Source organism: Hyperolius riggenbachi, chromosome 2 (genome assembly GCF_040937935.1).
Source record: "Hyperolius riggenbachi isolate aHypRig1 chromosome 2, aHypRig1.pri, whole genome shotgun sequence".
Lineage (NCBI taxonomy): Eukaryota > Metazoa > Chordata > Amphibia > Anura > Hyperoliidae > Hyperolius > Hyperolius riggenbachi.
The window spans coordinates 32,378,516-32,450,604 of NC_090647.1; the positions used below are offsets into that span (position 1 = coordinate 32,378,516).

The 72,089-nt window shown below is 46.1% G+C and overlaps 1 protein-coding gene across 1 annotated transcript; it reads right to left on the reverse strand.

Annotated features, from left to right (window-relative positions):
- Nucleotides 1–28,155: 28,155 nt before the first annotated feature.
- LOC137544743 (protein kinase C theta type-like) lies at nucleotides 28,156–47,358 on the reverse strand. The gene is made up of 8 exons (XM_068265834.1): nucleotides 46,974–47,358; nucleotides 42,770–42,979; nucleotides 40,920–41,008; nucleotides 39,418–39,683; nucleotides 36,678–37,337; nucleotides 34,058–34,160; nucleotides 29,674–29,777; nucleotides 28,156–28,387 (listed from the first exon to the last, which is right to left on the reverse strand). Exons 1-8 carry the CDS (start codon nucleotides 47,299–47,301, stop codon nucleotides 28,156–28,158), a joined length of 1,992 nt encoding a protein of 663 aa, XP_068121935.1. The 5' UTR covers nucleotides 47,302–47,358.
- Between the last annotated feature and the right edge of the window lie 24,731 nt (nucleotides 47,359–72,089).

Genomic DNA, 72,089 nt, shown 5'->3' on the forward strand with positions numbered 1-72,089 from the left:
TTTCCAGATTCCTGGACCAACATCTACAACCACACGTACAGTCTCTTCCCTCCTTCCTCAAGGATTCACAACAACTCATACTACTCCTACGCGGCATCGCTTGGCTGCCGGATTATGTCTGGCTAACATGCGATGTCACTTCCCTCTATACCAATATCCCACATTCCTTCGGTCTTCAAGCTTTACAATATTATTTAGCCACCAACCCTTCCATGCCACCTACACAACAAACCTTCCTTCTGCAATGTGCAGAATTCATCTTAAAAAACAACATATTCACGTTTAATGATAAAGTTTACCATCAGACGAGTGGGACCGCGATGGGGAGCTCGTTCGCCCCCTCGTATGCTAATCTTACAATGGGGCTCCTGGAAGTACTTAAACTATCCACACATCATCCGTTTTCTGACAACATTGTACTATATAAGCGGTATATTGACGACCTAATCTTCATCTGGAAAGGCGACGCTTCACGCATTCCACATTTTGTCAGTTACCTCAACTCTAATACAGCAGGACTCCAATTCACACACCATCACCACATTTCCTCCATTGAATTTCTCGATCTCACTTTATACATAGAATCAAATCACATTATGACAAAAACATACTTCAAACCAGTCGATGCCAACAACTACATACATTTCAATAGCTTTCACCACCACCCTTGGATTACTAACACCCCCTACAGTCAATACAGAAGAATACATAGGAACTGCACGGACCAATCACAATTTGACATTCAATCCGAGATCCTTACCAAAAAATTCACAGACCGCCATTACCCCAAAAAACTGATCAAAGATGCAAAATACAGAGCCAAACATCCCAACCCTCCTACCACTACCAAACAACCTACTAATACTACATGCCCACCCAGATTCATCACTCGTTACAATGCCCAACATCTGTCCATCCGCAGTATCCTAAAAAAACGATGGGACATCCTTATGCAAGACCCCTATCTACGACCTATATTACCCACAACACCATCAATTACATATAGGAGAGCACCAAATCTCCGCAATCTCTTAGCGCCAAGCAAACTACGTACACCAAACCAACCACCCTGCAAACACAGGAGCCTGGTTGTTTCCCCTGCAACAAAAACCGTTGCACAGCCTGTCAATTTATCAACACCTGCACATTCTTCGTGTCCTCCAGTACCGGTATTCAATACCCCATAAAAAAACACCTCACCTGCGAATCTAAATTTGCCATCTACCTCATTTCATGCCCCTGTCGACTCCAGTACGTGGGGAGGACTACACAGTTGGCCCGCAGCAGAATCGGACAACACAAAAGAAACATCACTAAAAAATTCCCCCTTCACAGCGTATCACGGCACTTCTGCACTCACCACGCCAACAACCCACAATTCTTTAACATTACACTAATTGACTCAATTGATGCAAGTTCATCAAACGCATTCGAACAACTTAAAAAATATGAAATGTTCTGGATACAAACTATAAGAACCCTCATACCTGAGGGTCTCAATGAAGTTCTGGAAAAAATTTACTAAAATACCTCCTATACTGTTTTTCTTTTATCTTGGCCGCTCTCTTTTACTCTTTTTTTTATCTTGTTTCATTACTTTTTTTTATGTATTTGAATTTTATTTGTCCCAATAAGTTTTTTTTTTTAAAGATTCTTTTATTTTCAGAACAAAATTTTGTAACAGGTGAAAAATACATAAGGACAACAGGTATATATTACTATACAAGGTATAGACAGTATAAGAGTCATACAATCATTGTTAAGATGTCTGATAATCAGCCCGTAATGCTAGGTGGTGCACAATAATTGGTCTAGCTTATATATGACTATCTCAAACATTAGCAGGCCAAAAAATGATTCCAGTCAGACTTAGAGTCTAGGTATAGGAAGGGGGACTCCAAGTTCATACAGTCAGATTACAGCGAGCAACCAGGGCCCATAAGGGATCATACACCTGGATACTCAATATCCTCTGAGCAGTGTTGGAGCCTATTTGAACTGACGGGATATGTTCTGGCGTATCTCATGTATTCGTCACACACTGTATATATATAATCAATAATTGGCTGAGCTATATGTAGGGATAAAGTATAATATACAGAGAGAGAGGGAAAGAAGAGAGGAGAAGTGAGAGCAAGAGGGAAGGAAGATATGAAAAGTAGGGGACAGATAGAGATCTATGTCAATGCCTGACGCCACTTCAAGATTCAGTCGAAATGCCATGAGGGTGTATTATACACGAGGTGTGCAATCTTTTATCGAATTGGGGAGTCAAGTGGCTTGGGTGGACGTGAGAGATGCATACCGTGGTGTTTCAATAAACTCAAACCAGGCGTACCATGTCTTCATGAACTGGTCCCGCCTCTCCTGCATAGTGGAAGTGAGATCTTCCATCTTTTGTATCCAGTCAATTTCCTTAAGCCAGTCTTTAATCGTAGGGGGCTCCGTAGATTTCCAGCGACGTGCAATTAAGGTCTTGGCTGCATTTACTAAATATCTAGTGAGGGTCTTCTTATAGCGCCTAGTTGACCAGTGGTTATGATGTAGTAGGAAAAATTCGGGAGAGTCAGGTGGGAGGTAGTCTGTCAGGGAGTGCATGAGCTCTCTCACATCCACCCAAAATTGTGTAAGTTTACAGCAGGACCAGAAAATATGAATCAACGTGCCTTCTTCCATTCCACATCTCCAGCACAGGGGAGAGGTGGAGGGGTACATCTTATGGAGTCTAGACGGAGTCAGGTACCACCTGGTGAAAATTTTTGTATCCTGCTTCCTGACTTCGGGAGGATAGGGAGGATTTGTGTGCAAAGATTAGGATTTTTTGCCATTGTTTATCCGTGAAGGACTTACTCAGATCCCTTTCCCATCTGGTCCTGTACTGTTTGCAGGGTTCATCAGTGGTATTGAGAAGAGAGTAGACCATAGAGAGCGTACCCCGAATGTGGCCCTCTCCTCTACATGTCTGTTCAAACGGTGTAAGGGCTCTATTGAATCCTATTTTAGTACCTTGGGAGCGCAGAAAGTGCCTGAACTGGAGAAGGCTCCAAGTGTCTAGGGACGGGGAGTTTAGTGAGAGTTGGAGGTCCTCAATTGTCTTCCAGTTTCCCCCTGATATCAAGTGATGTGCCCGCAGAGGAGGTCCCAAACGCCAGAGCGGGTAGCTCTTGGTATTTAGGCCTAAGGGAAAGCTTATGTTGCCCAGTATGGGCATCAATGGTGAGGGCCATGGGGAAATGAGCGTGGATTCTCTATACCTGGTCAGCGTGCGGAGAGTCTGGTAAGGGACCGATGCCGCCGTAGAGGCTTTGGGTAAGGGGCGAGTGGCCCAGGGCATATCTTGCAATGTGCTTTCTACCACCTCTTCCTCCATACTCACCCATCGTTTGAGGGACCAGTGTCTATGCCAGTCAATCACTCTAATTAGAGTGGCTGCTGCATGGTAGAGGCGTGGATTTGGGACTGCCATACCACCTAGCTCTTTAGGGGCGGTCTGTATAGTGTATTTCAGTCTAGGTTTTCGCCCATTCCAAATAAACTTGGAGAACACTCTCACTAGTTGTTGAAAATAGGCTGAGGGTATAAAAATAGGCATTGTCTGAAACAGATAGAGGAGACGGGGCATTATCGTCATTTTAATGATACAGTTCCTACCGAACCAAGAGAACTGGGGTTTGTCCCATCTCTCCAGGTCTTGTTTAATACGTTCTAGGGCAGGTGTGAAGTTAGAGGAGATGAGATCTCTAGGGTTAGGGGTGATTTGTATACCCAGGTATTTCAGGGAGCGGTTAGGCCATTTAAAGGGGAAATTACTTTGTAGAAGTTGCTTAAGGTCACCAGGGAGTAACACACCCAGTGCCTCGCTCTTGTCGTAATTAATGGACATGTTTGAGACCTCTCCATAGACCTTAAATTCGGCTAGAAGATTGGGCAGTGACACATGTGGGTTAGTGAGAAAGAACATAAGATCGTCCGCATAAGCAGCTACTTTATGGGATGACTTAGGAAAGTCAACGCCCTGTATATCTGGGTTGTTGCGTATCGTACAGAGGAAGGGTTCCAGGGACAGTGCGAAGATCAGGGGTGAGAGGGGGCATCCCTGTCGGGTTCCGTTGAGGATGGGGAACGTGTCAGACAATGCGCCATTCACTTTTACCCTAGCGTTTGGACAGGAATAGAGGGCTATTACCCGCCCAATCATATTTTCAGTGAGACCGATATAGCGTAGGGTGCCTTCGATGAGATCCCAGTCCACCCTATCGAATGCTTTCTCTGCTTCAGTTGATAGCAAGAGAGTGGGTTTGGACCGTGCAAGATGTTTAGGGTTCTAATGGTGTTGTCCCTAGCTTCTCGGCCCATGATAAAGCCCACCTGATCGTAGTGAACCAGAGAAGGGAGGAGCGGAGCCAGTCTGTTTGCCAGCATTTTTGCAAAGAGCTTCAGGTCCACATTAAGTAGAGATATGGGTCTAAAGCTCTGGCATTGAGTTGGATCTTTCCCCTCCTTTAAGATCACCGAAATGTGGGATCCAAGCATCTGAGATGAAAAGGAGTTTCTCTCTGAGGACGGGTCAGCAATGATATCGAATGCCTTAAGCATATGAGGGAATAGTATCTGCTTAAATTGCTTATAGAATTCGGGGGTATATCCATCTGGTCCTGGTGCTTTGCCAGAGGGAGTTTGGGACAGTGCTACGCGTAGCTCGACCTCTGAGAACGGCTCTTCTAGTGCTTTAATGTTATCTGGGGACAATTTGGGCATCTGCGATTGTTTGAGGTATTCCACTATCTTTCTTTGCTTAGCTTCTTTAGAGGTGGCAGAGGGATGGCGTGGTAGATTGTACAGGTTAGAGTAGAAATCTTTGAAGATTTTCGCAATGTCCTCATATTTATGGTGCATCACTGATCTCCTATCCTTGATACAAGGAATATAGTTGGAGGATTGTTGAGCTTTTAGCGCCCTAGCTAGGATAGAGCTACATTTATTACCGAACTCGTAAAAGGTTCGGTGACAGCGTAGGGCTGCATATTTAACCTTAAAGAATAAAAGTGATTTAAGTGTCTCCCTCAATTTCGTGAGTGAGGAAAGTGTTGTAGGGGATCTGTCTCGTTTGTGTTTTTGCTCTAACTCACCAATTGATATTAAGGTATCATTAATTGCTTTGTCTCTCTCTCTTTTTTTCCTGGCACCTTCTCTAATCAGGAGGCCTCTTGTGAAACATTTATGCGTTTCCCATATCAGAAGGGGGGAGGAGTCTTCTTTTACATTTAGTTCAAAGAACTCCTCTATTTCCCGTTTAACCCTTGAGAGAACCTGTTTGTCCTCTAGGAGTGAGTTATTCAGCCGCCAGCAAGCAGGGCCTCGTCTATGTTCCCTAATAGCCAGTTCCACAGTAACTGGTGCATGGTCGGACAGAGAGATGTTGCCAATGGATGGGGCTGCTGAAACCGAGAGAAGATTATGGGAGATGAAGACATAGTCGATTCTAGTGTACGTGTTATGGGGGAAAGAGTAGTATGTAAAATCTATCGACGAAGGATTATGTAACCTCCACACGTCTACTAGCTGCATGGAGCGTAAGAGCGATCTGCATTTTCGTAAGACTGCATGGGAGACAGAGGACTTCCTCGAGGAAGAGTCTAATTCTGGATCTAGAGTGACATTCAGGTCTCCCCCCAGTAATACACTGCCCTCAGCAAATGAATGTAACTTAGATAAGAATGTCTGGAGAAAGGTCGCCTGCTGAGAGTTAGGTGCATAGAAGGAGCCAATGGTGATCTTTTGGGTGTATACTGTACCCTTGATCAAGTTGAACCTGCCTTGTGGATCTTGATATTGATCAATCAGGGTAAAGGGTGTATCCCGTGAGATCAATATGGCAGTTCCTTTGATTTTTGACATTTGAGGAGAGCTAAAGAAAGCTGTTTTGTAATATCTATTTAGAAATGTGGGAACTGTTGGGCCCTTAAAGTGTGTTTCTTGGATACAGACTACATTGGCTCGTTCCTTATGACATAAATGGAGCACAGACGACCTCTTTTCAGGCACATTCAGCCCTCTGGCATTTAGGGATAGCAATTTAAGTGACTGCTGGAATGTCCGCAGTCAAGAAGCAGCATCGGCACGACACAGAGCTCATCTCAAAAGGTAAGACTAGAGATAGGGACAGTATAAGAAGTAATGTATAGCAAGTAGAACAGAACATAAGGAAGCATGTAAGAGACCACGCAGTACAAATGTGTAATATGTAAGCTGAAATCATATTACCTGGTCTGGATTTAACCAGATCTAGAGTGAGCTTTCGCTCAGTTATCTGTGATCTTAGAGGATTCCCAGTTATCTTTGGCGATACGCCCTGGGGTAAGAAGGCCCGCAACAAACCAGTGGGTGAGCCCCCAACCCCCGGGTTACCGCATGTATAACCATAACCAGTCGACAAAGGGTATAACATCCTGTCAGTGGTATGTATGGTGTAAAACAATATGTTAAATAATTAACAAGGCATAAGGCAATCTATAAAACTATATAACTGAGGTATATCCTATAGTATATCAAAGATCAGTGGTGAACTTTACCCCTCAGGCAGATCTGCTTCCCCCCTCCCCCCTCTCCCCAAAGCTAGCTTATGAACTTTCGTGCATTACAAGGTTCACGTCTGTGGGCCTTCAGTTCCTTCCACTCGTCCATCTCCATAGTCAGGGCCCCCTCCCCGGTATCCCACGGGTTCCCAGTGGAGCATACCCACCCACCTCCCACATCCCCCCCGGTCTAGAGCCAATATCCACCACCCCCAAGCCATTCACCCCGGCCGCTACAATACCATAGCAGTGCATTTACAGAGGGATATACGATAGACCTTATAGTAGAAACAGACATGTGTTAAGTCTGGCCGTCCAAGCAGGTTACGGTAAATGAGACATGTTAGGGCCCAAGTATCTGGGAGGGGGGGCGGTGGCTCATCCTCGAACAAGGGGGGGGGCATGGAAGTCAGGCGGCACATACCACCCGCTGGATTGGGCCCCAAGCAGGAGTCCTCGGGTGAGGGGACTTCATCCAGAAAGCAAGTAGTTAAGGGTATGGGCGTTGGTAGGGGAAGGAGAGTCCGTTCCTCCGTGTGTCTATTCGGGGAGTTTGGGAGGTGAAGAGGGGGGGGGGTAAGAGTACTTACAGCCAGGAAGACTCTAACGTCTTTTCTTGGGTTTCTGTGGACGGCCAAAATCAGGCGAGTCAGGGTCCCACTCTGTGAGGTCGACTGCTGGCAGGGACATTGTGTCCATAAATGAAGGGAGGTCTCGAGGATGGCGTAGCGTGCAAGACTTGGAGCCCTTCGTGGCTATCAGCTGGAATGGGAAGCCCCAGCGGTAGGTGATCCCCTCTTTCTTCAGGGCTTGTATAAGGGGGTTCAGTGCCCTGCGCTGGGCGAGAGTAAAGGGCGCCAAATCTTGGTATAGCGTAACTTGGTCTCCATCACAGTCCAACGGTCCCTTATCACGTGCAGCAGTCATGATGTCTTCTTTATCTCTAAAGTTATGCAGGCGGCATATGATGTCTCGTGGCTGCTCTTGTTCTGCAGGCATAGCCCGTAGGGCTCTGTGCGCTCTATCGAATTTGAGCTTCTGGGTCTCCGGACGGTTCAAAAGGCCATTGAAGAGGGACCTCAGAGTAGGCAAGATGTCTTCCGCCAAAATCGTTTCAGGGACCCCGCGCACCCTGATGTTGTTGCGGCGGCCTCTATTCTGGAGATCCTCCATCTGCGATCTCATGAGCTGGGAGGAAGCCTGTTGCTTCTCACTCGTCTCCCTTAAGCGAGCCACTTCAGCACGTAGTTGTGTGATATCAGCTTCTGCTGTGGTTACCCGATCTGTGAGGCCTGAGATGTCTGTACGGATGGTCGCAATCTCCGTTCTCGTGGAGGAGACAATGCGCTCAGTTTGTTCATCGAGATCATGCTTGGTGGGGAGAGTTCGGAGATACTTCCAAATATCCTCCAGGTTGCTCATGGCTGCTGGTCTAGGAGGGGTGTCCCGCTGCGGAGACGAGGACTCAAGGTCCGCCATGTTGGAGGCCGCAGGGCACGGGGTGGCCGTCTGAAAGTAGCGTGTCACAGGCCGCTGGGAAGGGGTTCGAGGCTGTCCGTGTTTGCCTTTACCTTTTTTCTTTCTATCCATACCACTTGGAGCGAAGTTAGTGGCTGGTAAGTGGCATATATTTGCTTCAGTAACATGCGGGGCCCGGGAGCTCGGCAGGCACACGTCTTCACTCCTCCATTGCTGGCTCCGCCCCCTTGTCCCAATAAGTTTTAGTGTAACATTGTCCATTTTTACAACTACACCTCTGGCTTGATCATTATTTTACATATTTTTATGTCAAAAAGTGTAATTTGGTTTGATTGTTATGTGCTTTTTACCCATTGCTACAATTGTCCAGGACTATTAAGTTGATCCATATCTGCTTATTATTGGTATGACCTTTTTTCTTTTTACATTTTTTTTTTTTTTATATATATTTTATTATATTTTTATTATGTTTCTATTAATTTTTATGTTGCTCTTACATGTCTATTTATGCTTGTGTCTTAGGACTGGGTCATAACTTTTTGGTCCACTAGATGGCAGCTAAATACTTTTACACATCAATCCCTCTGTCAAATATACTAATTATATTCCCACTGGATCGAATCATTATATTTATTTACTTCTCGAAAAAGACCTTCTCATATTCTTTTTTTACTTAATTTATTATTATGCCCATTTACAGCATCCAAACACCTTTGGCCTTGGCCGGGGTTTGAACCCTGGTCTCCCATGTCAAGGGCAGTGCCCTTAACCAGTACTCTATTCAGCCAGTACACTATTCATCTGCACATTTGGTCACCATGATACCTGTATCCGCCCCCCAACTACCCAATACACTGAAAACAGGTGGCGAGAGCCCATTGGCTACTCACAAGCCCGCCCTAACCCCACCCACCCTTCCCAAAAATCCAACTCACTGAACACAGGTGGCGAGAGCCCATTGGCTGCTCGCACACTCGCCCTAACCCCGCCCACCTTACACCTCCCACACATCCAATTGGCCCTTTTAGCAAGAACCTGTGTGTATATAAGGAGTTGAGTGTCCTCACCACTTCACTGAGGCGCTACACCTGCTAATGCCGAAATTCTGGTGAGTTCTTTATATTATTTTATTTGCACACTTTACCCTGTATTTCTGGCCCCCTGTTCTCCTCTCAATGCTCTATTACCCATTACTCTTGCTGACATATACCCTTTTCCATTACCAATACCACTCATTGCAAATCTGTGTAAAAAACACCCCATAACCCATTACTATTGCGAGCACCATAGCCTCTACCCCCTATTGTTTACTTGCACACCTAACTCTTTTATGCTATCTCCACGAAGCAATTTTTCATATGGTATGCTTTATGTTATGCAATATATTGATATGCAAATTTGTAACTGCAGAATTTACTATAGCATAATGTACTGTCTCTTGTCTACAGTTTTGTCCCCACGTTTATTGCCTGATGAAGCGGGCTGGGCCTGCGAAACGCGTTGCACTTTTTTGGGGTACTATTTAATACATGTGATTGCTACTATTCAGACAGTCTTTCGTGTCTGCTTTATGGAGGTAAGTCCACCACTTCCTTCCAGCAAATTTTAAAGCTTTTATCCGCTTTTATCCTGCTGGCGCCTCTGTTCTCCTACTGCTATACCGTGTCCACCCCTGGTGGAGGGGTGATCTACCTCCTTTCGCATCTACAGAGAGCGACTTCTTATCCCTGAGTGAGGACAGGTCTAATCTCCTCACCTGCCTATACAGTGGTTGCCTTTGTGGTAACCCATGTTTGTGAGTATAATTTTCTCACGATAACCTGTATTTCATTTATGCTTAACATACTACACTATATTGGGCTCTCGGTTTCTCTACACTTTGTTGTCAATGAGTACTCCTAAGTCCTTCTCCAAGTTTGATGTCCCCAACTGTATCCCATTTATTTTGTATGGTGCTAGTCCATTAGTACGTCCAAAATGCATGACTTTACATTTGCCAACATTGAATTTCATCTGCCATGTATGTGCCCATATAGCCATCCTATCCAGATCCTGTTGCAATATGACACTATCTTCCTGAGAGTTGATGATTCTGCACAATTTTGTATCATCTGCAAAAATAGCAACATTGCTCACTACTGCATCTACTAGGTCATTAATAAATAAATTGAAGAGCACTGGACCCAGAACAGACCCCTGTGGGACCCCACTGCTAACAATCTCCCATTTTGAGTACGATCCATTGACCACAACTCTTTGTTTTCTGTCCATTAGCCAGTTCCCTATCCATTGGACCAATCAGACTGGACTAGTCACCTTAATGGTGGCTACTAATGATATAATCTTTTTTGTCCAATCTTACCAAATGTATGTAGTAGAAGGGTAAACTGAGTGTGAATATATTGAATGAATACTTCAGGCAGTCCCTTATATCACTTAGAATATGTCAGATTGGATGAAAAAGATTGGATCATTAGTGGCCACCATTAGACCAATTGGGCAATTTGATTGGTCCAATCTGATTTTGTCCAGTTGTGATCTCAGTCACCCTATGACCGACTGTGTCGTATGAGGACCCGACCATTAGCAGTCTAAGAATGGCTTCAGTTTAAAATTTCCTATTTAAAATGAAAGGCTTACATTTGGTAAACTGTTTTAGGCTCCACCCACTTTTCCTGAATTTTAACCCAAGTCACCCAATGACCGGCCGTGTCAAGTTTGGGGAGTCTGGCTTCAATACTGTGAGAAAGACAGCTTATTACATTTTCTTATTAAAGTCAATGAGAAAATGTAAAATCAGCTTTCATTATTGTTCTGCCTGCTGTACACTCATTACTATAGATTCCTTAATATTAACCTATATATTTGGGATGCGTAATAAGATTTGGACTGGGGCTGCCATAAAAGGGCCTCTAGATTTTGTTTTCCCCAAGACCAAAAGGTTCCACTGGGATAGCGGTTTTGTCTGTTTTCTGCAAAATGGGTTTTCATGCCATCTGATAAATTGTCGTAAAATACAGCATACGAACGTTTTGAGCCCAAGAGGGGAAAAGCGCTATACAAAGGATTGGATTGGATCAAATTCTTTCAAAAGAATATAAAAACACAAATAAACACAGAACAAATGCAGAGCAGGCTGCAAACCCTTAAAGAAAATGTGTAATGTGACTTAAAAATTTCAAAACTTTCACCAATGGACCTAGGAAAACAATCTTTTCGGCCCCAAATTAGTGTGCATTCTGCGTTTGTGTGATTTTGTTTTTGTTATACAACTTATTTCAATGGCATCACATTTGTTTTGTTCTTTTTTTTTGGGGGGGGGGGGGTTCATTTTTCCTTGTTTTCTTTGTGTGTGCTTGTTTTGCCCTTTAAATTCACGCTGCATGTCTGATTTGTATGTGATGTGCAATTCATATTTAATGACAGTATGTGGGAATGCAGAAACAAATTGTTGTTTTGCGAAAGTTCAAGTGCATTTTTGAATTGAATTAGATACACTTATTTATTTTTTTATATAATTGTTTTTTATTGAAGATCAACAAAACATACAGAGAATATACTGTGATATATAGAATAAAGAGAATACTTTAGCTGATACAAAAAATAACAATGATATTTAAAAAAAACCATATAGCATAACTAACTGTTGTTAGGAACAATGTCCATTCAATATGTGACATTTTTCTCATCTAATGTTCATTAACATGGCCGCTTTGGGCTGAACATCTAATGAGAATGTAAATATGTTTTCCAGTAAAAGGGACTTAGGAGACTGGAAAGCCTAACAGACAGGGAACATTGTTAATTGAAAGATGCAAACTTTTCCAGCAATAATAAAAACCACACAACACATAACGTGGCCTAGTAACTATATCAGGGGTCTTGGGCCTCATTCACACCTAAAATCCAAAACACAAGCATTCTACGTATTTGTGTAGTTTTCTGTCCCCCTCCCGGCGCTCCACTGCGCGCTGCGTTTCTGGTAAAAGTGCTTTTCTAAGCGCTTTTCCAGAGAGGTTTGTAATTCACTCCTGACGCAAGTCAGTAAGTGAACTCTGTGACCCGGAAAAGAATAAATACAATGTATTTATTCTAAAAATCTTGAACATAATTGCCACATAAAGCGGTTTTGTGAGCATTTAGCGCTCTTTCTATACCTCCCATTATAGCAAAAAAAAAAAAAAAAATGGTCCAGGCACCGTTATGCTGAACGCACAGCACACTAACCACGCTGATATGAACCTTCTCATAGAGATTCATTGAACAAGCGTTTTGTGGGCAATTTAAAAAATTGCCTTTGCTTGAAAAAAGGACGAAAACGCCCCTAGGGTGACCGAGGCCTAAATTTTCGTACTTTAGAGCAATACTTACTCTGAACTTTAACAGTTTGTAATTAATGGTAATAATTATTTCAATAATATTGCTTAGTGTATGTGTTGATACAAGCAATATTTATGAGTTAGGCCCTGTTTCCACTACACGCAGATTGGATACAGATTAGATGCAGAATGGATGCAGAAAAACTGACCACAATGTATGCCTATGGGAAAATCTGCATTAGAAAAATTGCGTTTAGTGGAAACAGGCCCATAGGCTTTCATTGGAGTCAGTTATTCTGCATCCAATCTGCATCCAATCTGCGTGTAGTGGAAATAGGCCCTTACACGGTGTATAAATGTCTAGACATTCCTGACTGTAGATTTCTTCTAACAAGAGTGATCAGGTGGGAAAGTGACGGGACATCTTGTAACCTCCAGTTGGATGCAATGAGATGGTTAGCTGCTAGTAAGGTGTGGCCAATCAAAGGACTAATGTCTATCCTGAATTAGTTAATGCCTATTAGAGATGTTCGTTCAGGTTCCGCGGAAATGTAATTTCCGAATTTCCGATTGGAAAATGCATTTCCGCATCGGAATTCGGAAATCGGTAGTACAAGTGCGGTAGGTGGATTTTCATGGAAATCGCTGCCAACTTTAACATCGATTTTCTCAAAAACTACAAATGTTTCCTCTTGTTCCCACTCTTCTGCTTAACCACTTGAGGACCACAGTCTTTTCGCCCCTTAAGGACCAGAGCCTTTATTTCCATTCAGACCACTGCAGCTTTCACGGTTTATTGCTCGGTCATACAACCTACCATCTAAATGAATTTTACCTCCTTTTCTTGTCACTAATACAGCTTTCTTTTGGTGCTATTTGATTGCTGCTTCGAGTTTTAGTTTTTATTATATTCATCAAAAAAGACATGAATTTTGTCAAAAAAATGACTTTTTTTAACTTTCTGTGCTGACATTTTTCAAATAAAGTAAAATTTCCTATACATTTGAGTGTGAAAGTTATTCTGCTACATGTCTTTGATAAAAAAAAAAACATTCAGTGTATATATTTATTGGATTGGGTAAAAGTTATAGCGTTTACAAACTATGGTGCAAAAAGTGAATTTTCCCATTTTAAAGCATCTCTGACTTTTCTGACCACCTGTCAGGTTTCATGAGGTGCTAAAATTCCAGGATAGTATAAATACCCCCCAAATGACCCCATTTTGGAAAGAAGACATCCCAAAGTATTCACTGAGAGGCATGGTGAGTTCATAGAAGATTTTATTTTTTGGCACAAGTTAGCGGAAAATGACACTTTGTGGCAAAAAAAAAGTTTCCATTTCTTCTAACTTTCGACAAAAAAAATGAAATCTGCCACGGACTAACTATGCTCCTCTCTGAATACCTTGAAGTGTCTACTTTCCAAAATGGGGTCATTTGTGGTGTGTGTTCACTGTCCTGGCATTTTGGGGGGTGCCTAATTGTAAGCACCCCTGTAAAGCCTAAAGATGCTCATTGGACGTTGGGCCCCTTAGCGCAGTTAGGCTGCAAAAAAGTGCCACACGTGGTATTGCCGTACTCAGGAGAAGTAGTATAATGTGTTTTGGGGTGTATTTTTACACATACCCATGCTGGGTGGGAGAAATATCTCCATGAATGACAATTTTTTGTTTTTTTTTACACAATTGTCTATTTATAGAGATATTTCTCCCACTCAGCATGGGTATGTGTAAAAATACACCCCAAAACACATTATACTACTTCTCCTGAGTACGGCGATACCACATGTGTGGCACTTTTTTGCACCCTAACTGCGCTAAGGGGCCCAAAGTCCAACGAGTACCTTTTAGGATTTCACAGGTCATTTTGAGACATTTGGGTTCAAGACTACTCCTCACGGTTTAGAGCCCCTAAAATGCCAGGGCAGTATAGGAACCCCACAAATGACCCCATTTTAGAAAGAAGACACCCCAAGGTATTCCGTTAGGAGTATGGTGAGTTCATAGAAGATTTTTTTTTGTCACAAGTTAGCGGAAATTGATTTTAATTGTTTTTTTTTCACAAAGTGTCATTTTCCGCTAACTTGTGACAAAAAATAAAATCTTCTATGATCTCATCATACACCTAACAGAATACCTTGGGGTGTCTTCTTTCTAAAATAGGGTCACTTGTGGGGTTCCTATACTGCCCTGGCATTTTAGGGGCCCTAAACCGTGAGGAGTAGTCTTGAACCCAAATGTCTCAAAATGACCTGTGAAATCCTAAAGGTACTCATTGGACTTTGAGCCCCTTAGCACAGTTAGGCTGCAAAAAAGTGTCACACATGTGGTATCGCTGTACTCAGGAGAAGTAGTATAATGTGTTTTGTGGTGTATTTTTACATATAACCATGCTGGGTGGGAGAAATCCCGCGGCTGCGGGAGGTTTTTTTTTCAATAAAAAAAAAACGATTTCATGCAGCCAACTGAAAGTTGGCAGCATGAAAGCCCACTAGAGGGCGCTCCGGATGCGTTCTTCTGATCGCCTCCGGCGGCCAGAAGTAACACAGAAGGCCGCAATGAGCAGCCTTCCGTGTTTCGCTTACCTCGTCGCCATGGCGACGAGCGGAGTGACGTCATGGACGTCAGCCGACGTCCTGACGTCAGCCGCCTCCGATAGAGCCCTTAGCGCTGGCCGGAACTTTTTGTTCCGGCTACGCTGGGCTCAGGCGGCTGGGGGGACCCTCTTTCGCCGGTGCACGCGGCGGATCGCCGCGCTGCGGCGGCGATCAGGCAGCACACGCGGCTGGCAAAGTGCCGGCTGCGTGTGCTGCTTTTTATTTGATGAAAATCGGCCCAGCAGGGCCTGAGCGGCAGCCTCCGGTGGTGTCCAGACCGCTCAGCTGGTTAAGCAGAAGAGTGGGAACAAGAAGGAAACATATTTTCAAAAAGATCTTGTAGGTTTTAAGAAAATCGATGTTAAAGTAAGTTGGCGGAAATTTCCATAGAAAATCCACAACGGAATGCGGAAATCGGTAGCGGAAAGCGGAATCGGTAGCGGTAATCGGCAATTATGGCGGAAGGCAGATTTTCCGTGGAAGCGGAAATTGGCATTTCCGATCATCCCTTACGCCTATCAGTAAGATTGCTAATGCTGGATCCTAAATGAAAATCCAATTTTCTGTATCTAACCAACATTTTCGAATTTCCCCGCACTCCCAAAACATGTGTATCATTGTGCCTGTTTCCTCTTAGCATTTCCAACATAGGGGAGACAAGTTTGGAGAGAAGAAAGCTAGTTTACATGGGGTTAAGTAGCAATGAGTAAAACGCTTTTGATTGCGTTCCCAATGAGTCTCCCATTTAGATTTCTTGGTGACCATTTTAACCACTTGAGGACCACAGTGGTAAACCCCCCTAAAGACCAGGCTGTTTTTTTCATAATTGGCCACTGCAGGGCCGCACAACACAGCACACGACGAGTGATTCCCCCCCCCCCTTTCTCCCCACCAACAGAGCTCTCGGTTGGTGGGGTCTGATCGGCCCCCAGTTGTTTGTTTTTTTGGTATACAAATATTTATTCCTATTTTTTTTAATTAAATAAACATATTTTTTTTCCTCTCCCTCCTGCCCACCCCCCGCTGCCAATCACGGTGATCGGCTGTCATAGGCTTCTGCCTATGAGAGCCGACCGCTCTCTTGTCCCCCAGGGGGACAGCCATGTCACACGGCTCAGTCACACGGTTCAGTGCTGCTGCTGATCGCAGAGCTGTACTGTGTAAATAGACGGCGATCACACCGTCTAACAGTCTCCCGAGTGGCGATGGCCGCTCAGAGACTGAAGATGGGGCGGAGCTCTGTCCCCCAAGAAGGAGATGCGCACGCACACCCTGCACGCGATCTCCTTCAGCTGCCGCCTCCAGGACCTGACGCCAATTGGCATTAGGCGGTCCTGGGGCTGCCGCCGCGACCACGCCCATTGGCGTGGGGTGGTCTTGAAATAGTTAAGAGCCTGTGTAATCTGGGAGTGGGTAATAGAGTGACCTAAATTTATACTCCAAATAAGTGATATATTTTTTTTAATTCTTTATTTAGCCAAAAATATATATTTCCAATTTCTTACAAAAAAGTGCGTCATTACAGTTGTATTCCAGAGAGTATCCCTCCCTTCACCCCCGAATCCCCTTTCTCCAAATCTGACCCATGTCCACTGTTCCCGAGGCTGTTCTCATTCTTTTCCCACTTCCTACTACTATTCTATACTGGGTCCAGTCTCCTTCGGTTATTTCTTATGGATTGGGCCAAAACTAAAAGCACATCCTCTGGTTACAAGTCCCCTCTAAAAGTCACTGAAGAGAAAGTTAGGTCCACCCCCAAAGAGTTTAGGATTCACGAAAAGTGTATACCCACCGGTCCCACTAGTCTGTTCCTCAAAGTTACCCGAGATTCCCCATCCAATTCCTCCATCTTTATCTCATTCATTTAGGTCTCCCTGCCCACGGGGAAAATATCCCAGCCCACCATTAGTCCTATATCTCACTACTCCAATACTCTTCTGTTTCTCTTAATTCTAGCCATTTGTCCCAGCCCCGATTCTCTTTTCCATTGATTATACTTGAAAGTTCTTCCATCGAGTAAATTTGGTCTACTTTAGTAAACCATTCCTTTATGGAGGGGGCCTGTCGGGACTTCCAATTTCTAGCAATTAATATCCGTACTGCATTAATTAAGTGCATCCCCAGTGACCCTTTATAATCTTTAATCCCTTTCTCCACTAGGTAGATGTATATTTTTCAAGGGCTCTATACCAATGAGCAGGGGCGTTGCTAGCCCCAAAGATCAGTGGCATGTGCCCCGGATATATTCTGTGGTGCCCTGGATGTCCCCCAGGCAGAGTAGAGTCACCCCAGCACTCAGCATGGCACCAAACAGTACCCAGCATGCCCCACAGAGGCACCACAGCACCCAGCATGGCACTACACAGCACCCAACATAGCACCATAGCACTCAACATGGCCTTAGAGTACCCAGCGTGCCCCACAGAGACACCATAGCACCCAGCATGGCACCACAGCACACAGCAATGGGGGGTATGCTGGGTGCTATGGTGCCTTTTGGGTGCTGTGATGCCTTTATGGGGGCATGAAGGGAGCTGTGGTTCTTCTATGGGAGCGTGTTGTGACTGTGAGTTGTGGTGCCTCAATGGGCATTTATTTATGTGATCTGCTGCATTTTTGTTTTGTGTTAATGAAGAGGGTTCTTTATCTAACATTTTGCTGGGCAGGTCTACTTAGACCGCTGTTAAGTTCATGTAAATTTGGCTCCACCCATGACCACACCCACATTTAGTGCATGGTCTCACTTGAGTGCCCAAAAGTGCCCCGGATCTCTTAAGCTAAGTACCCACGGGGGTACAATTGTAGCTGTCGCCGCACACGGGAGCGTGTGCGCGACAGTTCGGCGGCAGTTCGGCGACAGCTCGTCGCCAAATCCCTCTGCATCCACACGGCAGCAGAGGGATTAGCGATGCGGCGGAAGCTGTCGCCGAGTTTCCTCCCCCCCGCCGGAAGCTCCGTGTGGTGTGTGTGGGTAGCTGTCGCTAGCCCGCATACACATGCGGGGCTAGCGACAGTTCCGGCGAGGTTGCGGCGACGACTGTAGCCGGCGATTGAACATGTCAATCGCCTGGCGACAGCTCCGACGGGTGACGGTTCGGGGCGCGCGCATCATACACACGGGGGAACTGTCGCCGCAACACGCGCGTGCCACGCGGTTGCGGCGACGGCTGTCCCCCGTGAGTATGGGCCTTTAGCTTCCTTGGAACGCCCCTGCCAATGAGACAATGTTGAAACAAATGTAGGCAGTTGCATAAATTTGGGCACCACAAAGAAGAAATGAAATCAATATTTAGTAGATCCTACTTTTGCAAAAATTACAGCCTCTAAACACTTCCTGTAGGTTCCAATGAGAGTCTGGATAGTGGTTGAAAGTATTTTGGACCATTCCTCTTTACAAAACATCTCTAGTTCATTCAGGTTTGATGGCTTCCGATCATGGACAGCTCTCTTTAACTCACACCACAGATTTTCAATTATATTCAGGTCTGGGGACTGAGATGGCCATTCCAGAACATTGTACTTGTTCCTCTGCATTAATGCCTTATTGGATTTTCAGCAGTGTTTAGGGTCGTTGTATTGTTGAAAGATCCAGCCCCAGTGCAGCTTCAGCTTTGTCAATGATTCCTGCACATTGGTCTCCAGAATCTGCTGAAACTGATTGGAATCCATGCGTCCCTCAACTTGAACTTAGCCTGTGGTCTTCTATTTCCTCAATATGTTCCTAACAGTGGAAACAGACAGCTGAAATCTCTGAGACAGTGTAATAAACGATGGAGAGACAGTTGCGGTGAACAGCGCTACCACCGCAGCTGCCTTCAGCTCTCTGCCAAGCAATGTATCCAGGCCTCGGCGTCTAGCACGCCGAGGACGGGTCTGTCAGCCGCACATAGGGTCGCATTGTCGTGTGCGCGCGCACACAGACGGGACCTTTATGCAGGGAGGAGGCGCGTCAGAGGAGAAACTCGCCACTCCTCATTGGCTGATAGGAGGGGGCGTGCCGAAGTGGTCTCCTCTGCTTTATAAGCCTAGCTGAATCACTCGCAACTTGTCTGCTGTTGCGAATACTTTGTGTTAGCGCTCAGACCTTAGATAGTTCCGGTGTGCTTTGATTCGGGAGGAAACCGGGGATTTCACACAAGATAGGAATTGTTGATGGTTATTAAGATATTTCATTACTGTGTTATTATCTGTGTATGACTCTGGCTCGTTCTGACTACTCTTCCGCTCAGTGATTCTGTACCTCTGCCCCTCCGTTCTTGCTGCCGACTCTGCCTGTTATATCTTCCTGTCTCTGTGTAAGGAAGCGTGGAAGAGCCGCCGCCATGAGGCAGCGGTCGGCGGCTCTTCCCGCATACAGTGGCCGCACACACGGGGAGGCAGCCGCCTCCTCCCAGCGTGAGGCGGCTGTCCCCGTGGAGAGGCAGGCGGAACGCGGAGAAGCCGCCGCGTTAGACGCGGCGGCTGGTGCACACTTCCCCGCTGCGGAGACTCCGCAGAGCGGGGCTGGGACTCGTAGTCCCCCAGAGTTCAGAGTGACGCGCGCGCGCGCACTCAAGGGAAACTTATGACACTCTGAGGGGAGTCAGCTGACCAGGCTGGTCAGCTGACCCGGACTCTGCACCTCATTGGCCCATCACTGAGGGAGGTGCTGGGGGAATACTTGAGTATATATACTGCCGGCTGGTCACTTCTCTGGCGTCTGGCGTTGCGATCACACACGTGGGAGCACCCAGATCCGTAGTTAGATCCTGAAGTGTGCCGGGACCAGCTGGAGCTGTAATCCTACACTTAGCTAGATATTTGATAGCCAAAGTACTAGTTTGATTGTGATTATATGTTATGACCTATTGCCTGTTTTGACCATTCTCCTGAACCCTGATCTTGTACCTCGATATTTCTGATTCTCTGTTGCCGAACCCCGGCTCATACCTAGACTCTGTTTTCTGCCTCCTGATTCTGTTCCCCGATTATATCTGATACCCAGTTGCCGAACCCTGCCTGTACCTTGACTCCGCCTTTGCCTGCTGTACCTGTACTTTATCTGTCCGTGTGTTACGACCTGGCTTGTCCGACCTCGAGAACCGACCTCACGATTGGAGGCGGTTCCCTGTCCTGTTAGTGACACTTCTTCCTGAGTGTCACTCTTGGACTTTCCTTCCCATTGTCAGTCTGACTCCTCCCGTCTTGGAGAGCTCAGATCTGCGGAAGGTATTTGTGCAACACTCCTTGCTGCACTGAGGCTTGTCCTCTGTTACTGTTACACCAATCACTACACTCTACTCAGGTGAACAGAGGTTAGCCAGTATATTGGATTATCGGTGATACTGCAGATCACATATAATCTGGTATACGTCTGTATTTCCCGTGACGCTGCAGGTCACCGGTAATCAGATCTCTCTGTGCTTCACCGATCGTTACAGAACGCCAGACCAAAAAATACTGATGGAACGCACTGATCCTCTGACTGTGCTTGCCACTTCGGTGGACAGCATTCATCAAGCACTAGGCCAGCACAAAGCCTTAATTGATGCCTTATCAGGCTCTGTGAGAACCCTCCAGACATCAGTTGATTCAGTGCGATCCCCTCCTAGTGATGACATCCGTATGCCTGTCCCTGATACGTTTTCCGGCCACAAGTCTGACTTCCGGAATTTCAGGAGTAGAGTGTTGTCATATTTTGAGTTAAGGCCCCGATCCTCGGGGACTGAGACCCAACGGGTCATTTTCATTAAAACTTTGTTGACTGGAGACTCCCAGTCGTGGGCATACAACCTGCCCGCTACCGATACTGCCTTGACCTCAGTGGAGGAATTCTTTAAGGCCATGGCCATAATCTACGACGACCCTGACCTTGCTGCATCCTCAGAGCGGAAGCTCAAACTCTTACGGCAAGGCAGAGGGTCGGTCGAGGATTATGCGGCAGAGTTCCGTAGGTGGTCGGTCACCTCGAGATTTGATAATTTTGCCCTCATGGACTACTTCCTGTCTGGGTTGTCGGAAGAGGTTTCTGACCTAATGTTGACCGTGCCCGAGCCCAAGACAGTTGACGAGGCCATATCGTCGGCCATTCGAGTAGATCGCAGGCTACGCCATCAGAGGCAGGCTAGGAGTAGTCACCGGGTCAGGGTGACTTCGTACACAGTACCGGCTGTTGCATCCCCAGTAACAACAACTCCGCCTGTCTCGACCTCTCCGGCCTTGCCTCCACCAGAGCCAATGCAAATTGGTCGATCAAAACTGACCCAGGTGGAGCGGAGGAGGAGAATGACGGAACAACTGTGCCTATACTGTGCAGAGGCAGGGCATAGGGTGCGAAACTGTCCTAACAGGTCGGGAAACGGGTCTGCCTAGGAGTAGTGGGGGGTGACACCCTAGGCACACAATTTTCACCCCTTAAGGAGAAAAAACTGCTTCTCCCCTGTACGATTACATGGGAGAATAAGTCAGTAGCCACTGAAGCATTTATTGATTCCGGCTCAGCGGCTAATTTTATGAATCTTGCATTTGCTCAGAAGTTGGGTATTCCCCTCATTCCAGTGAATCCCCCCATTCAGGTCACGGCAGTGGACGATTCTCTGCTGCAACGGGAGCGCCCACTGTCACAGACTCCAGAGGTGAAAGTCACCATAGGGGTACTGCATGGGGAACTATTACGTTTTTTTGTGTTACACATGTCCACCTCCACCATTATCCTAGGCATGCCGTGGTTGCAAACCCATTCGCCGCAAATAGACTGGGCCACGGGGCAGTTAACCTCCTGGTCACCGCATTGTTTCCAACAGTGTTTGGGAAAATTGACATTGGGGCAAACCAAAGTTCAGGTGGGAGGTGTGCCAGATCAGTACTCTGAATATGCCGACGTATTTTGTCCCAAGGCAGCTGACAAACTGCCCCCACATCGGCCATTCGACTGTCCCATCGATCTCCGTTCAGGTTGTGTACCTCCCCGGGGCCATCTGTATAATTTGTCGGGACCCGAGAAAGTGGCCATGGGAGAATATATTCGTGAGAACCTAGCCAAGGGCTTCATTCGGCCATCTCGGTCACCCGCCGGGGCAGGGTTTTTTTTTGTTAAGAAAAAAGATGGGGGCTTACGGCCATGTATCGACTACCGGGGGCTTAATAAGATCACAGTGAAGAATCGCTACCCGTTGCCCTTAATAGATGACCTTTTCACACAGGTCACGGAGGCTAGGATATTCTCGAAACTGGATTTAAGGGGGGCATACAATCTTGTGCGGATCAGAAAAGGTGACGAATGGAAAACGGCCTTCAATACTCCGGACGGGCATTACGAGTACCTGGTGATGCCCTTTGGGTTATGTAATGCCCCGGCCGTTTTTCAGGAACTTATTAATGAGTTCTTTAGAGAGGTGTTGGGGAAGTTCGTTTTGGTTTACCTCGACGACATTCTTATATTTTCTAACAATCTTTCTGATCACAGAACTCATGTCAGATGGGTATTGAACAAGCTGAGGCAGAATTTATTATATGCTAAGTTGGAAAAATGCATTTTCGAGGTCACGTCGGTAGCTTTCCTGGGATATATAATCTCTACCTCGGGCCTGTCTATGGACCCTGCTAAGGTCTCCGCGGTCTTGGAGTGGCCGCAGCCGGTGGGGTTAAAGTCCTTACAACGCTTCTTGGGGTTTGCAAACTACTATAGAAGGTTTATTAAGGGGTACTCTACAGTAGTTGCACCCCTCACCAGTCTTACAAAGAAGGGGGCAGACACCACTCACTGGTCTCCCGAGGCCGTACAGGCATTCACCACTCTAAAAAGATTGTTCTGTTCGGCACCCATATTGAGGCATGTGAACACTTCTTTTCCATTTATAGTTGAGGTAGACGCCTCAGAAGTTGGAGTGGGGGCTGTGCTGTCTCAACGTTCAGGTCTTCAGGGGAGATTACACCCGTGTGCCTATTTCTCCCAAAGGTTCTCTCCGGCAGAGAAAAACTATGATATAGGCAATAGGGAGCTCCTTGCCATCAAATTAGCCTTCGAAGAGTGGCGTCATTGGCTGGAAGGAGCGGAGCACACGATCATGGTTTATACCGACCACAAGAATCTCGAGTACATCGAGGGGGCTAAAAGATTAAGCCCCCGACAGGCTCGATGGTCGTTATTTTTTTCGAGGTTCACATTCTTGATTACATACACTCCTGGTAGTAAGAATACCAAGGCAGATGCACTCTCTAGGTGTTTTGAACCAGAAACAGCACAGCCCTCTGTTCCTGAGACCATTGTTCCACGGAAGTTGGTGCTAGCCGCTACCGAGACTTGGGAGAACTGGAAGGAAACTTTGGGTCCTTTCCAGCAGGATGTCCCAGAAGGAAAACCTGAGGGGGTTTTGTTTATCCCGCTGCCCTTTCGGCTCCAAATCTTGGAGTTTGTTCACTCACACAAGAATGCGGGACATCCTGGGGCGTCTAGGACGCAAGATCTCGTGGCAAGGTGTGCGTGGTGGCCCTCTCTGGCAGCCGATTGCAAGGAGTTTGTCAGGGAATGTGCGGTGTGCGCAAAAAGCAAGCCCTCCCGGCTGGCGTCTGTTGGTACCCTACAGCCTTTGCCCACCCCGAGTGAGCCATGGACCCACTTGTCCATGGATTTTGTGGGGGAGCTTCCGAGGTCGGAGGGCATGTCGGTCATCTGGGTGGTAGTCGACCGCTTTAGTAAAATGGCCCATTTCGTGCCCTTGAAAGGACTCCCCTCGGCCCAGGAATTGGCCGACCTGTTCATCACTCATATTTTCCGGTTGCACGGCATTCCGGAGGACATAGTTTCCGATCGGGGAGTCCAGTTTGTCTCAAAATTTTGGAGGGCATTCTGTCACCAAATGGGCATGGGACTGTCATTTTCGTCGGGTTACCATCCACAGACTAATGGCCAAACTGAGAGGGTCAACCAGTCTTTAGAGCAATTCTTACGATGTTACGTGGCTGAAGCGCAGAATGATTGGGTTAAATTCTTACCTTACGCAGAATTTGCGCACAATAACTTAAAGAGCTCTTCCTCGGGGTTCTGTCCGTTCCAGATAGTGACCGGGAAGTTACCTAAGTTTTCCCCGTTGCTGGTTGCGTCCAGTCCGTTCCCAGCCTTGGAGGCCTGGCAGAGGACATTTAGGGTCATGTGGAGGACCATAAAAGACAACCTTGTGAGAGCATTTCAGAGTCAGAAAAGTCAGGCTGACAAGAGACGCTCGTTAGAGTGGAAATTCCAACCAGGAGATTTGGTTTGGGTATCAACCCGTCACCTGACCCTGAAACAACCCTCTGACAAACTTGGTCCCAGGTTCGTGGGTCCATTCCCAGTTACCAGGAAGATCAACAATGTCACATACACCGTTGATCTCCCCACCAGCATGCGCGGAGTAAGGTCTTTCCACGTATCACTTCTCAAACCCGCAGTCCAGGTGGGTCCCACGCCTCCTCCTCCTGTCTTAGTCGATGCCCAACCCGAGTATGAGGTGGAAAAAATCATAGATTCACGTACTGTACAGAACTCGGTGCAGTATCTCGTACATTGGAAAGGTTACGGCATTGAAGAGAGGCAATGGGTACCTGGGAACCGCATGCATGCGGATGAGTTAGCGAGGGAATTTCATACTGTACATCCAGAAAAGCCTGGAAGGAGTTGTCCGGAGTCCACTCCTCGGGGGGGGGGGGGGGGGGGTACTGTAAGGAAGCGTGGAAGAGCCGCCGCCATGAGCCAGCGGTCGGCGGCTCTTCCCGCATACAGTGGCCGCACACACGGGGAGGCAGCCGCCTCCTCCCAGCGTGAGGCGGCTGTCCCCGTGGAGAGGCAGGCGGAACGCGGAGAAGCCGCCGCGTTAGACGCGGCGGCTGGTGCACACTTCCCCGCTGCGGAGACTCCGCAGAGCGGGGCTGGGACTCGTAGTCCCCCAGAGTTCAGAGTGACGCGCGCGCGCGCACTCAAGGGAAACTTATGACACTCTGAGGGGAGTCAGCTGACCAGGCTGGTCAGCTGACCCGGACTCTGCACCTCATTGGCCCATCACTGAGGGAGGTGCTGGGGGAATACTTGAGTATATATACTGCCGGCTGGTCACTTGTCTGGCGTTGCGATCACACACGTGGGAGCACCCAGATCCGTAGTTAGATCCTGAAGTGTGCCGGGACCAGCTGGAGCTGTAATCCTACACTTAGCTAGATATTTGATAGCCAAAGTACTAGTTTGATTGTGATTATATGTTATGACCTATTGCCTGTTTCGACCATTCTCCTGAACCCTGATCTTGTACCTCGATATTTCTGATTCTCTGTTGCCGAACCCCGGCTCATACCTAGACTCTGTTTTCTGCCTCCTGATTCTGTACCCCGATTATATCTGATACCCAGTTGCCGAACCCTGCCTGTACCTTGACTCCGCCTTTGCCTGCTGTACCTGTACTTTATCTGTCCGTGTGTTACGACCTGGCTTGTCCGACCTCGAGAACCGACCTCACGATTGGAGGCGGTTCCCTGTCCTGTTAGTGACACTTCTTCCTGAGTGTCACTCTTGGACTTTCCTTCCCATTGTCAGTCTGACTCCTCCCGTCTTGGAGAGCTCAGATCTGCGGAAGGTATTTGTGCAACACTCCTTGCTGCACTGAGGCTTGTCCTCTGTTACTGTTACACCAATCACTACACTCTACTCAGGTGAACAGAGGTTAGCCAGTATATTGGATTATCGGTGATACTGCAGATCACATATAATCTGGTATACGTCTGTATTTCCCGTGACGCTGCAGGTCACCGGTAATCAGATCTCTCTGTGCTTCACCGATCGTTACACTCTGCCTTCCGATTATGTACTGCATCTGTCTGTCTGTTGCCAACTCGATTAGTCTGACCACTCTACTCTCACCAGAGGGCCCTTGACTCTGGTGAGGGGCGCTGTACTGTTAGTACCCACCAGCTCCTCTAGTGAGGTTTAGCCTAACCTATCAGTACTAATGTTGCACCAATCACTATACTTGCTATTAGCAATCTCATCAGCTGTCTGGTATATCAGTATTATTGGTGATTCTGCAGATCACCATATAATCAGGTATATATCTGTATTATAGGTGACACTGCAGATCATCTGATAATCAGAACTCTGTTCATGCTGACACATATCATTACAGACAGCTTTCTGTATCCTTCACCTAAACCAGGCATGGGCAAACTTGGCTCTCCAGCTGTTAAGGAACTACAAATTCCACAATGCATTTGCCTTTATGAGTCATGACTGTGGCTGTCAGACTCCTGCAATGCATTGTAGGACTTATAGTTCCTCAACAGCTGGAGGGCCAAGTTTGCCCATGCCTGACCTAAACCATGATGGTGAACAATCTTTGTCTTCAGGTCATTTCAGTGATGTATTGAGACCCCCATCTTGCTATTCTTCAGAGAAAATTAAAAGAGGAGGGAAACTTACAATTGACTCCCTTAAATACTTTCTCATAATTGGATTCACCTGTGTATGTAGGTCAGGTGTTACTGAGCTTACCAAGCCAATTAGAGTTCCAATAATTCATTCTAACAGTTTTGAAATCAATAAAATGACACCTGCCTTATTTTATTTAAACAATTATTGCGCCCTTTCTGTAAATCCAATAAACTTCATTTCACTTCTCAAATATTACTGAGTGTGTCTCCTATATGGTAGATTTAACTGACATTTTTTATCGTAACAATCAACGATTTATACAGGAAAATCATGACAATTATCAAGGTTGCCCAAACTTTCGCATTCCACAAAAAAAACAAAACCCTGAGGATCCCTTATGAGGAGATGGGCTAGTTGAAAACCTGTCGGTTCTGTCAGATTTCTACTACCTACTGTAAGTGACAGCAACATGGGAGAAAAGTAATTTATGGCTCATTTTACTCTGGGAGAAACATACTTCTTATTTGTATATGTTTACACGCATTTACATTTTTTGTGATAGTGCCCGTTTAAGCCAAGACAGATAAGCAGTGGTAAATCTTGAGATATATTCTGGGAATAAACCACTATGTGTGATACTGTCAGTTTTATGTAATTTAAACATGCGGACGCATGAGACCTGACAGCCTGAGTTACTCAATGGGCTCCTTCACATCTAATGTGTTTTTGTGTCTGCGTTAAAATATGTGAGACCATGCTGCCCCCTGCTGGACAACATGCACATTTACGGATGCAGTGGCGTAGCAAAATGGGTTGCAGAGGTTGCGACTGCATCGGGGGCCCTTGGACCAGAGGGGCCCCGTAGGGCCCTCCCTCATCCCCAGTATAAGCTCTCTATTGGTCACGTGTTGGTAATAATCACTTCTATAGATGCTTTGAATAGTATTAATCATTAACAAGCTGTTTTCCATGGCAGGTTTTGGTGCGCCGTATCAATTGTTATGTATAGAGTGCTTGGGGGGGGGGGAGCCCATAGCTCCTTAGCTATGCCACTGTATGGATCAGGGGCGTAACTAAGAGCCCCCGGGCCCCCCTGCAGAAATTGTGAGCGGGCCCCCCCACCCCCCGGGGCCCTCCTCCCCCTGGGGCCCGCTCGTGGCTGTTTTGAGGGGCTGGAGGGGTCGCACCATGAGGGGAAAGCTATGGCCACACTCGGCGGGGAGGGGTGATGGTCCCACCACTCCCTCACCTCAGGCTTTCCCCTCTGTGCTCCCCTCCAGCTTCAATAGCTATACAAGTGCAGTGGAGCGGCGTGCAGCGGCAGGCAAACATACCTTCCGTGCGTCCGGACGCTTCTCGCTCTAGTGACTGACGCGACTTCCTGTTTTATACAGGAAGTCGCGTCAATCACTAGAGCAAGAAGTGTCCGCCCTGGAATGCACGGAAGGTATGTTTGCCTGCCGCTGCCCGCCGCTCCGCTGCACTTGTATAGCTATTGAAGCTGGAGGAGAGCACAGAGGGGAAAGCCCGAGGTGAGGGAGTGGTGGGACCATCACCCCTCCCCGCCGAGTGTGGCCATAGCTTTCCCCTCATGGTGCGACCCCTCCAGCCCCCCAAAACAGCCATGAGCGGGCCCCGGGGGCCCCCGCAGGCGCATGGGCTGCATCCCCTATTGTTACGCCCATGTAAAGGATGTATTGTATTGTACGTGGCCACATGCCTCAGGTGTAGCACTGTACATGCTACACATCCGAAAATGCAAGTGTGATGTCCTGTGTACGAGGCCTGAAAACCAGCAGGAGGTTATCATTTGCTAAAAGGGTTTGAATGGGCAGAGTTCTGCTTCCTTCCTGTCACATGACAGCGTCACAGAGAACAGGAAGTGAGGTGGAGGTATGTCAACAATAAAACCATTTTGTTTTACTTGGGTGGAAAACACAAAAAAGAATCTGTTATGTTCTTGTTGCTGCCCTTTTCTCTCAATTGAGATTTCCTTTGTTTCATTTCCAGAAAACAAAGCAACAAAACAGGAACTAAGCGAATCTCTGCAACAGGAACACAGACAGTATTAAAATCCCCACAGAGGTTTTAGCCAATAATTATTCCCCAAAATAAAGTTAGCTGGAGTTACACTCTAAGATTCAAGACAGGTGAAGGGTCAGACTCAGGGTTAGAGTCAAAATTTAATCAGGAAAACGGATGAAGTTGGGTGCAGCCACTATATTGTTTGTGTGGGGAAACCTGACTGCCTGGGGGAAACCCACTCACACGGGGTGAACATATAAACTCCAACTACCGGTGTGAGGAGGAAGGACAGGTTGAAAGCCAAGGTGAGGCTAGTACGAGGTTTAACCACCCCTGGCGGTCTGATTCTTTCCAGATTTTAGGGTCTAAAAGCGGTGCAATTTTTTTGCAAGCTTTTACTCCCTAAAACCTGTATAAAAATCATACCGCAGAGAGTCCTGCAGCAGCCCCTCAACTTACTCACCTCCCTGGGATCAATCGTTGCAGATCTCCCTCCGTCCTCTGGGTGGCGCTGTAACCCTGCAGGGAGATTGCCGACATCAAACGGCAATCTCACCCGAGGGATGTAGAGACTCGGAGGACAGGAAGGAGAACGGCGTCCGGATCCCCCGGGAGGTGAGTGAAAACACCTGCTGTGCACTATGCTCTGCACTGTCTTGCCGGCGGTTAACATGAGTCACGCTTGCGATTACCGTTTCTGGCTTGTTTTTTCCAACCCGAGCTTGACTCATGATAACCGCCAAGGAGGTTAAACTACCTGCATACATACGAAGAATGTCGCCTGCAAGAATTGGGACTTGAACCATTGGGCGACAGTCCTTGGCTGACCTCTGTACAGACACATTCTGCTGCTATGGAGGGGAGAGGAGGACCAATGGTGTGACCTAGAGCAGCATGGAGTGGGGGGGGGGGGGGGGGGGGGGAGACGGATGAGACAATCTGCCAGCCACATATCCCGTCAATGTATCATGGGATTGGCCGCCGCACCCCAAGAACCATCTAAGGGCCCTTTTTCATGAGAAGTTGATAGCTAGTGAAAACACTGCCAAACGCACACAATTGCTTGCTGCTGCCTGGCAACTGCTTATACCAGGGCCAGATTTACCATTAGGCACTGCAGGCACGTGCCTACAAGCGCCTTATGGGGCAAAGGCGGCTTCCCAAATGTCCCTCTTCACTATTAAAATGCGGATCAATTACTCCCCCCGCCCACTTATGTCACGCTCCGGTGGCCGCCTCATGCTCTGCAGCTAGCCGCAAGCAGTAACAGCCAGGCTAGTGACTCTGTCACACTCTCTCATCCCACCTGCCATATTCCTTCTTGCCTACACGCAGCTCTGCAACTTGCAAGTCTTCAGCAGGAGCTGCGTGCATAGGCATTGGGGTGGTGTGCAGCTCAGTCTCTGCTGCCTGGGAATGAGGGGAGAGAGATGTGTGAAAGCAGCAGCATGGGCAGTCCCCATCTGCAGCAAAATGATGTTGTAGGTCAATGGTGCTGGTCTGTGGGTTGACTTTGACTGTTCTCACCATTTGTTGCTTCTGTTTATCCGAGATTTTTCTTTCTCTTTCCTAACTGTGGAAACAGACAGCTGAAATCTCTGAGACACGTTCTGTATCCTTCCCATAAACCATGTTGGTGAACAATCTTCAGGTCATTTCAGTGTTCTCTTGAGACCCCCATGTTGCTATTCTTCTGAGAAAATTAAAAAAGGAGGGAAACTTACAATTGACCCCTTAAATAGTCTTTCTCATAATTGGATTCACCTGTGTATGTAGGTCAGGGGTTACTGAGCTTACCAAGCCAATTTGAGTTCCAATAATTAGTTCTAATGGTTTTGGAATCAATAAAATGACAACAGTGCCCAAATTTATGCACCTGCCTAATTTTATTTAAAGGACTCAGGAGGTGAAATACGAAAAAAAAAGTTAAATACCTGCATGAAATTTGAATGCACGGAGGATGCCATCCGCGCCCTCCGTGCCGTTCCGCCGGGTCCCCGCTGCTCAATGTCCCCCCAGGCCGGCTCCCGACCCCACAGCCCGGGTCGGGCTCTCCTGCCTCCACTAAGCTGTGGGGCTGTGGAGTCAGGAGCCGGCCTGGGGGGTACATTGAGCACAGCGGGGACCCGGCGGAACGGCACAGAGGGCGCGGATGGCGTCCTCCCTGCATTCAAATTTCATGCAGGTATTTAACTTTTTTTTTTGTATTTTGCCTCGTGAGTCCTTTAAACAATTATTGTAAACTTAATTTCACTTCTCAAATATCATTGGGTGTGTCTCCTATATGATACATTTAACTGACCATTTTTATCGTAACAACCAATGATTTTTTACCGGAAAATCATGGAGATTAACAAGGTTGCTCAAATTTTCGCATCCCACTATAAACAAAACCCTGAGGATCCCTTATGAGATGGGCTGGTTGAAAACCTGTCAGTTTTGTCAGATTTCTATTACCTACTGTAAGTGACAGCAACATGGCCAAGACAGATACGCAGAGGTAATTCTTGAGATATATTCTGGGAATAAACCACTATGTGTGATACTGTCGGTTTTATGTAATTCAAACATGCGGATACATGAGACCTGACAGCCCGAGTTACTCAATGGGCTCCTTCACATCTAAGGGCCTGAGCCCACTAACGCAGTTGAGCGCAGTTGTACACAGTTGTATCCGCTTTTCAGCATCTGTAACACTGATGTGTTGCTGAAAAGTGGACACAACTGCACACAACTGTGTTGGTGGGCTCAGGCCTGAAGTGAGGAAAATTATTTCAAATAAACACATGACGTAGCTGCAAATGAATATTACATACTAAGCTCACAGTCAGTTCCTCTCAGAAGCTCATCATTTTCTTCTTACAACGATCCCAATATTTTGTCAGAACTGAAATATACCAGTTGCTGTCAGTCATATATCAGCAGCTGTCAGTTACAAATGAATGTGCAAGGTAATATCCATGTTTCCATATGGCTCAAGTGGGTGATATTACAGTGTGCTGACCAGGAAGCTGTTATGGGGTAATGGACATTTTTTAAAATGGAGGACGGAGAAATCCATTGATCACAGCGGACAAACAGGACGCAGGAGAGGAGAAAGAGATTGAGGAGTAAACTACACAGTAGGTAAGTATAACCTGTGTATGGTTATTTTGACATTTATAATGTGTTTTTGTGTCTGCGTTAAAATATCTGACACCATGCAGTCCCCTGCTGGACAACATGCACATTTACAGATACAGTGGCGTAGCAATAGGCTAGGAGCTGCGTGCATAGGGATCGGGGGTGGTGCACAGCGCAGTCTCTGCTGCCTGGGAACGAGGGAAGAGAGATGTGTGAAAGCGGTAGTATGGGCAGTCCCGACAGCGGTGCCCTCCGTGTTACACACTGCAGCCCATACTGTCATAAAATAGATGACAGACACGGGCCTCTGTGCTGTTATTAGCGTTGCTAGGCAACGCTGAAGGAAGCCGGTGCAGCATTGGGGAGAGTACCCGGCTTCCTGCTGTGGGAGGAACTCTGCTGAGGACGGGCTTGAGCCTGAGAGGGTGGGGCTAGAGCAGGCTCGCTCTCTGGATATGCAGGTAGCAAGGATTTGCAAAAATGAAGTTTTGGGGGTGGAGGTTGTTGCAGCTTCTGTGTAATATTGTGTGTGTTTGTGTGTAGGTGAGTCCCACCTCCTTTCCCCCATCACATGGCAGTCAAGGAGATTATGTATGTGTGTGTGTGTGTGTGTGTGTGTGTGTGTGTGTGTGTGTATATCTGTGTGTGTGCGCGTGTGTGTGTGTGTGTATATCTGTGTGTGTGCGCGTGTGTGTGTGTGTGTGTATATCTGTGTGTGTGTGTCTGTGTGTGTGTGTGTGTGTATATCTGTGTGTGTGTGTCTGTGTGTGTGTGTGTGTGTATATCTGTGTGTGTGTGTGTGCGTGCGTGCGTGCGTGCGTGTGTGTGTGTGTATATCTGTGTGTGTGTGTGTATGCATGTGTATGCATGTGTATGCATGTGTGTGTGTGCGTGTGTGTGGTGTGTGTGTGTATGTGTATGTATCTGTGTGTGTGTGTGTGTGTATGTATGTGCGTATGTGTGTGTATGAGTGTGTGTGTGTGTGTGTGTATGAGTGTGTGTGTGTGTGCTTGCGTGTGTGTGTGTGTGCGCGTGTGTGTGTGTGCATGCGTGTGTGCACGCGTGTGTATGTGTGTGAGTGTTTGCCCCCCAACAGACACCACCCTGACCAAAAAGCGTCATCAGAGGCCCTTTGTTGCAGCCAAATTTCCCTCCTGGGCCCCTGAGCTGGCTGCTGACCCTCCCCCAATCATCCCCTAACTTAAAGAGGAACTGTAACGACAAAACGGCCCCTGGGGGGTACTCACCTCGGGTGGGGGAAACCTCCGGATCCTAATGAGGCTTCCCACGCCGTCCTCCATCCGTCAGGGGTCTCGCTGCAGCCCTCCGTGCAGCGGTGACGTAATATTTACCTTCCTGGCTCCTGCGCAGGCGCTCTGACGGCTGTCGGCGCCGAAGTAGGCGGAAATACCCGATCGCCGTCGGGTCTGCTCTACTGCGCAGGCGCAAGTTTCCGGCGCCTGCGCAGTAGAGCGGACCCGACGGAGATCGGGTATTTCCGTCTATTTCCGTGCTGAAAGTCGCCACAGCGCCCCCGCTGGAGCCAGCAAAGGTAAATATTGAACTGACAGTCGGCACAGTCGCCGGCTGTTCGGAGGGCTGCGGCGAGACCCCCGTGGGACAGAGGACGGCGTGGGAAGCCTCATTAGGATCCGGAGGCTTCCCCCACCCGAGGTGAGTACCCCCCAGGGGATCTTTTTAATGTTACAGAGTCTCTTTAACAGACTCTGCAGTGTCCCTGGGGAGCAACAGTTCACATGGGGGAGGAACAACTTGGGGGCCCCTACAGGCTCTGGGGCCCTGGGGCAACTGCCCCTTTTTTCCTAGCCCTGCCTGGCTCCGATCGTCCTGTTCCAGCCGGCGACTACTTCCGGGTTCAGCGACAGCCGCCGACAGGCTGGGAACGCGAGTGATTCTCCGCGTTCCCAGCCGCTATATCACCCTCTATGCTGCTATAGCGTATATATGAGTATATAGTTTTATCAGGGCTGATAACAAGCAAGCTGAGCAGTGCAGAATGAAACAGAGAGCAGGGTAGGTGTTTTCTCTAATGTTCCCACTGATATATACTGTATGGTAAAATACATGAGGGTGTTTCGTCTCTGGTTCCCTTTAAGCAGTAATGTAATGCTAATCAATAACCTCTACTGGCTGTAAGGATCACATGAGCTTGGCTTTTGGTGGTCTTTGCATTCCCCAATTGTCCACTTGTCACAGTGGATCCTCTCATACTTATCAGCAATGTATTTTGAGGAAAATGATCCTCTATACTGAAGGGCATATATTACTCCTATTATTATAGAGGGAGTGATGTGGATTTGGTAATGTAAATCCGGTATAAAGGGGTACAAGGATGGATGGGCGGTGCTGCTCTGTAGTGGCCTCTCACTGAGGTTATATAAACATCTCTATAGACGGGAACAGGGAGGGGAAAAGGCAAATAGGGGAGAGCGCACTCCATTTCAATATGACATAATAAAAAGGCCTCTCTGTGGAGTGTTCTCACCTCTAAGAGTGGCTGACTCGCCCGTATGGGTTGGTCAGTGATATGGCTTTCATCCCTCTACCAGCCGGGGGCACAGGGTGTGGATGTAATCTTCCTCCGCAGAGTCCCTCCTTAGGTCCACAGGATACTCCGTGATCTGCACAAGTAGCTCCGTGCTGATCCTCCTGGATAGGATGGCCGGGCTGGATTGTACTTGTAGTCCTCCCAATGTGAGGGGGGATTAATGTAAGGTGTGCGGAGGAGGTCTGCTATTAACACCGTAAGATTGGCAGCAATTTAAATATTCCCCTTGAAATTAAATAGGTGAATTTTGATTGGCTGTTGTAGGCTCCACCCACTTTCTTGAATAGTAATCCCAGTCACCCAGTGACCAACTGTGCAAAGTTTGAGAACCCTGCCATTAGCAGTGTAAGAATGGCTGCAGTTTATATTTTCCCAGGAAAAGTTTTCTTCTTGCTCTGCCCACTTTTTGTAATCTTGACACACAGTCACTCAATGACCAAGTTTCTGAGCTTTCAGGTTCCTGGCATCAAAAATGTGTGAATGAATGTAGTTTAACCAGCAAAGAAATCTAATTGGCTGTTTGTGGCTCCACCCCCTTTTCTGGATTTTAACCTCAGTCACCCACTGACCGACTGTACCAGGTCTGAGGCCTGTGCTATTAACAGTGTAAGAATGGCAACAATTTAAATATTCCCCTTGAAAATGTCAGAATTTTAAGAGCCCTGCCATTAACAGTGTAAGGCTGCAGTGTACATTTTCCCAGTAAAAAATTTGGGATTTTGACTCCGTCGACTTTTTGTAACCTTGACACACAGTCACTTAATGACCAAGTTTGTGAGCTTCCCGAATTGCTGGCATCAAAAATGTGTGAATGGAAGCAGTTTATTGAGCAAAAAAAATCTGATTGGCTATTTGTGGTTCCCCCCTCTTTTAGTGAATTTGAACCCCAGTCTCCCCCCCCCCCCCCCCCCCCCAATCAACCCCAATGACTGACGTTTTTGAGGTTTGAGGCCTCTGCTATTAGCAGTGTAAGAATTGCACCAGTTTAAATATTTCCCTTGAAAATCAATAGGTGAATTTTGATTGGTGACCAAGTGTGACAAGTTTAAGACCTCTGCGACTAACAGCCTAAGAATGGCTGCAGTTTACATTTTCTCATTGAAAATGAATTGCTCAAATTGATTGGCTGTTTTATGTTCCGCCCGCTTTCTAAGAATTTTTGACCTCAGTCACTAAGTGACCAAGTGTGCCATGTGGTTGGCTGTTTGTGGTTCTGCCCAGGTGTGTAGGGGGTACGCGAGACCCCCAGAGCATATCCTCCCAGGCAGCAAGAAATCTGCATACAAAGTCTTGTTAAAAGCAGAAAACATACGCGCACGCATGCACTCTATTATATATATAGATATATATATTTATATACTGTAGTATATAAATTAACATCTCACTTTTCAACGTATTGATGTTTTTTCCCCTACTAGTATCTTTTGGCAAACTTCCTAGCCTGCCTAGCAATTGCAATTTTTTGGCGATTGCGTTTTTGCACTTCTCATTCTAGTGAATGAGAATCACAAGACAATCGCCGGGGAAAATGCTACATTCAGCAGGTTTGGGATCGTCAGAAATTGCAAACGTGCCGTAATCAGAGCAATGTGAGTAATCCCATAGGATTATTCCTGCTAGTCACCAACAAATCACCAAAGCGCAAATCGCAGGCAAAAAGTGCCCGAGGGTGACCTCAGCCTTCAGCCTTTTTGTCTGTCTACAACTATACATATTCATGGTTTGCGCTCTCGGACTCTTCAATCTGTCTATGCACAACACAATGCAGACCCCCCTTCAGGGTATAACTCACCAGATCCTCTGGTCTGACCGACCACATCACGCACCCGGGGTTTATGCCCCGCCCCCGCCCCAAGTCACCTCTCTGGCAAGCTGCTTTCTTTCTCCATATATCCTCGTTTTCCCAGTTCAGATCACCACCATGTACATCCACATGTGAATTAAAAAGAAGGAAGGGAAAAGGGGGAAACCGATTCCAATTGTGCAGATCGTTTATTATAAAATTAAAAAAATCTTCAATAAAAACTTTACAGCAAGTTTGGCAAGCGTCTCATAGGCTTACAAAAAAGGTACAGGTAGGCCCAGTTCCCGAGTGGCCGCTCTATAACTATCTGCTGCCATAATCCCTGCTGTCAGCCAAAACGTTAAACCAGCAAGGTATGCTAGCACGCTGACATGTTGGACGCAGCTCATTCGCTCCCACACTTCTCCACCAGTGACGTCACTCTGCTGGCTCTGCCCTATGCATTTCATTGCATAGCATATCATCAGGGGCTATGTCTACAACTATACACTTTCCAAATAAAAGTTGGTTCTTAATTTTCAGAAAGTGCTGGATCCCTTCTATAACATTAGTACTCCATTCCTCTTTGGACAAAGAGATGAAGGACCACAAGCATGTCTACTACTTCTTGTTGGTGGGGGTTGCCCTTCCGTTTGTTGTTGCTAAATTTTACCTTATGTACGTTAATTTACAATCTCAGAACATTAACACATACAGACAAACCGACATTTTTTTTTTTTATTATAAATATGATGTATGATGATGCTGATGTTGTTGTCCAAGTGAGTAGACGGCTGATGTTGTTGGAAGGTGGCAGGTCTTCCACACAACTCACCACCCCTCACTGGCAAACGAGAACGACTTAAAGAGCTGTTGCTGCTCAGCTCGCAATCTGGGCTTCCTCTTTGCCTCAGAATAGGTGATCTCAAACACAGTCAGTGTGTCTCTCGGTTTTTCCTGTGGTGGTTCCACATGGAATGGGGGCCGTGCCTCTCCGGACTCCACGTCCTTCCAGTCTATCTGGATGAAGAGCGGCTCTTCCCTCAGGTTTTTCACCAGTTTTTCACGCCTTATCTGGCTCTTGCACAGTAGCTTCTTCAAGAAGTCTTTCAGCATGATGTCCATCTCCGCTGTATAGTCTGGAGATGTGCAGCAAATGGAGGATCTGAGGTCAAAATCAAACCTATCCTCCTCATCCTTCAGGAATGGGTACCTGAAGGACGCCATGACAAAGAGCACGATTCCCATAGAGAAGTAATCTACTGTGTGGTTGTAGTCCATCTCTAGGAACACCTCCGGGGCCATATAGAACAAGGTCCCCTTACATCCTTTAGTCATGGCATTTCCAAAGACATTTTGTGCTGCCAGACCGAAGTCAGCGATCTTTATATTCCCGACTCCGTCCAGAAGGATGTTTTCCGGCTTGATGTCTCGGTGGATTATACCCTTGGAGTGGATGTACTCCAGGCCGATGACCATCTGTGCAGCAAATAGTCTGATGGAAGAGAAATAAAATCATTATTAGCATCACATGTTCAATACACAAATAAAGCAGAAAGATGTATCCATGGGGCTAGGTGCACACATAGCAGAAACGCTACCGTTGCAAACCGCTGTGTTTTATGCACCAATGTTACTCCATGGGCAGCATAAAAAAGGCATGGGTGTGTGTTTGTACTTTAGCGTTTTTATAATCGCTAGTTTTGTTGCATATAATGCATGAACGCATCAAAAAAGCACATAATGAAAGTCAATGGAAACGCAATATATTAAAGGACAACTGAACTGAGAGGGATATGGAGGCTGCCATATTTATTTCCATCTAAGCAATGCCAGTTGCCACGCCCTCCTGCTGATCCTCTGCCTCTAATACTATTAGCCATAGCCCCTGAACAAGCATGCAGCAGATCAGGTGTTTCTGACATTAATGTCAGATCTGACCAGACGAGCTGCATGCTTGTTTCTGGTGTTATTCAGATACTACTGCAGAGAAATAGACCAGCAGGGCTGCCAGGCAACTGGTATTGATTAAAAGGAAATAAATATGGCAGCCTCAGACTGTATACCTCTTACTTCAGTTCCCCTTTAAGTTTTGTATGCGTTTTTGATGCGTTTTTTTTTTTAAATAAAGATATCTGATTATTTCCGCTTCCTGTTGTCTTCCTAGTGATTTGCATAAATGTAAATATTAAAACCTATAAAAAACGCATACAAATCTCACATGCGTTTTGTATATGCAAACGTATTAAAACCGCACACAAAACGGTTAAAAAACGCAAACGCAGCAAAAACACACAAAAAATGCACACAACTTAAAATGAAAACATGGCATAAAATGCAGCCTTTTCACGTTATGTTATGTGTGCACCCAGCCTGACTCATTCTAAAGATCTAATACAAATTTCAGTGTGTAAAATGACTTCCTCACATTGATGTGATGTAAATAAAGCATTTTACCAGAACCTTTTCTAATAAGGGTAATTTACAAGATGGAATAGTTGTAACAGGGGGACTAGCAGATAACCCCCCCCCCCCCACCCCCACACACACTAGTATGCAGAGCAGTGCAGGAAGAAGTGTATGCTCCCTGCTTGCAGCACCATGTTGCTCTGATATCCTCCCCACAGTGAGTGGGCTCTGTGTGCTGCACACCTCCACATGGCTACTGGCTCCTCTTACATGTCATGTGACAGGTATGCAGCATCATGCACAGCTGATGTGAGGAGGGCAGCTGAGTGACACAAGAACAGGTAACATACTCTGCTCCCTGCGCTGCTCTGCATATTGGGGATGGGGAGGTGGGACCCCCAGGTCACAGGGGTTACAGGCAGGGCTGTATTTACCATAAAGCACTGTAGGCACATGCCTACAGGCGCCTGATGATAGAAAGGCTGCTCTAGCTGCCTCCCTCTCTCCTTCCCTATGCAACTTAATATTGAGGGTACTTCTGGCTACCTAATACTAAGGGGCACCTGTAGCTACCCATGGCGGGCAAGGGAAGTAAGGGAGAATTGACAGCTGGGACAGCCAGCACACTTGTGGTGTGGTTCGGCAGTGATTTGTAGGCTCAAGGAGGGCGGAGTCTAGGATGCCAAGACATTTGTGACCATAAGCTCCTGTGACACAAATCCGGGCCTGGTTACAGGGGCTTGAGGGACAGTTGTTAGCTTTATAAAACAGCAGAGTCATCTCATGGCTCCCAACTGTCCCTCTTTGGGAGCCCTGCCCTTCTGTCTCTCTTTCCTCCTCACGTGTCCCTCTTTCAGGACTTTGTCCCTCTTTCTATATAAATATGGGTATTTCTCTACTGAAAAAAATGTGTGTTTGATTGACTCTAAACTGTATTCTCATCCTTTAAATTGATGTATTTCTAGTTTTCAAGTGTTAATATGAAGAAAAATGAACCAGGATTGAAAGGACCAGTGTCGTTTGAGTTATAAAACATATTTGTCTTATAAAATCTTTATGGTATGTGTGGCTAGGGGTGTGCCGGGGTGTGATCAGGGGTGTGGCAGGGGCGTGGCTTAAGTGTCCCTCTTTCTCATCTCAAAAAGTTCGGAGGTATGTAATCTTACCTTAGGGTTGTAATGTCAAAGGGAACATCAGCATCATCTATAAGTTTACACAGTTCTCCCCCGCTCAGGTACTCCATGGCAAAGTAGAGGTAATCCTCCGACTGGAATGTACCATAGAGCTGGGTGATGAAGGGACCCTTCTTAAGGGTCTTCAAGGCCTGACTCTCCCTAAAGATGACCTCGGGGTCTTTCTTCAGGAATGCTCTTTTCCTGACCATCTTGATGGCCAGCTGTTGGTCACTGGCTCGATGGGAAGCAAGGTAAACCTGGAAGAGACAGAGGAGAATATTTAGTATTCGATAGTTAAGATGGACCAATAACAAACACAGAACATTTATATCGTGCTTTTCTCCTGGCGGACTCAAAGCGGCAGAGCTGCAGCCACTAGGACGCGCTCTATAGGCAGTAGCAATGTTAGGGAGACTTCACTAAGGTCTCCTACTGAATATGTGCAGCTTACTGAACAGGCAGCGCCGAGATTCGAACCCTGGTCTCCTGTGTCAGAAGCAGAGCCCTTAAAGAGAATCTGTACTCTAAAATTCTTACAATAAAAAGCATACCATTCTATTCATTATGTTCTCCTGGGCCCCTCTGTGCTGTTTCTGCCACTCCCTGCAATCCTGGCTTGTAATTGCCAGTTTTAGGCAGTGTTTACAAACAAAAGACATGGCTGCTAACAGCATGTTATAGGCTCAGAGGAGCTCAGTCTGTGACTCACACGGAGCCTGCAGGGGGCGTGAAGAGGGTGTGTATAGCTTCTGCCTATAACAGCAGAGCAGCACATTCCTGCCTGAGCCCGGCAAAGCCGTCAAAGGAAAGAAGATTAGATTATATAACAGAGATAATACAGCCACTGTGCAACTAGGAAAGGCTGCAGTAAGACAAACCACATTAGAACAGGTATAGGAACTTATAGGATAGAAGAAATAAGGCTGAACATTTTGTTACAGAGTCTCTTTAACCATTACCAAAGATGCTCAAATTCGAATTCAGGTGAATTCCGGATAGTTACTATTCGGATTTCACCCTGTGACCTGTGTGGGCTGGGCAGGGGGGTCAACCTATCTGATGTCTTCTTAGGTCCGTTCCTCGGCGCCTCACACGATGCGTTCCACACGGCGGTCATGTGATTACAAACACTTCCTCCTTCGGGTTGAAGGAGGAAGTGTTTATACTCACGTGACGAGTGTGGAACGCATCGTGGGAGGCGCAGAGGGATGGACCGAAGAAGATAGGTAAGCTTGACACCCCCCCCCCCCCCCCCCCCCGTTCAGCCTGCACAGGTAACTGGGTGAAATCCGCATAGCAACTATCCGGGTCTCACCCGAATTCGGATTTGAGCATCTCTGACCATTACACTATCCAGCCACTACAATGCAAAAATGCTGCAGGCCAGAGTTGCTACCTGTCTATATCTAGTTCCACTGAGACCAATAAAGATGGCTATCTAAAGCCATATCTGGGCTGACCCCGCCCCTAGGGAAATCTATCTAATTACTTACCTTGCCAAATGCCCCATGTCCGAGAAATTGATGGAACTTGAAGCTGTCCACAGTCAGTGGCGTCCTGATGGTCTGGATTCCACTCGGGCCTTGGAAGAGAAAGAAAAATCACATTAATATCATCATCTACTGAGATTTCCTATAAACCAAAGCGTATACATAATCAAAGCCTATACATGGTTGTAAAGGTAGCCCTACACTGGCAGATGTCTCGCTGAGATTAATAGGTAGTGAGAGATCTGCTTGTGCTCATCCACATCTTTCCTGCCGGGACCTTCTCACACTTATCTCTACTCCTCTATATATGTCAGCCAGCATTCTCCCGCATGTGGACTCTGTGAAATAGTGATGAACCTTCTACCCTAGAATTTCCCCCAAAGGAGAGATGATGGAGAAATGTGATGGGCTGGTCATGTGATCACAGTGCAGGAACCTTTTGATTAGCTGGTCAGGATCCTTTTGATCCTGTATCACTTTTTATTATGCAAAAGAAACAGAAGTGAGATGTGATCAATGTGGCTGTGACTTGCCAATCAAAAGTCCTACAAATCTATCATATCATCAGAGCATCCACATATTGTCTATGATCTCTCCTGTAGGAAAAAGAAAGACATAGGATAAATTTGACCAATCAAATTGCATGATTGATCAAATCAGATTGGACCAATCAAATTGCAGTTGTTTCAAGGAAATAACACTCTTTACTGAGCACAGGGGCGGTGTTTCTAGAGCGGTGAACTAGGCAATTGCTCATGCTCAGGGCCCTAGAGCAGGCAAACGCCCCCCTCCAGGTCTATCACCAAGATAATAGTGCCCGCTCCCTCGGGGTCCTGTATTGATGCAGTACTTACAGTGGAGCACACTTACCTTTCCAGCTGACACGCCCCCTTCCTATGTTCTACCATCTCCATCCCTGAACACTGGCGCCTGTCCTATGTGACCCGGCAGCATGTACATACCCACATAGCATGCTGCCAGGTCAGAGAGAACAGCCTCCAGTGTTAGGGGATGGTGACAAAAGGACACAGGAGGATGCCTGGCTACTGGAAAGGTGAGTGCAATGCTGCCATTCTGCATCAATACAGGGCACAGGATGACCATTATTAGCTTGGAGGGGTTACCTTGGAAGGGGCATTCAGCTGGCTCAGGGCCCTGGGGGACAACACTATCTGGGATGTGGGGAGCAAAGGGAACAACTATAGCTGCATTGGAAAGTGTAGAAACATAATGTAATGCGCCTTGATAATAGCAACGACTCAGCACTCATTAATGGTGTGCCTGCTGTACACTCATTGCTATAGATTCCTCAGTATTAACCTCCCTGGGGATAAGCCCGACACAGTGTCGGGCTAGCCACCACAGGGGATCGCATGGCCCCGGGAGAGTTTTTTTCAATGAAATTTGTTACATAGTCTTCAGCTAGCACTTGGCTAGCTACCTGTGCCCCCCAAGTGCCTCCGCTCTCCCCCCCGATCCCCGCCGCAATACATACCCCCCAGGGATCCCGCGATGGCGCAGCCTCCCGATCAACTCCAGGCTTTGCTATGGGGAGGATCGGGACTGCGCATGACGTCATACTCGTCATGTCCGATCTCTGCCATAGCGACGACTGAAGCTAATTGGGAAGCTCCGCGGCTGGGTGAGTGTTGCCGGCGGTGATCGGGGGGAGCAGATAGGTGCCGGGAGACTTGCGGGACACAGGTAGCTAGCCTAGTGCTAGCTACGAAGTTTAGAGCAAGATGTATTCCAAAAATCCCTCCCGCGGACGCAGCCTCATAAACTGCGTTCCGCTAGGAAAGTTAACCTATATATTTGAGATGCATAATAACCAATAATGATGTAGTACTTACCAGCTTCTTCCTCCTCCACATCCACATGAGGTGAAGCATCAGACAGCTGATTTCCTGGCGCTGGAGTCCCAGCTACTTCCTCCACCACATAACCAGAAACATCAGCTTCTTCATTCTCCTCCACCAGATGCACACGAGGTGAAGCATCCGACAACTGGTATCCTGGCGCTGGATCCCCAGCTACTACCTCCACCACATGACCAGAATCACCTGTGAACACAAAGATAAAAAAAATGATTAGCCTAACATTCAGCAAAATGCAACTTTTATTATTATGTTTTGATTTTTTAAAGCGCCAATATATTACGCCGCACTGGACAATAAGTATATATAATGATACAAGAATGACAGATGTAACAAGGTTATACAACATACAACAAAGTTATTCAAACAAACGCTGCAAGATACATGATCATGCGATTATGGGCTATAGTTAGGTATGCTCAGTAATACAGGTACAAGCTTTCACACACCGCCTAGTGTGAACCCAGCCTGCATCCTCTGACACTTCCGCCTTTACAGCAGCAGTGTGCCCCTGCACACTCCGGGATAATTTACTTTTTGTGAAATTGATTGAACCAATCAGATTGGATCAATCACATTGGTCTAAAGGTGCCCATTAACGCTACAATTTTTTCATCAGATGCGATCTTTTGACGCACTTTTATGACCACAAGTAATCGGAAGTTAATTATCGATTGTTCAATAAGGGCATTTTCTCTCTTCAGATACTATCATAAAATCCAACTTTCAGATCGATTACATATTCTGTAAGCGACCAAACAATCGTTTCACATCAATTTTCCTCCCAGACTATAGTTTTCTGTACATTTTGATCAGAAAAAGTGTGTCGAAAGAAAGATCGTATCCGACAGGGGCAGACCACGCGGCCGCTTGGGGCCTCAAGGTCTTAGGGGCCTTGGTGGCTCCGTGACGTCGTCGTGACATCACTGTTTTCCCGCAGCCCCGCGGGGCTGGCAGAGCAGAGCAGGGCTGCGGGAAGATGGCCGCCGCCGAAGCCCTGCTCTGGAGACTATTTATGTCTCCAGTACAGGGCTTCGGGTGGCCATCTTCCCGTAGCCCTGCATTCAATCAGCGCGGGAGATTGGAGGAGGGAGGGAGCTCCGTGGGAACTGCGCGCCTGAGGAGCCGGCCAGGAGAGGAGACGGGGAGAGAAGACTTCTGCCAGTGCCAGGTGAGTAAATTCTTTTCTTTTTGCAGCCCTAATTGCCTTTATCTGCTGAAAATGTGCCCTAATTGCGTTTATCTGCTGAAAATGTGCCGTAATTGCATTTGATATCTGCTGAAAATGTGCCCTAGTTGCGTTTATCTGCTGAAAATGTGCCCTAACGCGTGCAGTGTGAACGGGGCCTAATTGCGTTTGATATCTGCTGAAAATGTGCCCTAATTGCGTTTGATTTCTGCTGAACTGTGCCCTAATTGCGTTTGATTTCTGCTGAACTGTGCCCTAATTGCGTTTGATTTCTGCTGAACTGTGCCCTAATTGTGTTTGATTTCTGCTGAACTGTGCCCTAATTGCATTTGATTTCTGCTGGAAATGTGCCCTAATTGCGTTTGATTTTTGCTGAAAATGTGCCCTAATTGCGTTTGATTTCTGCTGAAAATGTGCCCTAATTGCGTTTGGTTTCTGCTGTAAATGTGCCCTAATTGCGTTTGATTTCTGCTGAAAATGTGCCCAAATTGCGTTTGATTTCTGCTGAAATGTGGCCCAAATTGCGTTTGGTTTCTGCTGAAACATGGCCCAAATTCTGTTTGTTTTCTGTTGAAATGTTGCACAAATTGCGTTTGTTTTCTGCTGAAATGTTGCACAAATTGCGTTTTTATTTTCTGGTGTCTGGGGTAACTGTTGCTGCATTTATTATTAAATTGTCATAGTTGGCTATATTTGCTGCGCTACGGTTAGGCTCCGCCCATACAATGTCATGACCACGCCCATCCCTGCAAACAGCCCCGCCCCAATCTGCACTCCCGCTCCACCCACATGACATGGTCACGCCCACTTATGCGGGATAGCCACACCCATTTTCACTGATGTCAGGGAAGCAGGATAGGGTCACTTACTACAGTCCGCTTGGGGTCACAAAAACCTTAGCTGCACCCTTGGTATCCGATAAAAAAAATTGTACTGTTAACGGGCACCTTAAGATTAGACTAATTACATTCCATGATTGGACCAATCAGATTGGGCCAATCGGATTGCATGGTTTGACCAGTCAGATTGGATCAATCACATTGCAAGATTAGACCAATCAATTTAAACCAATCACATTGCATGGTTGCACCAATAAGATTGAGCCTATCAGATTGCCCTGTTGGACCAATCAGATTGCACAATTGGTCCAATCAGATCAGACCAATCACATTGCACAATTGGGCCAATCAGAATGGACCAGTCATCTCAATTGTGGCCATTATTGATCCAATCTTTTTTTCGGCAATTTGATTGGTACAATCTCATTTCGTCCAGTTGTGACCAAGTAACCCTGTGACCAACTGTTCCAAGTTTGAGGACCCTACCATTAGCATTCTAAGAATGGCTTCAGTTTAAATTTCCTATTTTATATGAATAGCTAAAATTTGGTAGCAGCATAACGGGAGGAGGCGGCCTCATCAGAATCATAAACAAAATATTTGTTTATCTATTTGTTCACATATAACATAAAATCTGATGGAAAGTGCCATCTGCTTCCACCACGCCCCTCTGGTGATGTCATAATAGCAGCCTGTGCATGTGCAGGTGCAGGTGCTGAGCTTCCCTGATATCACAAGAGGTATACAGGCTGCTATTATGACATCACTTTCCTAACATCACCAGAGGGGCCTGGTGGAAGCAGATGGGACCTTCTGGCACTTTCTATACTGGCCACATTCCCAAAAAATTGCATAAAATGCATATCAAAACACAAACAAAATGCACAAAAATGCACTTGTGACTCATATGTGTGAAATACAAATGCAGTAAAACGCAACCAAATACAAGTGTGAAACGCTTCTGCGAACCGCAAATGCACTGAAAATGCACTTCATTATGACAAAAAATGCAGAAACACATATGCAGCAAAACGCAACCTTTCACGCAACGCCTAGTGCGTTCCCAGCCTGCATCTTCTGACACTTTCGCCTTTACAGCCGGAGTGTGCCCCTGCTAACTCTGGGATGATTTCATTTTTTGTGAAATCGATTGAACCAACCAGATTGGACCAATCACATAGCATGATTAAATCAATCTGATTGGACCAATCACATTGATCTAAAGGTGCCCATTAATGGAAAAATGTTTTCATCAGATCTTTTGACGCTCTTTTATGACCACAAGTTATCAGAAGTTAATTATCGATTGTTCATTAAGGGTATTTTCTCTCTTCAGATGTGATCATAAAATCCAACTTTCAGATCGATTACATTTTCTGGTCCAATCAACCAAAGAATGGTTTCACATCAATTTTTGCCACACACTGTGCAATTTTCTGAACATTGTGATCATAAAAAGTGTGCTGGAAAAGCGCATCTGTGGATAAAATAGAGACCTTAAGATTATACTAATCACACTGCATGATTGTTCTAATCAGATTGGACCAATCGGACTGCATGATATAATCAGTCAGATTGGACCAATCACATTGCAAGGTTAGACCAATTAATTTAAACCAATCACATTGCATGATTGCACTAATCAGAATCAATTAAATTGCACTGTTGGACCAATCAGATTGCACAATTAGTCCAATCAGATCAGATCAATCACATTGCACAATTGGACCAATCAGACTGGACTAGGCAATTTGATTGGTGCAATCTGATTTTGTCCAGTTGTGATCTCAGTCACCCTATGACCGACTGTGTCGTATGAGGACCCTACCATTAGCAGTCTAAGAATGGCTTCAGTTTAAAATTTCCTATTTAAATTAAAAGGCTTAAATTTGGTGAACTGTTTTAAGCTCCTCCCACTTTTTCTAAATTTTAACCCCAGTCACCCACTGACTGACTGTGTCAAGTTTGGGGAGTCTGGCTTCAATACTGTGAGAAAGACAGCTTATTACATTTTCTCATTAAAGTAATTGAGAAAAATTTAAAAATCATCACTCATTATTGGTCTGCCTGCTGTTCACTCATTGCTATAGATTCCTCAATATTAACCTATATATTTGGGATGTGTAATAACATATAATGATGTAGTACTTACCAGCTTCTTCCGCTTCCACCACGTAAGGTGAAATAACCGATATCTGATATTCCGGCGCTGGGTTCCCAGCTACTCCCTCCTCCACATGACCGAAATCATCCGATATCAGATATTCCTGTGCTCCTGAAGAACGCCCGGTAGAAGGGGCAGGTCTACAGCAGCGGAAAAGTCTGCCCAAGAAAGCCCTGATGGAACGCACAGCTGCGTGGGCTCTGCTCCTCCTAGCCGGTGGTGTGGGCCCTGGGGTAGCAGTCGCAGGCTGTGCTGAAGGCTGCTGAACCTCAAGCCTGAGGTTCAGTTTGCGTCGCCTTTTACAGCAGCGCAACATAATTCACTAATGAGAATCTCACTAATGAGTAAATCGCTCGAGAGCAAAAGCAATTGTCTTCACTTGAGCAAATGGAGACAAAAGTGAGCCTCTGAGTGCTCAACACCTGTTTATATACACAGGCTGCCATTATGACATCACTTCCCTGACATCACCAGAGGTATACAGGCTCTATTATGACATCACAAGAGGGGGCGTGGTGGCAGCAGATGGGACCTTCTAGCACTTTCCATCAGATTTTATGTTAAATATGTAAACAAATAGATAAAAAATAATAGGCCTAGAATGTGGAACCATGAATGTGTACATGCAGAACATAAATTATAGGACCACTACAGCAAAAAAAATAAAGCAGGTAAAATCTGTCAGAACCGACAGCTTTTGAACTAGTCCTTGTGTGAGATTCGCAGGGTATTATTTATTTTCCATAATCATTTCCTTAATGGCAGTTGCTAAGTCAAACTGCTAAAATAGTGTACAGTTGGGTGTGGAGACTGGCTTATTTTATTTATTTTTCAGGTAAAATTAGTCAGTGGTTGGTCAGTCATAACTGAAAGTGTGTACCGGGCTTTGGTGAGCTGAAACCAATGTAGCGGTCAATATGCACCTTACCATGGAGTGTAAACAAGAGTTATCTCACTTAGGTTGCAGCCTCCCTTCTGATGAGGCCACCGCCTTCCCTTATGCTGCTCTCTGGGTAGGAATACACTAGGCAGAAACGCTAGCATTGCATAAAACGCTAGAGTAACTTTCTGCATATTTTTCCAAAACGCATCTAAAACGCACATTGTGGTCAGTATAAAAACACCTTTTCAGTGTCCTCTCTGGCTCATCACTAGGAAGTTCAAAGGAAGCAGAAACACATTATCAAACTTGGTTTAAAAAAAACACACACATTAAAAACGCAATAAAAATACAATAAAAAGCTATACCTCTGCGTCACAATTGAGGTTATGTGCGTTTTAGATGCATTTTGGAAAAATATGCAGAAAGTTCTGCATTACAAAAAGGCACATTGTAGAACACAAATAAATGAGGTTTTTCATGTGGCCCATTGACTTACATTATACGCGTTAACGCTATTGTTACGCAATGCTAGTGTTTCTTCCTAGTGTGTTCCTACCCAGAGAGCAGCATAACGGTAGGCGGCGGCCTCATCAGAATGGAGGCGGCAACCTAAGTGATTTAACCATTGTTTAAACTCTATGATAAGGTTGTTGTTTTTTTACCTCTACGTTGGTTTCAATTCACTAAAGTCTGGTACACACTTTCAGGCTACTTACACACTAAGACATTGCGTTAGGTGCTACGTTAAGGTCGCATAACGTACCCCTAACGCAACGCATGGTGGTGCGGGAGAGGATGGTAGAGTGAGCCGCGTAAGACGGCTCTATCCGCATAAGGTCTCCTAGAGTGGCGCTGATTGGCCGGAGGGACCACGTGATGCGGAGCGAGACACTCCGCATCACGTGGTCCTGCCGGCCAATCAGCGGTCGCCAGTGCAGTGCATATTAAGTAGCCATGTGCGCGGCTACTGTAGCAGCATCTTCCTGCCTCCTCTCCGCCCCCCACTGAGCATGTGCAAACAGTCTAACGCGGCTAAAGCCGCTAGAACGCACAGCATGCTGCACTTTCACTACAACGTGCAGCGTTACATGTAACGCAATGTGGGCAGTGTGAACAGCCCACTTGTGTTACATTGCTGTGCGTTGGGGGAGCGTTACAGGCTGCACTAACGTGTGCCTGTAACGTCCCTGTGTGGAAGCAGCCTCAATTATGATTGGCCAATTGCTGACTAATTTTACCAAAAAACCTCTAAGCCAGTCTCCATACTCACCTGTACAGTATTTTGTCAGTTAGACTTAGCAACTGCCATTAATGCTTTTGGAAAAGAAATAATACCCTGCGAATCCCACATGAGGACTAAATCAAAAGCTGTCGGTTCTGACAGATTTTATCTGTTTTATTTTTTTTGCTGTAGGTGGTCCTTGAATTTGTGTTCTACGTGTACAAAGTCATGTTTATCTATTTGTTCACATATAACATAATATCTGATGGAAAGTCACCAGAGGGGCGTGGTGGAAGCAGATGGGACCTCCCGGCACTTTCCATACTGGCCACATTCCCCAAAAATTGCATAAAATGCATATCAAAAACGCAAACAAAATGCACAAAAATACACTTGTGACTCACATGTGGGAAACACAAACGCAGGAAAACGCAACCAAATACAAGTGTGAAACGCTTCTGTGAACCGCAAATGCACTCCAAATGCACTTCCTTATGACAAAAAATGCAGAAACACATATGCAGCAAAACGCAACCTTTCACGCAATGCCTAGTGCGTTCCCAGCCTGCATCTTCTGACACTTCCACCTTTACAGCCGGAGTGTGCCCCTGCTAACTCTGAGATGAGTTCATTATTTGTGAAATTGATTGAACCAATCAGATTGGACCAATCACATAGCATGATTAAATCAATGTAATTGGATCAATCACATTGGTCTAAAGGGGCCCATTAACTGAACAATTTTTTCATCAGATGCGATCTTTTGAGACGCACTTTTAAGACTGCAAGTAAGCGGAAGTTAATTATCATTTGTTCAGTAAGAGTTTTTTCTCTCTTCATATGTGATCATAAAATCCAACTTTTAGATCAATTACATTTTCTGGTCCAATCAACCAAAGAATGGTTTCACATCAATTTGCGCCACACTGTGCAGTTTTCTGTACATTGTGATTATACAAAGTGTGTTGGAAAAGTGCATCTGTTTATAAAATTGTACCGTTAATAGGCACCTTAAGATTATACTAATCACACTGCATGATTGTGCTAATCAGATTGGACCAATCGGACTGCATGATATGACCAGTCAGATTGGACCAATCACATTGCAAGGTTGGACCAATCAATTTCAACCAATCACATTGCATGATTGCACTGATCAGATTGAACCAATCAAATTGCACTGTTGGACAATTAGTCCAATCAGATCAGACCAATCACATTGCACAATTACATAGTTACATAGTTACATAGTTATTTTGGTTGAAAAAAGACATATGTCCATCGAGTTCAACCAATATAAAGTACAACACCAGCCTGCTCCCTCACATATCCCTGTTGATCCAGAGGAAGGCGAAAAAACCCTTACAAGACATAGCCCCTAAAGGGAAAAATTCCTTCCCGACTCCAGATGGCAATCAGATAAAATCCCTGGATCAACATCATTAGGCATTACCTAGTAATTGTAGCCATGGATGTCTTTCAACGCAAGGAAAGCATCTAAGCCCCCTTTAAATTGCAGGTATAGAGACTTCCTGTGGCAATGCATTCCACATCTTAATCACTCTTACTGTAAAGAACCCTTTCCTAAATAAATGGCTAAAAAGTTTTTCCTCCATGCACAGATCATGTCCTCTAGTCCTTTGAGGAGGCCTAGGGACAAAAAGCTCATCCGCCAAGCTATTATATAGCCCTCTGAAGTATTTATACATGTTAATTAGATCCCCTCTAAGGCGTCTTTTCTCTAGACTAAATAAACCCAGTGTGAAGAAACACGGAAAAGCCGCCACATGGACGCAGGATGAGGTGGCTGTTTCCGCGGCTGGCATAGCGGAACGTGGAGAAACCGCCGCGTCTGACGCGGCGGTTTGCGCGCACAGGCCTGCTACTGACAGTCTGACCAGGCGCGGGGAGGCCACCGCATGTGCTGATAGCGGTGCGGCTCACCCCGCGTGCAGGCCAGGAGAGACATTGCAAAGCGTGACTGGTGTGGCTGGGACTGATAGTCCACACAGGTTCAGAATGACGCGCGCGCGCGCTGAGAGGCAGAGTTTATATGACAGCCAGAAGAAGGTCAGCTGACCAAGCTGGTCAGCTGACATTTCCACCACTTTTCATTGGTCCAGCAATTAGGGGAGGCGCTGGAGGCGCTGATGTATATATACTGGGTGCTGGTCAGTTCTCTGGTGTCTGGCGTTGCGATCACTACGTGGTAGCACTCAGACCTTGTCAGTATCTGTGTTCTAGCATAGTTTCCAAAGGTGTTGATGATCACGGAGCTCACACCTTAGTGTTAGGAATATTGAACTGTATTATTTGTTATGATCTTCTGCTTGCCTGACTATCCTCCTGAACTCTGATTCTGTACCTTGCTATTTCTGATATCCTGTTGCCAAACTCTGCTCGTTCCTGGACTCGGTATTTGCCTCCTGATTCTGTACTTTGCTATTCTGATACTCCGTTGCCTAACCCTGCCTGTTCATTGGATTCCGTATCTGTCTCCTGAAATCTGTACCTTATCTGTCTGTGTGTTAACGACCTGGCTTGCCCGACCTCGAGAACTGGCCTTACTGTTAGAGGCAGTTCCCAGACCTGTTAGTGACACCCTCTCTCTGGTGTCACTCACACTCTGTCCTTCCTACTCTCAGCCTAGCTCCTCCCCAGGGAGAGTCTAGGCCAACGGAAGGAACATTCTACTGTGCAGTACTCAAAATATTGCTGTTGCACTCTACACTCACTTGTTATCTCAGGTGTCCAGAGGTTAGTAGATATATCTGATTATCGGTGATACTGCAGATCATCAATAATCGGGTATATTCTGTATTCTCGGTGATACTGCAGTTCACCGGTAATCAGACCCTCTCTGTGTTACACCGATCGTTACAGAACGCCAGACCAAAACCCAAATGGACACACTGTATAGCCATGTTGAAGTCCTGACCACTGCGGTAAATCAACTTTCCGCGGCAGTTTTGAACCAACAGACCCAGACATGTCAGATATTTGGGGCTATTCAGGAACTTCAAACAGTGCGATCTCCTCTTAGCACAGACATACGTATGCCTGTACCTGAAAAATTTTCCGGTCACAGATCTGACTTCCGAAATTTTAGGAGTAGAATGTTATCATACTTTGAGTTGAGACCTAATTCTTCAGGAACTATGGCCCAAAGGGTTACATTTATTAAGACTTTGTTATCAGGCGATTTTCAGACGTGGGCATACAGTCTGCCCTCTGGAGATTTAGCCTTAACCTCCGTAGATGAATTTTTTAAGGCTATGGCCGTAATTTACGACGATACAGACATTGCCTCGACTTCTGAGCGGAAGCTCAAGTTGTTACCTCAAGGCAAGAGTCCGGTTGAACAGTATGCTGCTGAATTTAGGAGGTGGTCAGTGTTAGCCAGGTGGGACACCTTTGCCCTTTTGGATTGTTTCCTATCAGGGTTGTCAGATGAGGTCTCCGATCTCATGCTAAGCCAGCCTGAGCCCAAATCTATCGATGAGGCCATTTCATCAGCCATCAGGATAGATCGCCGGCTGCGCTATCAGAGACAGACCCGGGGTGGAAACCATGTGAAAATAATGTCCCACGCTGTGCCCCCTGAAACTCCACCTCCTCCCGATTTGCCTCCACCTGAACCAATGCAGATTGGTCGGTCAGAGTTTTCTCAAGTGGAGCGGAAACGCTACTACCTAGATGAGAAACGGTTACTTCTTCCTTGTACTGTTACATGGGAAGATAAAACTGAGGTTTCTGAGGCCTTTATTGATTTAGGCGCTGCAGCTAATTTTATGGATTTCGAATTTGCAAAGAAATTGGGTATTCCGCTCACCCCGGTAAAACCACCCATTCAGGTTACGGCTGTAGATGATTCCCCCCTGCAAAGTAATCATCCACTGTCTCTCAGACACCAGAGGTGGAAGTCACTATAGGGGTACTACACAACGAAAAATTACAGTTTTTAGTATTACACATGACCACCTCCACAGTCATCCTTGGCATGCCATGGTTGCACCTTCACTCCCCACAGATCAATTGGACCACTGGGCAGTTAACTAGCTGGTCAACTCATTGTTTCCAGCAGTGTTTAGGGAAGGTGACATTGGGCCAGACCAGGATTCATTTGGAGGGGGTTCCAGTACAATATTCCGAGTATTTAGATGTGTTCTGTCCCAAGGCGGCTGATAAGTTACCGGCACATCGCCCGTTTGATTACCCCATCGATCTCCGATCTGGTTGTATGCCCCCAAGGGGTTATCTCTACAATTTGTCTGGGCCAGAGAAAGTGGCCATGCAGGAGTACATTAGTGAGAATTTAGCCAAGGGGTTCATTCGCCCCTATCGGTCGCCCGCTGGCGCAGGGTTCTTTTTTGTTAAAAAAAAAGACAGAGGCCTGCGGCCATGCATAGATTACCGGGGCCTGAATAAAATCACTGTGAAAAATCGCTACCCTTTGCCCCTGATAGATGACCTGTTTACACAAGTTACCAACGCTAAAATCTTTTCGAAATTAGATTTACGGGGTGCATACAACCTGGTGCGGATTAGAAAAGGCGATGAATGGAAGACGGCCTTTAACACGCCCGACGGGCATTACGAGTACTTAGTGATGCCCTTCGGGCTGAGTAACGTCCCGGCCGTGTTCCAAAAACGAATTAATGAGGTATTCAGGGAGGTGTTGGGCAAATTCGTGTTAGTATACCTTGATGATATACTTATTTTTTCAAACAACCTCTCTGAGCACAGGACACACGTCCGATTTGTATTGGACAAACTAAGGCAGAACATGCTTTACGCTAAATTGGAGAAATGCATCTTCGAGGTAGCATCTGTTACCTCTTTAGGGTACATAATTTCCACCTCGGGCCTGTCGATGGACCCTGCCAAGGTCTCTGCTGTGCTGGAGTGGCCTCAACCTGTGGGGTTAAAATCTCTTCAGAGATTCTTGGGCTTTGCCAATTACTATAGAAGGTTCATAAAGGGGTACTCCACTGTCATTGCACCCCTCACTAGTCTCACTAAAAAAGGAGCAGATACTACCCACTGGTCTCCAGAAGCTCTGCAAGCATTCTCCACTTTAAAAGACTTGTTTTGCTCTGCACCCATCCTAAGGCACGTTGACACTTCCTATCCCTTTATTGTTGAGGTGGACGCCTTGGAGGTCGGGGTAGGGGCTGTGCTGTCTCAGCGATCAGGGTTGCAGGGTAGATTACACCCATGAGCCTATTTTTCTCGTAGGTTCTCTCCGGCAGAGAGAAACTACGACATAGGCAACAGGGAGCTCCTGGCCATCAAGTTAGCCTTTGAGGAATGGCGTCATTGGTTGGAAGGAGCAGAACATACGATCACAGTTTACACTGATTACAAACATTTGGAATACATCGAGGGAGCTAAAAGATTAAGCCCCCGTCAGGCTCGATGGTCTTTGTTTTTCTCGAGGTTCAGATTTATTATTATGTACACTCCAGGTAGCAAGAACATTAAGGCAGATGCCCTGTCCAGATGCTTTGAGCCAGAGACAGCACAGCCCTCTACCCCAGAGACCATTGTCCCGCAAAAACTGGTACAAGCAACAACTGAGACATGGAAAGACTGGACGGAGACCTTAGGGCCCTTTCAGCAGGACGCCCCGGAGGGGAAGCCAGAAGGGGTTATGTTTATACCACTGCCATTCCGTCTTCAGATCTTACAGATGTTCCATTCACACAAAAATGCGGGACACCCTGGGGCCTCCAGAACACAGGATCTGGTTGCCAGGTGCGCTTGGTGGCCTTCTCTGGCAACGGATTGCAAGGAGTATGTTAGAGAGTGTGCAGTGTGTGCAAAAAGTAAGCCCTCCCAGCTGGCACCTGTGGGAACGTTGCAGTCCTTACCCACCCCGAGTGAGCCATGGACCAACTTGTCCATGGATTTTGTGGGTGAGCTTCCCAGGTCTGAGAGCATGTCGGTCATTTGGGTGGTAGTCGACCGCTTTAGTAAAATGGCCCATTTTGTGCCCTTGAAAGGACTCCCCTCGGCCCATGAGTTGGCCGATTTGTTCATCATCCACGTTTTCCGATTGCATGGCATTCCGGAAAACATTGTGTCAGATCGGGGAGACCAATTTGTTTCGAAATTTTGGAGGGCATTTTGTCACCAAATGGGCTTGGAACTGTAAGGAAACACGGAAAATCAGCCGCCTCTACTCAGCGTGAGGCGGCTGTTTCCATGGAGGGCATGGCGGAACGCGGAAAAACCGATGCGTCTGACGCGGCGGTTAGCACGCAGTGCCCTGCTGCTGACATTTTGACCCAGCGCGGGGAGGCCACCGCCGGTGCGGATAGCGGTGCGACCAACCCCGCGCATGGGTCAGCAGAGACATTGAAAGGCAGTGCGAGGGTGGCTGGGACTGATAGTCCACCTAGGTTCAGAGTGACGCGCGTGCGCACGGAGAGGCAGAACTTTTATGACAGTCAGAGAAGGGTCAGCTGACCAGGCCGGTCAGCTGACAATCACAGCAATTTTCATTGGTCCAGCAATTAGGGGAGGTGCTGGAGAGCACTAGTGTATATATGCTGGGTGCTGGTCATTCTCTGGTTGTCTGGCGTTGCGATCACAACGTGGTAGCACTCAGATCTTGTTCGTATCTGTGTTCTAGCATAGTTTCCAAAGCTGTTGACATCAAGGCGTTCACACCTTAGCGTTAGGAATATTATCTGTATTATTTGTTATGACCTTTTTGCCTGCCTGACTATTCTTCTGAACTCTGATCCTGTTCCTTGCTAATTCTGTTTTCCTGTTGCCAAACTCTGCTCGTTCCTGGACTCTGTATTGGCCTGCTGACTCTGTACCTCGTTATTCTGATTTCCCGTTGCCAAACCTTGCCTGTTATTGGATTCCGCATCTGCCTTCTGATTCTGTACTTTCTCTGTCTGTGTGTTGACGACCTGGCTTGGCCGACCTCGAGAACTAGCCTTACTGTTAGAGGCAGTTCCCAGATCTGTTGGTGACACCCTCTCTCCTTGGTGTCACTCACACTCTGTCCTTCCTACTCTCTGCTTAGCTCCTCCCCCGGGAGAGTCTAGGCTCACGGAAGGAACATACTTCGGTGTGTACTCAAAGTATTACTGTTGCACTAACACTCGCTCATTACTCAGGTGTCCAGAGGTTAGAATATACATCTGATTATCGGTGATACTGCAGATCATCAATAATCGGGTATATTATGCAGTTCACCGGTAATCAGACCCTCTCTGTGTTACACCGATCGTTACAGAACACCAGACCAAAACAAAATGGACGCACGCACTGATCGTCTGGGCGCACTTGCCACTTCGGTGGATAACATCAACCAAGTGCTGGGTACTCACCAAGCGTTAATTGATGCCCTATCAGGGTCTGTACAAACCCTCCAGACGTCAGTGGATGAGGTGCGATCCCCTCCTAGCGTTGACATACGTATGCCCGTACTCGAAAGATTTTCTGGCCATAGATCTGACTTTCAAAATTTTAGGAGTAGAGTGTTGTCTTATTTTGAATTGAGACCCCGATCGTCGGGGACCGAGACCCAAAAGGTTACATTTATTAAAACCTTGTTATCTGGCGACTCTCAGACATGGGCGTACAGTTTGCCCACCGGAGACCTAGCTCTTAATTCGGTGGACTAATTTTTTAAAGCCATGGCAGTAATTTACGATGATCCGGACCTTGCTTCGACTTCTGAGCGGAAGCTCAAGCTTTTGTGTCAAGGCAAAGGTCCGGTCGAAGATTATGCAGCGGAATTTAAGAGGTGGTCAGTTACAGCCCGGTGGGACACTTATGCCCTGTTAGATTGTTTCTTGTCAGGGCTGTCCGATGAGGTCTCTGATCTAATGCTAAGCCAGCCCGAGCCCAGAACAGTCGATGAGGCCATCTCAGCGGCCATACGAATCGACCGCAGGCTACGCTATCAAAAACAGACCAGGGGTACTCATCGTGCTAGAGTAGTGTCTTACGCCACAACACCAGTGACACCACTTCCTTCTGTCTCATCTCCCCCCGTCTCGCCTCCACCCGAGCCGATGCAGATTGGTCGGTCCAAGCTGTCCCAGGTGGAGCGAAGACGGAGGATGTCTGAACAGCTGTGTCTGTATTGCGCTGAAGGGGGACATAGAGTACTAGACTGTCCTAATAAGCCGGGAAACGCTACCGTCTAGGAATTGTAGGGGGTAGCACCCTAGGCGCCCGATTCTTACCCCTAGAAGATAAACGATTGCTTCTTCCTTGCACTGTTACGTGGGAAGATAAAACCGAGGTCACTGAAGCCTTTGTTGATTCAGGCTCTGCAGCTAATTTTATGGATTTTGAGTTTGCTAAGAAATTGGTAATTTCACTCACCCCAGTAAAACCACCCATCCAGGTTACAGCTGTGGATGATTCCCCCATGCAGAGGAATCATCCGTTATCTCAGACACCGGAGGTGGGAGTCACTATAGGGGTGCTGCACAGAGAAAGATTGCAGTTCTTTGTGTTACACATGACAACCTCCACAGTTATCCTTGGCATGCCCTGGTTGCACCTCCACTCTCCCAAGATCGATTGGGCCACCGGGCAGCTAACTAGCTGGTCAGATCATTGTGTTCAGCAGTGTTTAGGGAAGGTGAAGTTGGGCCAAACCAGGGTTCATTTGGAGGGTGTACCTGTGCAGTATTCTGAGTATTCTGATGTGTTCTGTCCCAAAGCTGCAGATAAGTTGCTTCCCCATCGCCCGTTCGATTGCCCCATCGATCTCCGATCTGGTTGTATGCCTCCCAGGGGCCATCTTTATAATTTGTCTGGGCCAGAGAAGGTGGCCATGCAGGAATACATCTGTGAAAACCTAGCCAAAGGGTTCATTCACCCGTCCCGGTCGCCTGCTGGCGCAGGTTTCTTTTTTGTTAAGAAAAAAGACGGTGGCCTGCGTCCCTGCATAGATTACCGGGGTTTGAATAAGATCATAGTGAAGAATCGCTATCCTTTGCCCTTGATAGACGACTTATTCACGCAGGTTACTGACGCTCAGGTTTTTTCAAAATTGGATTTACGGGGTGCATACAATCTGGTGAGGATTAGAGAAGGCGATGAATGGAAGACGGCCTTTAACACGCCCGACGGGCATTACGAGTATTTAGTGATGCCCTTCGGGCTGTGTAATGCCCCGGCCGTCTTCCAAGAACTGATTAATGAGGTATTCAGAGAGGTTTTGGGCAGATTCGTCCTGGTCTATCTGGATGACATCCGTATTTTCTCCAACAACCTCTCTGAGTACAGATCTCATGTCAAGTTCGTGCTGAATAAATTAAGGCAAAACATGCTTTATGCGAAACTGGAAAAATGCACCTTTGAGGTCACATCTGTCACCTTCCTAGGATATATAATTTCCACCTCGGGCCTGTCTATGGACCCTACCAAAGTCTCTGCTGTTCTCGAATGGCCACAGCCAGTGGGGTTAAAGTCTTTGCAGCGTTTTTTAGGCTTTGCGAATTACTATAGAAGGTTCATAAAGGGGTACTCCACTATCATTGCACCCCTTACCAGTCTCACAAAAAAAGGAGCAGATACCACCCACTGGTCTCCAGAAGCTCTACGGGACTTTTCCACTTTAAAGGATCTGTTCTGCTCTGCACCCATCCTGAGACACGTTGACACTTCTTACCCCTTTATATTTGAGGTGGACGCCTCGGAGGTCAGAGTGGGGGCTGTGCTGTCTCAGCGGTCAGGGTTGCAGGGTAGATTGCACCCGTGCGCCTATTTTTCTCGTAGGTTCTCTCCGGCAGAGAGAAACTACGACATAGGCAACAGGGAGCTCCGGAGTCCTGGCCATCAAGTTAGCCTTTGAGGAATGGCGACATTGGTTAGAAGGAGCAGAACATACGATCACGGTTTACACGGATCACAAAAATCTGGAATACATCGAGGGGGCTAAAAGGTTAAGCCCTCGTCAGGCTCGATGGTCACTGTTTTTCTCAAGGTTCAGATTTATTATTACGTACACGCCGGGTAGCAAGAATATTAAGGCAGATGCCCTCTCCAGGTGCTTTGAACCAGAGACAGCACAGCCCTCCGTTCCTGAGACCATTGTCCCACTGAAATTGGTGCTAACTGCAACAGAAACTTGGGAAGACTGGAAGGAAACTTTAGGTCCCTTTCAGCAGGACATCCCGGAAGGGAAACCAGATGGGGTTATGTTTATTCCGTTACCATTTCGTCTCCAGGTCTTGAAAATGTTCCATTCACATAAGAATGCGGGACATCCTGGGGCGTCTAGAACGCAAGATCTTGTGGCCAGGTGTGCTTGGTGGCCTTTTCTGGCAGCAGATTGCAAAGAGTTTGTAAGGGAGTGTGCGGTATGTGCTAAGAACAAGCCCTCCCGGCTGGCACCTGTAGGTACGTTGCAGCCCTTGCCCACCCCGACTGAGCCGTGGACCCACCTGTCCATGGATTTTGTGGGTGCGCTTTCCAGGTCTGAGGGCACGTCGGTCATTTGGGTGGTAGTCGACCGCTTCAGCAAAATGGCCCATTTCGTGTCCTTGAAAGTACTCCCCTCGGCCCAGGAATTGGCCGATTTGTTCATCACCCACGTTTTCCGGCTGCATGGCATTCCGGAAAACATAGTGTCAGATCGGGGAGTCCAATTTATTTCTAGATTCTGGAGGGCATTTTGCCACCAAATGGGCATGAAGCTGTCATTTTCATCGGGCTACCACCCACAGACCAATGGTCAGACTGAGAGAGTCAATCAGTCATTGGAGCAGTTTTTGAGGTGTTACGTTGCAGAGGCACAGAATGACTGGGTCAAGTTTCTGCCTTTCGCAGAATTTGCACAAAATAATTTGAAAAGTTCTTCCTCTGGATTTTCTCCGTTTCAGGTAGTGACAGGGAGATTGCCCAAATTCTCCCCATTGCCAGTGGCCTCCACTCCGTTTCCAGCTCTGGAGGCCTGGCAGAGGTCTTTTAAGGACATTTGGTGGACCGTGAGAAATAATTTGGAAAAGGCGTTTCAGGGTCAAAAGGGTCAAGCTGACAAGAGACGTTCTTTAGAGTGGAGATTCCAACCAGGAGACTTGGTATGGGTGTCCACACGTCAATTAACCCTGAAACAACCCTCAGACAAGTTGGGCTCCAGGTTTGTCGGTCCATTTCCGGTGGCTAGAAAGATCAGCAATGTTACTTATACCATTGATCTTCCTGCCAGCATGCGTGGCGTAAGATCTTTCCATGTGTCACTGCTCAAACCAGCAGTCCATGTGGGTCCCACTCCTCCTCCTCCTGTGATGATAGATACCCAACCAGAGTACGAAGTAGAGAAGATCTTAGACTCACGTGTGGTGGCGAATTCAGTACAGTATTTGGTGCACTGGAAGGGGTATGGGATTGAGGAAAGGACATGGGTGCCTGAGTGTCGCATGCATGCTGACAAATTAAAAAGGGAATTCCGCACCTTACATCCTGAGAAGCCAGGAAGGAGCTGTCCGGAGTCCACTCCTCGGGGGGGTACTGTAAGGAAACACGGAAAATCAGCCGCTTCTACTCAGCGTGAGGCGGCTGTTTCCATGGAGGGCATGGCGGAACGCGGAAAAACCGCTGCGTCTGACGCGGCGGTTAGCACGCAGTGCCCTGCTGCTGACATTTTGACCCAGCGCGGGGGGGCCGCCGCCGGTGCGGATAGCGGTGTGACCAACCCTGCGCATGGGTCAGCAGAGACATTGCAAGGCAGTGCGAGGGTGGCTGGGACTGATAGTCCACCTAGGTTCAGAGTGACGCGCGTGCGCGCGGAGAGGCAGAACTTTTATGACAGTCAGAGAAGGGTCAGCTGACCAGGCCGGTCAGCTGACAATCACAGAAATTTTCATTGGTCCAGCAATTAGGGGAGGTGCTGGAGAGCACTAGTGTATATATGCTGGGTGCTGGTCATTCTCTGGTTGTCTGACGTTGCGATCACAACGTGGTAGCACTCAGACCTTGTTCGTATCTGTGTTCTAGCTTAGTTTCCAAAGGTGTTGACATCAAGGCGTTCACACCTTAGCGTTAGGAATATTATCTGTATTATTTGTTATGACCTTTTTGCCTGCCTGACTATTCTTCTGAATTCTGATCCTGTACCTTGCTAATTCTGTTATCCTGTTGCCAAACTCTGCTCGTTCCTGGACTCTGTATTGGCCTGCTGACTCTGTACCTCGTTATTCTGATTTCCCGTTGCCAAACCTTGCCTGTTATTGGATTCCGCATCTGCCTTCTGATTCTGTACTTTCTCTGTCTGTGTGTTGACGACCTGGCTTGGCCGACCTCGAGAACTAGCCTTACTGTTAGAGGCAGTTACCAGATCTGTTGGTGACACCCTCTCTCCTTGGTGTCACTCACACTCTGTCCTTCCTACTCTCTGCTTAGCTCCTCCCCCGGGAGAGTCTAGGCTCACGGAAGGAACATACTTCGGTGTGTACTGAAAGTATTACTGTTGCACTAACACTCGCTCATTACTCAGGTGTCCAGAGGTTAGAATATATATCTGATTATCGGTGATACTGCAGATCATCAATAATCGGGTATATTCTGCATTCTCGGTGATACTGCAGTTCACCGGTAATCAGACCCTCTCTGTGTTACACCGATCGTTACAGGAACTGTCATTTTCATCGGGCTACCACCCACAGACCAATGGTCAGACTGAGAGAGTCAACCAATCAATGGAACAATTTTTGAGGTGTTACGTTGCAGAAGCGCAAAATGATTGGGTCAAGTTTTTGCCCTTCGCAGAATTTGCGCACAATAATTTGAAAAGTTCTTCCACGGGATTCTGTCCTTTTCAGATAGTTACTGGGAAGCTGCCCAAATTTTCCCCACTGCCAATCGCTTCCACTCCGTTTCCAGCTCTGGAGGCCTGGCAAAAATCATTTAAGGACGTGTGGTGGATCGTGAAAAATAATTTGGGGAAGGCGTTTCAAAGTCAGAAAGGTCAAGCTGACAAAAAACGTACTTTAGAGTGGAAGTTTCAACCAGGAGACTTAGTCTGGGTGTCCACACGTCACTTGACCTTGAAACAGCCTTCAGCCAAGTTGGGGCCCAGGTTTGTGGGTCCATTTCCAGTAACTAGAAAGATCAACAATGTTACTTATGCCATTGATCTTCCTGCCAGTATGCATGGCGTAACATCCTTTCATGTGTCTCTGCTTAAGCCAGCAGTCCATGTGGGTCCCACTCCTCCTCCTCCTGTGATGATAGATGACCAACCTGAGTATGAGGTAGAGAAGATTTTAGACTCACGCATAGTTCAGAACTCAGTACAATATCTGGTTCATTGGAAAGGGTATGGTATTGAGGAGAGATCATGGGTACCTGAATGTCGCATGCATGCTGACAAGCTGAAAAGGGAATTCCACGCTTTACATCCTGAGAAGCCTGGAAGGAGCTGTCCGGAGTCCACTCCTCAGGGGGGGGGGGGGGGGTACTGTGAAGAAACGCGGAAAAGACGCCGCATGGACGCAGGATGAGGTGGCTGTTTCCACGGCTGGCATAGCGGAACGCGGAGAAACCGCCGCGTCTGACGCGGCGGTTTGCGCGCACAGGCCTGCTACTGACAGTCTGACCAGGCGCGGGGAGGCCACCGCATGTGCTGATAGCGGTGCGGCTCACCCCGCTTGCAGGCCAGGAGAGACATTGCAAAGCGTGACTGGTGTGGCTGGGGCTGATAGTCCACACAGGTTCAGAATGACGCGCGCGCGCGCTGAGAGGCAGAGTTTATATGACAGCCAGAAGAAGGTCAGCTGACCAAGCTGGTCAGCTGACATTTCCACCACTTTTCATTGGTCCAGCACTTAGGGGAGGCGCTGGAGGCGCTGATGTATATATACTGGGAGCTGGTCAGTTCTCTGGTGTCTGGCGTTGCGATCACTACGTGGTAGCACTCAGACCTTGTCAGTATCTGTGTTCTAGCATAGTTTCCAAAGGTGTTGATGATCACGGAGCTCACACCTTAGTGTTAGGAATATTGAACTGTATTATTTGTTATGATCTTCTGCTTGCCTGACTATCCTCCTGAACTCTGATTCTGTACCTTGCTATTTCTAATATCCTGTTGCCAAACTCTGCTCGTTCCTGGACTCGGTATTTGCCTCCTGATTCTGTACTTTGCTATTCTGATACTCCGTTGCCTAACCCTGCCTGTTCATTGGATTCCGTATCTGTCTCCTGAAATCTGTACCTTATCTGTCTGTGTGTTAACGACCTGGCTTGCCCGACCTCGAGAACTGGCCTTACTGTTAGAGGCAGTTCCCAGACCTGTTAGTGACACCCTCTCTCTGGTGTCACTCACACTCTGTCCTTCCTACTCTCAGCCTAGCTCCTCCCCAGGGAGAGTCTAGGCCAACGGAAGGCACATTCTACTGTGCAGTACTCAAAATATTGCTGTTGCACTCTACACTCACTTGTTATCTCAGGTGTCCAGAGGTTAGTAGATATATCTGATTATCGGTGATACTGCAGATCATCAATAATCGGGTATATTCTGTATTCTCGGTGATACTGCAGTTCACCGGTAATCAGACCCTCTCTGTGTTACACCGATCGTTACACCCAGTTTATCTAACCTTTCTTGATAAGTGAGACCTTCCATCCCACGTATCAATTTTGTTGCTCGTCTCTGCACCTGCTCTAAAACTGCAATATCTTTTTTGTAATGTGGTGCCCAGAACTGAATTCCCTATTCCAGATGTGGCCTTACTAGAGAGTTAAACAGGGGCAATATTATGCTAGCATCTCGAGTTTTTATTTCCCTTGTAATGCATCCCAAAATTTTGTTAGCTTTAGCTGCAGCTGCTTGGCATTGAGTACAATTATTTAACTTGTTGTCAATGAGTACTCCTAAGTCCTTCTCCAAGTTTGATGTCCCCAACTGTATACCATTTATTTTGTATGCTGCTAGACCATTAGTACGTCCAAAATGCATGACTTTTCATTTGTCAACATTGAATTTCATCTGCCATGTATGTGCCCATATAGCCATCCTATCCAGATTCTGTTGCAATATGACACTATCTTCCTGAGAGTTGATGATTCTGCACAATTTTGTATCATCTGCAAAAATAGCAACATTGCTCACTACTGCATCTACTAGGTCATTAATAAATAAATTGAAGAGCACTGGACCCAGAACAGACCCCTGTGGGACCCCACTGCTAACAATCTCCCATTTTGAGTACGATCCATTGACCACAACTCTTTGTTTTCTACCCATTAGCCAGTTCCCTATCCATTGGACCAATCAGACTGGACTAGTCACCTTAATGGTGGCTACTAATGATACAATCTTTTTTGTCCAATCTTACCAAATGTATGTAGTAGAAGGGTAAACTGAGTGTGAATATATTGAATGAATACTTCAGGCAGTCCCTTATATCACTTAGAATATGTCAGATTGGATGAAAAAGATTGGATCATTAGTGGCCACCATTAGACCAATTGGGCAATTTGATTGGTCCAATCTGATTTTGTCCAATTGTGAGCTCAGTCACCCTATGACTGACTGTGTCGTATGAGGACCCGACCATTAGCAGTCTAAGAATGGTTTCAGTTTAAAATTTCCTATTTAAAATGAAAGGCTTACATTTGGTAAACTGTTTTAGGCTCCACCCACTTTTCCTGAATTTTAACCCCAGTCACCCAATGACCGGCCGTGTCAAGTTTGGGGAGTCTGGCTTCAATACTGTGAGAAAGACAGCTTATTACATTTTCTTATTAAAGTCAATGAGAAAATGTAAAATCAGCTTTCATTATTGTTCTGCCTGCTGTACACTCATTACTACTATAGATTCCTTAATATTAACCTATATATTTGGGATGCGTAATAAGATTTGGACTGGGGCTACCATGAAAGGGCCTCTAGATTTTGTTTTCCCCAAGGCCAAAAGGTTCCACTGGGATAGCGGTTTTGTCTGTTTTCTGCAAAATGGGTTTTCATGCCATCTGATAAATTGTCGTAAAGTACAGCATACGAGCGTTTTGAGCCCAAGAGGGGAAAAGCGCTATACAAAGGATTGGATTGGATTGGATTAAATTCTTTCAAAAGAATATAAAAACACAAATAAACACAGAACAAATGCAGAGCAGGCTGCAAACCCTTAAAGAAAATGTGTAATGTGACTTAAAATTTCAAAACTTTCACCAATGGACCTAGGAAAACAATCTTTTCGGCCCCAAATTAGTGTGCATTCTGCGTTTGTGTGATTTTGTTTTGTTATACAACTTATTTCAATGGCATCACGTTTGTTTTGTTTTATTTTTTTAGGTGGGGGGGTTATTTTTCTTTGTTTTTGTGTGTGTGCTTGTTTTGCCTTTTAAATTCACGCTGCAGGTCTGATTTGTATGTGATGTGCAATTCATATTTAATGACAGTATGTGGGAATGCAGAAACAAATTGTCGTTTTGCGAAAGTTCAAGTGCATTTTTAAATTGAATTAGATACACTTATTTATTTTTTTATATAATTGTTTTTTATTGAAGATCAACAAAACATACAGAGAATATACTGTGATATATAGAATAAAGAAAATACTTTAGCTGATACAAAAAATAACAATGATATTTTAAAAAAAACATATAGCATAGCTAACTGTTGTTAGGAACAATGTCCATTCAATATGTAACATTTTTCTCATCTAATGTTCATTAACATGGCCGCTTTGGGCTGAACATCTAATGAGAATGTAAATATGTTTTCCAGTAAAAGGGACTTAGGAGACTGGAAAGCCTAACAGACAGGGAACATTGCTTCAATGGAAGGAGAGAGTCCGGGCACCAGAGGTGTTGCAAAATCCACTCATTTATTTCATCCCCACCCGACCGAACACACAATAGGGCTAAGTCTGACAGCCGTTTCGCGAGCTTAACGCTCGCTTCCTCAGACATCCCGGGTGGGGATGAAATAAATGAGTGGATTTTGCAACACCTCTGGTGCCCGGACTCTCTCCTTCCATTGAAGCTACGAATACGCTGTTTTCTGGAGGCACAGTAGGTGAACCACCTAACCCCACCTAGGCTGCCAGCTGCATCTAGTGCCGGTTACAAAGATCTTCCATTTGCAGACAGGGAACATTGTTAATTGAAAGATGCAAACTTTTCCAGCAATAATAAAAACCACACAACACATAACAAGACAAATAACATTTATATTGCGCTTTTCTCCTTGCGGACTCAAAGCGCCAGAGCAGAGCAGCAGCCACTAGGGCGCGCTCTATTGGCAGTAGTAGTGTAAGGGAGACTTGCCAAAGGTCTCCTACTGAATTAGTGCTGGCTTACTGAACAGGCAGAGCCGAGATTCGAACCCTGGTCTCCTGTGTCAGAGGCAGAGCCCTTAACCATTACACCATCAGCCAACGTGGCCTAGTAAACTATATCAGGGGTCTTGGGCCTCATTCACACCTAAAATCCAAAACACAAGCATTCTACGTATTTGTGTGGTTTTCTGTCCCCCTCCCGGCGCTCCACTGCGCGCTGCGTTTCTGGTAAAAGTGCTTTTCTAAGCGCTTTTCCAGAGAGGTTTGTAATTCACTCCTGACGCAAGTCAGTAAGTGAACTCTGTGACCCGGAAAAGAATAAATACAATGTATTTATTCTAAAAATCTTGAACGTAATTGCCACATAAAGCGGTTTTGTGAGCATTTAGCGCTCTTTCTATACCTCCCATTATAGCAAAAAAAAAATTAAAAAATGGTCCAGGCACCGTTATGCTGAACGCACAGCACACTAACCACGCTGATATGAACCTTCTCATAGAGATTCATTGAACAAGCGTTTTGTGGGCAATTTAAAAAATTGCCTTTGCTTGAAAAAAGGACGAAAACGCCCCTAGGGTGACCGAGCCCTAAATTTTCGTACTTTAGAGCAATACTTACTCTGAACTTTAACAGTTTGTAATTAATGGTAATAATTATTTCAATAATATTGCTTAGTGTATGGGTTGATACAAGCAATATTTATGAGTTAGGCCCTGTTTCCACTACACGCAGATTGGATACAGATTAGATGCAGAATGGATGCAGAAAAACTGACCACAATGTATGCCTATGGGAAAATCTGCATTAGAAAAATTGCGTTTAGTGGAAACAGGCCCATAGGCTTTCATTGGAGTCAGTTATTCTGCATCCAATCTGCATCCAATCTGCGTGTAGTGGAAATAGGCCCTTACACGGTGTATAAATGTCTAGACATTCCTGACTGTAGATTTCTTCTAACAAGAGTGATCAGGTGGGAAAGTGACGGGACATCTTGTAACCTCCAGTTGGATGCAATGAGATGGTTAGCTGCTAGTAAGGTGTGGCCAATCAAAGGACGAATGTCTATCCTGAATTAGTTAATGCCTATTAGAGATGTTCGTTCAGGGTCCGCGGAAATGTAATTTCCGAATTTCCGATTGGAAATTGCATTTCCGTATCGGAATTCGGAAATCGGTAATACGATAAGTGCGGTAGGTGGATTTTCTTGGAAATCGCTGCCAACTTTAACATCGATTTTCTCAAAAACTACAAATGTTTCCTCTTGTTCCCACTCTTCTGCTTAACCACTTGAGGACCACAGTCTTTTCGCCCCTTAAGGACCAGAGCCTTTTTTTCCATTCAGACCACTGCAGCTTTCACGGTTTATTGCTCGGTCATACAACCTACCATCTAAATAAATTTTACCTCCTTTTCTTGTCACTAATACAGCTTTCTTTTGGTGCTATTTGATTGCTGCTTCGAGTTTCAGTTTTTATTATATTCATCAAAAAAGACATGAATTTTGTCAAAAAAATGACTTTTTTAATTTTTCAAATAAAGTAAAATTTCCTATACATTTGAGCGTGAAAGTTATTCTGCTACATGTCTTTGATTAAAAAAAAAAAAAACATTCAGTGTATATATTTATTGGATTGGGTAAAAGTTATAGCGTTTATAAACTATGGTGCAAAAAGTGAATTTTCCCATTTTAAAGCATCTCTGACTTTTCTGACCACCTGTCAGGTTTCATGAGGTGCTAAAATTCCAGGATAGTATAAATACCCCCCAAATGACCCCATTTTGGAAAGAAGACATCCCAAAGTATTCACTGAGAGGCATGGTGAGTTCATAGAAGATTTTATTTTTTGGCACAAGTTAGCGGAAAATGACACTTTGTGGCAAAAAAAAAGTTTCCATTTCTTCTAACTTTCGACAAAAAAAAATGAAATCTGCCACAGACTAACTATGCTCCTCTCTGAATACCTTGAAGTGTCTACTTTCCAAAATGGGGTCATTTGTGGTGTGTGTTCACTGTCCTGGCATTTTGGGGGGTGCCTAATTGTAAGCACCCCTGTAAAGCCTAAAGATGCTCATTGGACTTTGGGCCCCTTAGCGCAGTTAGGCTGCAAAAAAGTGCCACACATGTGGTATTGCCATACTCAGGAGAAGTAGTATAATGTGTTTTGGGGTGTATTTTTACACATACCCATGCTGGGTGGGAGAAATATCTCCATGAATGACAATTTTTTGTTTTTTTTTACACAATTGTCTATTTATAGAGATATTTCTCCCACTCAGCATGGGTATGTGTAAAAATACACCCTAAAACACATTATACTACTTCTCCTGAGTACGGCGATACCACATGTGTGGCACTTTTTTGCACCCTAACTGCGCTAAGGGGCCCAAAGTCCAATGAGTACCTTTAGGATTTCACAGGTCATTTTGAGACATTTGGGTTCAAGACTACTCCTCACGGTTTAGAGCCCCTAAAATGCCAGGGCAGTATAGGAACCCCACAAATGACCCCATTTTAGAAAGAAGACACCCCAAGGTATTCCGTTAGGAGTATGGTGAGTTCATAGAAGATTTTTTTTTGTCACAAGTTAGCGGAAACTAATTTTAATTGTTTTTTTTTCACAAAGTGTCATTTTCCGCTAACTTGTGACAAAAAATAAAATCTTCTATGAACTCATCATACACCTAACAGAATACCTTGGGGTGTCTTCTTTCTAAAATGGGGTCATTTGTGGGGTTCCTATACTGCCCTGGCATTTTAGGGGCTCTAAACCGTGAGGAGTAGTCTTGAACCCAAATGTCTCAAAATGACCTGTGAAATCCTAAAGGTACTCATTGGACTTTGGGCCCCTTAGCGCAGTTAGGGTGCAAAAAAGTGCCACACATGTGGTATCGCCGTACTCAGGAGAAGTAGTATAATGTGTTTTAGGGTGTATTTTTACACATACCCATGCTGAGTGGGAGAAATATCTCTATAAATAGACAATTGTGTAAAAAAAAACAAAAAATTGTCATTCATGGAGATATTTCTCCCACCCAGCATGGGTATGTGTAAAAATACACCCCAAAACACATTATACTACTTCTCCTGAGTATGGCAATACCACATGTGTGGCACTTTTTTGCAGCCTAACTGCGCTAAGGGGCCCAAAGTCCAATGAGCATCTTTAGGCTTTACAGGGGTGCTTACAATTAGGCACCCCCCAAAATGCCAGGACAGTGAACACACACCACAAATGACCCCATTTTGGAAAGTAGACACTTCAAGGTATTCAGAGAGGAGCATAGTTAGTCTGTGGCAGATTTCATTTTTTTTTGTCGAAAGTTAGAAGAAATGGAAACTTTTTTTTTGCCACAAAGTGTCATTTTCCGCTAACTTGTGCCAAAAAATAAAATCTTCTATGAACTCACCATGCCTCTCAGTGAATACTTTGGGATGTCTTCTTTCCAAAATGGGGTCATTTGGGGGGTATTTATACTATCCTGGAATTTTAGCACCTCATGAAACCTGACAGGTGGTCAGAAAAGTCAGAGATGCTTTAAAATGGGAAAATTCACTTTTTGCACCATAGTTTATAAACGCTATAACTTTTACCCAATCCAATAAATATATACACTGAATGTTTTTTTTTTTTTAATCAAAGACATGTAGCAGAATAACTTTCACGCTCAAATGTATAGGAAATTTTACTTTATTTGAAAAATTAAAAAAGTCATTTTTTTGACAAAGTTTTTGTTTTTTTTGTTTTTTTTTACACAATTGTCTATTTATAGAGATATTTCTCCCACTCAGCATGGGTATGTGTAAAAATACACCCTAAAACACATTATACTACTTCTCCTGAGTACGGCGATACCACATGTGTGGCACTTTTTTGCACCCTAACTGCGCTAAGGGGCCCAAAGTCCAATGAGTCTTCTTTCTAAAATAGGGTCACTTGTGGGGTTCCTATACTGCCCTGGCATTTTAGGGGCCCTAAACCGTGAGGAGTAGTCTTGAACCCAAATGTCTCAAAATGACCTGTGAAATCCTAAAGGTACTCATTGGACTTTGAGCCCCTTAGCACAGTTAGGCTGCAAAAAAGTGTCACACATGTGGTATCGCTGTACTCAGGAGAAGTAGTATAATATGTTTTGTGGTGTATTTTTACATATAACCATGCTGGGTGGGAGAAATATCTCTGCAAATGACACATTTTTGATTTTTTTACACACAATTGTCTATTTACAGAGAGATTTCTCCCACCCAGCATGGGTATGTGTAAAAATACACCACAACACACATTATACTACATCTCCTGAGTACGGCGATACCACATGTGTGACACTTTTTTGCAGCCTAGGTGCGCTAAGGGGCCCAACGTCCTATTCACAGGTCATTTTGAGGCATTTGTTTTCTAGACTACTCCTCACGGTTTAGGGCCCCTAAAATGCCAGGGCAGTATAGGAACCCCACAAGTGACCCCATTTTAGAAAGAAGACATGGTGAGTTCATAGAAGATTTTATTTTTTGTCACAAGTTAGTGAAAAATGACACTTTGTGAAAAAAACAATAAAAATCAATTTCCGCTAACTTTTGACAACAAATAAAATCTTCTATGAACTCATCATACACCTAACAGAATACCTTGGGGTGTCTTTTTTCTAAAAAGGGGTCACTTGTGGGGTTCCTATACTGCCCTGGCATTTTACGGGCCCAAAACCGTGAGTAGTCTGGAAACCAAATTTCTCAAAATGACTGTTCAGGGGTATAAGCATCTGCAAATTTTGATGAAGGGTGGTCTATGAGGGGGCAAATTTTGTGGAACCGGTCATAAGCAGGGTGGCCTCTTAGATGACAGGTTGTATTGAGCCTGATCTGATGGATAGGAGTGCTAGGGGGGTGACAGGAGGTGATTGATGGGTGTCTCAGGGGGTGGTTAGAGGGGAAAATAGATGCAATCAATGCACTGGGGAGGTGATCGGAAGGGGGTCTGAGGGGGATCTGAGGGTTTGGCCGAGTGATCAGGAGCCCACACGGGGCAAATTAGGGCCTGATCTGATGGGTAGGTGTGGTAGGGGGTGACAGGTGGTGACAGGAGGTGATTGATGGGTGTCTCAAGGTGTGATTAGAGGGGGGAAATAGATGCAAGCAATGCACTGGCGAGGTGATCAGGGCTGGGGTCTGAGGGCGTTCTGAGGGTGTGGGCGGGTGATTGGGTGCCCTAGGGGCAGATAGGGGTCTAATCTGATGGGTATCAGTGACAGGGGCTGATTGATGGGTGATTGATGGGTGATCAGTGGGTGATTAGATGGCAGAACAGATGTAAACACTGCACTTTGGAGGTGATCTGAGGGTAGGTATGGGGCAATCTGATGGTGTGGGTGGGTGATCAGATTGCCCGCAAGGGGCAGGTTAGGGGCTGATTGATGGGTTGCAGTGACAGGGGGTGATTGATGGGTGGCAGTGACAGGGGGTGATTGACAGGTGATCAGTGGATTATTACAGGGAAGAACAGATGTAAATAATGCACTGGCGAATTGATAAAGGGGGGTCTGAGGGCAATCTGAGCGTGTGTTAGGCTTGGTGGTGTATTCTCCACAGTCAGCATGCAATGCATGAGCTGACATGCAGGAGGTACACACACTAGCACCAGGAATCAGGATATCCCCAGTTTAGTGGAGGAGAGGACTGACTCTAACAGGAGATTGTGGCGCACAGAGTCGGTGCAGATCCGACAGCCACTAACAATACTTTC

What these genes read in the sequence shown, in the direction of transcription:
- LOC137544743 (XM_068265834.1), bottom strand. Translation starts at nt 47,301, where the DNA reads ATGTTGCGCTGCTGTAAAAGGCGACGCAAACTGAACCTCAGGCTTGAG. An exon ending in TGTGGAGGAGGAAGAAGCTG is followed by an intron (nt 41,009 to 42,769) that starts GTAAGTACTACA and finishes TTCTCTTCCAAG; the next exon opens with GCCCGAGTGGAATCCAGACC. An exon ending in TTTGACATTACAACCCTAAG is followed by an intron (nt 37,338 to 39,417) that starts GTAAGATTACAT and finishes CTCTTCCATCAG; the next exon opens with ACTATTTGCTGCACAGATGG.